General features: G+C 32.5%; 5 protein-coding genes, 1 long non-coding RNA gene and 2 other non-coding genes across 9 annotated transcripts; 5 read left to right on the top strand and 3 right to left on the bottom strand.

The window, feature by feature from the left end:
* Positions 1–15,339: 15,339 nt before the first annotated feature.
* LOC125863639 (uncharacterized) lies at positions 15,340–15,977 on the bottom strand. The gene is made up of 2 exons (XM_049543685.1): positions 15,844–15,977; positions 15,340–15,640 (listed from the first exon to the last, which is right to left on the bottom strand). The coding sequence occupies exons 1-2, from the start codon at positions 15,975–15,977 to the stop codon at positions 15,340–15,342; spliced, it is 435 nt and encodes a 144-aa protein (XP_049399642.1).
* An 11,100-nt stretch (positions 15,978–27,077) lies between these two features.
* On the top strand, positions 27,078–28,645 carry LOC125863638 (putative disease resistance protein RGA4). Its single transcript, XM_049543684.1, has 4 exons — positions 27,078–27,314; positions 27,388–27,504; positions 27,594–28,377; positions 28,509–28,645. Exons 1-4 carry the CDS (start codon positions 27,078–27,080, stop codon positions 28,643–28,645), a joined length of 1,275 nt encoding a protein of 424 aa, XP_049399641.1.
* Positions 28,646–28,796: 151 nt separating this feature from the next.
* On the top strand, positions 28,797–30,849 carry LOC125863637 (putative disease resistance protein RGA3). The gene is made up of 2 exons (XM_049543683.1): positions 28,797–30,656; positions 30,763–30,849. Exons 1-2 carry the CDS (start codon positions 28,797–28,799, stop codon positions 30,847–30,849), a joined length of 1,947 nt encoding a protein of 648 aa, XP_049399640.1.
* Positions 30,850–30,857: 8 nt separating this feature from the next.
* Positions 30,858–32,587, top strand: LOC125864483 (uncharacterized). The gene is made up of 4 exons (XR_007446232.1): positions 30,858–30,982; positions 31,100–31,319; positions 31,566–31,681; positions 31,865–32,587. It is a non-coding gene; the product is annotated as an uncharacterized LOC125864483 (long non-coding RNA).
* A 1,408-nt stretch (positions 32,588–33,995) lies between these two features.
* Positions 33,996–34,081, top strand: TRNAY-GUA (transfer RNA tyrosine (anticodon GUA)). Its single transcript is given in 2 exon segments — positions 33,996–34,032; positions 34,046–34,081. It is a non-coding gene; the product is annotated as a tRNA-Tyr (tRNA).
* Positions 34,082–39,078: 4,997 nt separating this feature from the next.
* On the top strand, positions 39,079–39,164 carry TRNAY-GUA (transfer RNA tyrosine (anticodon GUA)). The gene is given in 2 exon segments: positions 39,079–39,115; positions 39,129–39,164. It is a non-coding gene; the product is annotated as a tRNA-Tyr (tRNA).
* Positions 39,165–41,732: 2,568 nt separating this feature from the next.
* LOC125864475 (ubiquitin-conjugating enzyme E2-23 kDa-like) lies at positions 41,733–46,554 on the bottom strand. The gene is made up of 6 exons (XM_049544491.1): positions 46,373–46,554; positions 46,200–46,279; positions 44,538–44,652; positions 44,390–44,442; positions 44,160–44,288; positions 41,733–42,011 (listed from the first exon to the last, which is right to left on the bottom strand). Exons 1-6 carry the CDS (start codon positions 46,414–46,416, stop codon positions 41,881–41,883), a joined length of 552 nt encoding a protein of 183 aa, XP_049400448.1. The 5' UTR covers positions 46,417–46,554; the 3' UTR covers positions 41,733–41,880.
* An 18,636-nt stretch (positions 46,555–65,190) lies between these two features.
* On the bottom strand, positions 65,191–71,357 carry LOC125864450 (AT-rich interactive domain-containing protein 1-like). Of its 2 annotated transcripts, none has more exons than XM_049544460.1 (3): positions 71,223–71,357; positions 69,811–70,735; positions 65,191–66,362 (listed from the first exon to the last, which is right to left on the bottom strand). In XM_049544460.1, exons 2-3 carry the CDS (start codon positions 70,381–70,383, stop codon positions 65,535–65,537), a joined length of 1,401 nt encoding a protein of 466 aa, XP_049400417.1. In that variant the 5' UTR covers positions 70,384–70,735; positions 71,223–71,357; the 3' UTR covers positions 65,191–65,534. The 2 variants fall into 2 exon arrangements, with proteins under 2 accessions (XP_049400417.1, XP_049400416.1); XM_049544459.1 differs by having other exon boundaries at positions 71,211–71,352.
* Between the last annotated feature and the right edge of the window lie 732 nt (positions 71,358–72,089).

Below are 72,089 nucleotides of genomic sequence, written 5' to 3'. Positions count from 1 at the left end.
AGTATAGAGTGAGAGAGAAGGCTCTGGAGAGAAAGAAGAATCAAGTATTATTTATCAAAGCTAACTACACATATACAACATGATCATCTATTTATACACGTACAACTAACCGACTCAATACTTGAAAGGAATCTACTACTAACTAACTGTCTAATAGCTAATAGTAATTTACTGAACTAATTAATCCCTAAGTTAGTTACTAACAACTTCATATTCTCAACAAAATGTTCCAATAAGTTTTGAGATTGACTAGCTTTCCAACTCTCCCAAGAAAGTAAATACCTAAATCAATCAATGGCGATGAAAATGAAGACGACCCTCTTTTGTATTTTCGGTAAAAATACTTAAGCACTTACCTGTAATAGGCTTCAATATAATCTTGTTGTTGTTTATTTAAAAAAATAATAGATTGAACCTAATGGCATGTTGGCATATGTTAAATTTTATTTGAATATCTTTTATTAAAAGCAATCCCAATAGAGAGAGTAATATCACATTCTTCCTCCTCACGCTTTCTATTCTTATCCAAAATTCATAAGGACATCTAAGGAATGCTAGAATTAAAATATGGAAAAATTACAGAAATCCCACCTTTTAGTTTACTTATTACCATTATCCTCTATAAGTTTTACAAATTTCCAAAATTCTTCATTTTCGCGCATCAGATTAATGTATCAGCGCTTTTATTATTGTATCTCGCGCATCAGATTAATGTATCAACGCTTATATTATTATATCTCGAGCATCAGATTAATGTATCAGAGCTATATAAGTGCTGATACATGCGCGAGATACAATAATATAAGCGTTGATACATTAATTTGATGCGCGAGATACAATAATATAAGCGCTGATACATTAATCTGATGCGCGAGATACAATAATATAAGTGCTGATACACTAATTTGATGCGCGAAAATGAGGGATTTCTGTAATTATAAACTTTTAAGAGATAAATTGTAATTTTGCCTTTAAAGTATGTGATTTTTGTAGTTTGCCCTTAAAATATTATTGTAAATCTTACGAAAAAATACATTATAACAAGCATTTCAATGAAGTCTTCAAAGCTTGAGCATGTCAAGGACATTGCCCTTACAAAAATATTAAGGAAATTTCATAAATATCAAAAAGATTAAACTTAATAAGCCTCCTTAGCTAAAGCTTTCCTAATTACGCATCATAGCTATAGTTTCGTTTTGTATGAGTATTTCCGTTTGTATAATTCGTTTGTCAATATACAAATAGGGTAAGTATATACAAACTGTGTATTTATACATTTAGGAATTTTTTAGATCTTATACGAATCAAATGTATCAACAGGATAATTATAAACAAGCTAGGGTAAGCATATATAAATTTTAGAATTATACAATTAGTAATTTTTATTTTTTTTACAATCTGAAACCGAATTATACAAATTCAAAATTTATACCGTTAGGAGTCAAATTATATAAATTTTATACGTGGGTCACATAATTATGATTGTAAGTTAGTTGTGAATGGTAATTTAATTAAACTGTCTCTATGTCTACAAATTAACTACTATATATTTTCTTATCCATATAATTTTTCCAAAAATATTTCACTTGGTATAGATTTATCCTCTTAATTCAACAAGCACTTCTAGTATATAACTAAGAATTAGAAACTGACAAAGATTCTTTAAAACTCAAACCCAACACAATAAAATATATGATGACAGACTTCTCTAAGAGATATATATTCTTCCACTTCTCATGTTGTAGAAGAAGACTAGATTTACAGTGGATAAAACCTACAACGCTAATAAGAAAATCATTGACTAGGATTAATGTAATTAATTCAATGGTCAAACCATTTGTCACTCTAAATGATGAGAAACAGAAAAAGCCATTAATAGACATTCAATGGTTGAAACATTTTCCTACAACGTCTATAAATTATTAGGAATGAAGAGGTCAGAGAATAATTAAAGACATGATAAATGCCTTTGACTAAAGCCTCCAATGGTAATAAGAAAATATGTGACACGGATTAATGTAATTTATTCATTGATCAAACGATTTGTCACTCTAAATGATGGAAAATACACAAACATAGTAATAGACATTCAATGGTTGAAACATTTCCCTCCAACTTCTATAAATTACATTAGGAATGAAGTGGTCAAAGAATAATTAAAGACATGATAAATGCCTTTTAACTATAACAAGTATATTAAAAGTCATTAATGAGATATCAATGAATGAATCTAGACAGTAATATGATCAATACTTCTTTTTGAGATACTTAAATATTTTTTTAATAAATACAGACATTAAATCCTACACCTAATAGAAACTTTATATAAATAGATCCTATAAGACACCTAGAGTGAGCACCCCCAACATTTTATCAATTTTTGCTAGAAAAGATAACAAATGTTAACTAGAGAAAGAAGAAAAACTCTTCCTTCCCCAAAACAACACCACTGACAAAACACCATGACCATCATTGAAATCACCTTGAACAACCTTCTTCGCTGAAAGCCCCTTAGCTCTAACGAAAACACACGATGTTACCTCTCTAATATGAACAGTTACCACATGTGGCATAAAATCTCCTCCAGCTGTATGTGCAAACAATTCATCTTCATAGATTAAAAAGCAGACACTCGACAACAGAAAAAAGGCATTAGATAAACAAACTAAAGAAAGCAAAACCGAATATTGGGGAGATCTGAAATGACCTGACAAATAGATCCAATATTTAAGTTTTGATTTCTTTAATTTTTTTTCATAATATCTTTTTCCTGACATTGAGGTGTTTGCTTTTTGGTATGTGAAGGTGAACTGTTTGCAAATACAACTGAGGAGATTTTATGCCACATTTGATTAATGTTTATTGGTTAAGAGTTTAATTTTTGTTTCTTTTCAAATATGAATTATAGCTGAGATAACAATTATTTTGTTTATTGTGACATCTCAAACCTATAGGCAATGATTTAAAACCATCCTATGAGGCAATGATGCTTATTTTAGTTTTCTATAAGATGATGACGTAATGGTGTTTTATCAGCTTCATAATGGGAGCATTTTTGGGTTCCTTCTTGGAGAGCTTTTCTCTATGGAGTTGTTTTTTAAAATAAATGAATAATATAAAAATTCCACATTTGTTTGATGAAATTGGACCAAAAATTTATTATTTAGAAATTGAGAGTAGGTCGTGTATGTTTTAGAAGAACAATTGACGTTGTTATTATTAGTGTCTAAAGGATTTTTTTTCAAGATTTGTGTCTAAATGTTCAAATAAGTTTTGAGAGTGGCGATTTTTCTATCTCTCCCAAGAAACTAAATACCTAAATCAATGAATGGCGATGAAAATTGTAACACCTCGAATTCGGAGAAGGCTAGAAATGGATCATGTGGGAAACTCACAAGCCCAAAAAGTTGACCATGGAACCCTCCACGGAGCCCTTGACGGGCCATGAAGGGGACCACGGTCCATTGAGGGGTTCGTGGTAGGTTTCCAGAACTTTCCCCATGTAAGCTTCACTTTGATGGACGCCTAGACGGCCCGTGGTGAGGTTGGCGGGCCGTCAAAGTGGTTGTGAAGGGGGTCAAGTAAGTAGGGGTCCTCCCCTAGCTACTGGTCAAGGGCCACGGCCTTCACAACGGCCCATGAAGCCCCACATGGACCATGAAGGGTTTTCCTTAGACTTAGAGTTTAGGGTCAACTTCAAACAATCATACCTTTTATCTCAAAACGAAATAGGTGGCCCACGACTTATAAAATTAAAGGTCTCTAAGTCCTCTTTCCAAAGCCACCGAGTTTGTCCAATTCTCATCTCGGAGTAAGAAGTTATGCCCGAAATAGTGAAGCACTGTCAAGCAGAAATTCTTCACAACCCGGTTTGGCCTCCATCATGCCAATTCGGCAGTTTCCAATCAGGGACTTTTGGGTCTTTTCCTCCAATTATTTTAACTCAATACTAAGTCATTTTTCCTTCTACCCAAAGGCCTATAATGATTCTAAACAGAGGCGTATCCAGGATTTTAAGATGATGGGTGCACTATTACGAAAAGATGGACTAAGAAATAGATTTTGATCAGTTTAACATTTAGGTTCTTATTCCTGAAAATCATTCAAATTTTAAAATTATAGGTCAAAAATTATTTGTTATCTATCCAAACCACTTAGAGAGGTGTTACCCAATTTTAGAAAGAAAATAAAACAAGATAAATGAAAGATTCAAATTTCTAGCCTCAGAGGTGCACCCAATCATCATCGCACAACATTATATAATACTTCAAGTGTGGGTTCACACATCTATGTTTACATATATTTTTAAAAATATAACACTACTATATATGAATTCAGGAGGGGAGCATGGGTTCACGTGGACCCGGTGACCCCCTCCTGGATACGCCTCTGATTCTAAACCCCCAAACCACCCAAACTAAATTCATTCTCTTAAATTTCCAAAAGTTGATCAAGCTCTTCCTCTCCAAATATTTCTCTCTCATAGAAATTGTAGAAGAAAGCTAGGATTTCAAGATCAAGCCTCCAAATCCTCCATTGCTTTCAACCTCTTTCATCCATGGATTCCTTCCATTCATGGAGTTTTCAAATTCTCCTATTTTCAAAGTTAGAAATCCCTAATTGAGTTAGGGTTTTGTTCAATTGCCATGAGTTCTCTTCAATGTTGATTTAAATGATTGAATTATGATCTCTTATGCATGAATTGATGAAATACTATGGTTTTTATGATGATCCCCCATGAACCCATGTAAATCCCATATTTCCCAATTATGATAAAGTAATGTGGGTTTGTATTATGAAAGAAGAGTTTTATGAAATCAAGCATGTATTTATGATGAAACTCATGTTTAAACCATGATTTCTAGATGTTGATGATTGAAAGTGGGTTTTGAACCTTGAAAGGTGAATTATGAAATTATGCATGTTCTTATGAAGTTTATGGAAATGTTTTAAGGGTGCTTTGAGAGAGAAGTATCAATAATGATGTTGTTTTTGTTGTGTTGTTGAAAGGAATTTTCTCATATACATACCTATGCATGATTGTGAAAGGTATTCTCACATAATAAGGGTTCTTAGGTTGAAAGACTTTCTCACCTAAAATGAACCAATGCTAAAAAGCTAATCTAATGATGAGGTAAGAGGCGATTACCCATGTTCCTTTATGGCTATCATGAAAAGATCATGGACAGTGAAAGGTTTTCTCACGCATGGTTTGAGGAGCTATCCTATGATTAGACAAAGGGAGACTACCCATGTCTTTTAAGATAAGATAAGTCAAGACTTAATAGCTACTCTGTGGGAATTATGTTTAGCACCGAGAGGATATTGAGATGAAAGCTCTCCCGTTAGTAGAGGTCTGGTTTCTAGAAGCAATCTCCTTATCCCTTACCAATGTGCCCCCATAGGATGATTGTCTAGATAGACATTATCTAGTAGATCCACCAAAACTAGAAGTTTATGGTTCTACCTTGGCAAGTAGGACAACCCTTTTTGGTGTGAAAGACACCGGGGGATCATGTTATAGCTCACATGGTCTTTATGTCGATTAAGGCTCATTCCCACAATAATAAAGAGCTAAGGTTACTTCAAGAAGTATCTCACATGTGTTCAAAGATGATGTTCACTTGCATTGATCATGGTTTTATGATTTATGGTTTCTAACTCTCAAAATACATGTTTTAGATTAATCATTGCATACTTATGAAAATGTCCCTTTTTAGCATGATTTAAATGTTTTATGCACGGCTATCATACTTGATACATTGTTTTGTACTAACACATACTATTGCCTACATTTCCCCAAATGTAGGGTCCGACAGTCAAGGTTCTCAGTTTCGTAGTTAGAGGTTGATTTGAGAGATTTCCGAGCATTGGTGAGTCCTCATGCTTCGAGGACAGATTTTCATTTTTTTAGTTTTCTTTCTTATTTTCAGTTTTGGACATGATGAGTGGGCTAGGCAGACAAAGTGTTTAGACTTCCCCTTTACTTTTATAAAATTTTTGGACTTGAAATGTACGTCTTTATTTGATCTTTTGGTTCTATTTATTATGTTATGAATGCTAAGTGGCTTGTATGGGGCCTCTCAGGGTCCTATACGCCGTGCTACGCCTAGGAGGTACCTTGGGTCGTTACCAAAATGAAGACGATCCTCTTTTGTATTTTCGGTTAAAAAAAAACCTAAGAACTTACATGTAATAGGCTTCAATATTGTCTTATTGTTGTTTATAAAAAAATCTATAAAAGACTGAACCTAATGGCATGTTGCCATATGTCAAATTTTATTTGAAACTTTTATTAAAAGCAATCCCAAGAGAGAGAATAATATTAAATTCTTCCTCCTCAAGCTTTCTGATTTTATCCAAAATTCATATGGGCATTTAGGGAATGCTAGAATTAAAATATTATTAGAAATTTTACGAAAAATACTTTATAACAAACATTGCAAGGAAGTCTTCGAAGATTGAGCATGTCAACGACACTGTCCTTACAAAATATTGTGGAAATTTCATAATTATCAAAAAGATTAAACTTAATAAGCCTCCTTAGCTAAAGTTTTCTTAATTACGCTCCATAGCTATAGTTTCATTTGGTATGAGTATTTCCGTTTGTATAATTCGCTTGTCAAAATACAAAAATGGTAAGTATATACAAATTGTGTATGTATACATTTAGTAATTTTTCAGAACTTATATGAATCAAATGTATCAACGGATAATTATATACAATCTAGGGTAATCATATGTAAATTTTGAATTTGATCAATTAGGAAATTTTGGATTTTTACAATTATGAATCGCATTATGTATATGTAATACCGCGTAACTTAAAATACATTTGCGACTCGTAAACACCAATGCATAGGTGTGATATCGGGGGAAGTATTGAAAATGGTTAAGCATACCATGTGACCCTTATATTTAGTCATTTGAAGGGTTAAACAAAAGTTTTAGGCCAAAGAGATCATTAAAGAAAAGGTTCAAGTTTAAAGGTTCATTGTGGAGGAATCCTAGAAATGATCTCATTTCTCAGCTGACTTTGAAAGAGCATATCTCCTAATATATAAGGAGTTAGAGGATCTACAACCTATAAAAGTAAATATATTTGAGTCTAGTTTGCAGCAAAACAAACCGCTCGTTAAAACAATGTCGGAGTAAAAAGTTATGTTCATTCTACGACAGGTGCGTGCACTACCCAATCACTGCGGGACATGTGGCACTTTAGAGTAAGTCGGCCAAATTTGTTGTTTTTATATTAGAAGTTTGGGATATCCTTTCCCATATACTCAAGAACGTGTAAGGACTGATTTTAAGTTATTTCTTCAAGTTTTCCTCATCTCCAATCCTCCAAAGCTTAAGGTAAGTTGGTTTCTTCAAAAATCAAGTATCCTTCTCTCCATAGACCTATAGATATGCTTAGCTAAATGTTTTCTTGAAGGAAAAGGTATTGTTCTTAAAGAATAGAAAGGGAAGGGGCTATTTTTCTTGGATATATAGGTATGACTCCTCTTTTATCTCCATAAATAGTATTTCAAGGATGCTTTAACTATAATTTACGGGTAAGACTCATGGAACGGTGATAGGAAGCCATGAATCGATGTTTTACCCATGGTAGTTGATGTTTTGGTGAGGAGGGAGTTTTTAGGAGGCTGTGTTGGCTGTTGTTTTGACCAAATAAGGCGTGAATGGTATTGTATTGGGGCAGTAAGCTGGTTACGATAAACGGAAGGCTATGTATAGAGAACGTGACTGTTATAGTACTTGAAACATTGTCACTCACCAAGTGTTTGATGAAATGCCTAAATTGCTAAGAATATGTTGTAGCTAGGTATATGAGCTCCTATTATTTTAATTTATGGAATTAGTTCTCTACCAACTTAAACTATGAGCTTATAAAGGAATTCGACGTCGTTAACAAAGAACACATGGGATGGTGTTCAGAGGCCTTGAGTTTACTTGTTATGTTAATTGTGGGTGATTAAAGGGGATGGTTCTTTATGGTTAAGGAATTGAGGAGTAATACTGAACATGTAAATAAGTCATAAGCATACTTGGAAAGTAGAGAAAGAGAAGGGTATGGTGATACACCATTCATCTACATTAATTGTTGACATCGTCTCCCATGAACTATTATTTTGTTTTCGGCATTGTTGTGATCCTTGATTAGTTTCTTATAGTATCCTTTTATAGTGTTATGTTATAAATAAAATTGTCAGCAAAGAAGTTGGACGACGTAAAATAGTAAGTCCCGAAGTAAGGTATGTAAATCTAAAACCTCTATCGCCCTTAAGGCAAGACCTAAAGTCGCATGCTCTTTCAATAAATGTCACTAGAGATTCTATGATACTTGAAAGCAAGTTATCCTATTTTATAAACCCTCTCATGTTTGAGTCCTAAACCTATAAAGTTATATTACTCTTCAAGGAAGAAATATGTTTCAATATCTATATGTGTCTACAGTTGAAACTCTTAGAAGCTAGCGAGTGTACATGTTGCATAAATTTAAAGGAAGCAATTGGCCACAAATTGTTCATAAGTGTATAGGTAACAAGATATATGATTCTAAGGCTAAGAAAGTAATTACAAATTGTATCACGAGCTATATGATTTATGAATTAACTATTATAAGTATTTACATGCAGTTGAGATTGTAGACTACTCTGCAGCGTGGGGTGGATATTTTTAGGGCTACTACGTGCAACACTACTTTGTGCTGGAATTTTTCGTCGTGGATTCACCTGACTAATACAAGCCTGCGGGTAGACCATACAGGAGCCCTGGGGGTGTACCTTGATGGACCTCGTTATCCAGACTATGAGATTTCACGCGTGGTCATGACAGTGGGTTACATATGCCATACAGGGTTCAATAATCGCCGTCAGTAGGCTATCACGTGATTTCCTGACAGTTAGTGTTATAACAAGCAAAGAAGCTATATAATGAAGTAAAGATATCACTTAGGAAAATTATAGGGATTCTATATATATAAATGAATAAGCCATGAAATGTTAGGTAAGGATCCTTGAGGTTGGTCACAATTCTAGTTTTGGATTATGTCTCCTGCATATATATGCTCAGATTAGCCTATCTTGATATTTGACTCATTTTAGCACTCTTACATGTCTACTTTTTATTCAATCTACTCTACATACCGGTACATGTTTTATATGTACTGACGTTCATGTTATTGTGGCGCTTCATTTCTATCTCTATAGGCTCAGGTACTCAGGACAACAAGCATTTTAGTACACCAGAGACTTCCAGTATAGCAGTTGGTAAGCTCCACCCCTACTTGGAGCTATCAGATATTTAGAGCCTATATTTTGCTATGAATGTACATATATCAGAATGGGTATGTCGGGGCCCTGTCCCAACTGGTTATCAGATTCTTAGATGCATATTCTTTAGAGGTTTCTTAGACTTAGTTTTGTTTCCTTTGTAAAGTAGCCTAATGGGCCCTTTTGTTATTTATATTTTAGTATGTGTCTTCATGTAGTTCCGTTGCTTATGAGTCTACAACTTTGGCATGAGATTAGTACAGATAATTAGCAAGTGCTTGTGTATATCCTTGATGTCCACCCCTTTCTAGTTAGGGGCATGGCAATATATTTGGAATGTATACAATTAGGAGTCGACTTATGTAAATTTTGTATATGGGCCACATAATTATGATTATAAGTTAGTTGCGAATGGTAAATTAATTAAATTGTCTCTATGTTAACAAATTAACCAGTATATATTTTTTTATCTGCGTAATTTTTCCAAAAATATTTCACCCGACATAGATTTATACCACAAATTCAACAAGCACTTCTAGTATATAACTAAGAATCAGAACTAACAAAGATTCTTTTAAACTCAACCCAGCACAAAAAAATATATGATGACAAATTTCTCTAAGAGATATATATTCTTCTACATCTCAAGTTGTAGAAGAAGACTAGATTTATAGGGGAAAAATCTTACAATGATAATAAGAAAATCAACGACAAGGATTGATGTAATTAATTCAGTGGTCAAACCATTTGTCACTCTAAATGATGGGAAATAGACAAAGCCATTAATAGACATTCAATGGTTGAAACATTTTCCTACAACGTCTATAAATTATTAGGAATGAAGAGGTCAAAGAATAATTAAAGACATGATAAATGCCTTTGACTAAAGCCTCCAACGATAATAAGAAAATATGTGACAAGGATTAATGTAATTTATTCAATGGTCAAACCATTTGTCACTCTAAATGATGAAAAATAGACAAAGATAGTAATAAACATTCAATGGTTGAAACATTTCCCTCCAACTCCTATAAATTACATTAGGAATGAAGTGGTCAAAGAATAATTAAAGCCATGAAAATGCCTTTTAATTATAACAAATATATTAAAAATCATTAATGAGATATCAATGAGTGAATCTAGACAGTAATATGGTCAATACTTCTTTTTGAGATACTAAAATATTTTTTTAATAAATACAGACATTAAATCCTACACCTAATAGAAACTTTATATAAATAGATCCTATAAGACACCTAGAGTGAGCACCCCCAACATTTTATCATTTTTTTGCTAGAAAATATAACAAATGTTAACTAGAGAAAGAGGAAAAACTCTTCCTTTCCCAAAACAACACCACTGACAAAACACCATGACCATCATCGAAATCACCTTGAACAACCTTCTTCGCTGAAAGCCCCTTAGCTCTAACGAAAACACACGATGTTACCCTCTCTAATATGAACAGTTACCACATGTGCCATAAATCACCTCCAGTTGTATGTGCAAACAGTTCACCTTCATAGATCAAAAGGCAGACACTCAACAACAGGAAAAAGACATTAGGTAAAACAAACTAAAGAAAGCAAAACTGAATATTGGGGAGATCTGAAATGGCCTGACAAAAAGATCCAATATTTGGGTTTTGTTTACTTTATTTTGTTTTTCCTAATGCCTTTTTCCCTGACATTGAGGTGTTTGCTTTTTGGTATGTGAAGGTGAATTGTTTGCAAATACAGCTGAGGAGATTTTATGCCACATGTGATTAATGTTTATTGGTTAAGAGTTTTAATTTTTGTCTCTTTTCATATATGAATTATAGCTGAGATAGTAATTATTTTGTTTATTGTGACATCTCAAACCTATAGGCTAGGATTTAAAACCATCCTATGAGGCAATGGTGTTTATTTTAGTTTTCTATAAGCTGATGAGATAATGGTATTTATCAGCTTCATAATGGGAGTATTTTTGGGTTTCTTCTTGCAGAGCTTTTCTCTATGGAGTCGTTTTTTAAAATAAATGAATAATATAAAAATTCCTCATTTGTTGGATGAATGGGGACCAAAAATGTATTATTAAAAAATTGAGAGTAGGTCTTGTATGTTTTAGAAGAATAATTGGCATTGTTATTATTAGTGTCTAAAGGATAAATTTTTCAAGATTTGTGTCTAAATGTTCAAATAAGTTTGAGAGTGACTATTTTTCCAACTCTCCCAAGAAACTAAATGCCTAAATTAATCAATGGCGATGAAAATGAAGACGACCCTCTTTTGTATTTTCGGTAAAAAAACCTAAGAACTTTCATATAATGGGCTTCAATATTATCTTATTGTTGTTTATTTTTAAAAAAGTAATAAAAGATTGAACCTAATGGCATGTTGCCATATGTTAAATTTTATTTAGATCTTTTATTAAAAGCAATCCCAAGAGAGAGAACAATATTACATTCTTCCTCCTGAAGCTTTCTGACCTTATCCACAATTCATAAGAGCATTTAGGAAATGCTAGAATTAAAATATAATTGGAAATCTTATGAAAAATACTTATACAAACATTGAAAGGAAGTCTTCAAAGATTGAGCATGTCAAGGACACTATTCTTAAAAAATATTGTGGAAATTTCTTAAATATCAAAAAGGTTAAACATAATAAGCCGCCTTAGCTAAAGTTTTCTTAATTATGCTCCATAACTATAATTTCGTTTGGTATGAGTATTTCTGTTTGTATAATTAGCTTGTCAATATACAAATAGGGTAAGTACAAATTGTGTATGTATACATTTAGGAATTTTTTAGAACTTATACGAATCAAATATATCAACAGGAAAATTATATACAAGTTAGGGTAAGCATATATAAATTTTGAATTTATACAATTAAGAAAATTTTGAATTTTTAAAATTAGGAACCGAATTAAATAAATTTGGAATTTATACAATTAGGGGTCGAATTATATAAATTTTGTATGTGGGCCACATAATTATGATTGTAATTTAGTTATGAATGGTAATTTAATCAAACTGTCTCAATGTTAACAAATTAACTAGTATATATTTTCTTATCCGCATGGAAAAAATATTTCACCCGACATAGATTTATAACCCAAATTCAACAAACACTTCTAATATATAACTAGGAATTAGAAACTAATAAAGATTCTTTTAAACTCAACCCCAACACCATAAAATAAGTGATGACAGATTTCTCTAAGAGATATATATTCTTCTACTTCTCAAGTTGTAGAAGAAGACTAGATTTATAGGGAAAAAAACCTACAATGGTAATAAGAAAATTAGTGACAAGGATTAATGTAATTAATTCAATGGTTAAACCATTTGTCACTCTAAATGATGGGAAACAGATAAAGTCATTAATAGATATTCAATGGTTGAAACATTTTCCTCCAACGTCTATAAATTATTACGAATGAAGAGGTCAACAATAATTAAAGACATGATAAATGCCTTTGAATAAAAATAAAAACATTAAAAGTCATTAATAAGATATCAAGGAATGAATCTAGACAGTAATATGATCAATAGCTTCTTCCTTTTTGAGATAGTAGAATCATTTTTCCAATCATTATAGACATCAAACACCTATGCCAAATAGAAACTGTAAATAGAATCTTATAAGACATCTAGAGTGAGCAGATGTCACACCCCGAGCCTACACCCTAGGTGTAGCCAGCACTCAAGAACCATCACTGGTCCCCAAGCGGACCCTTGGCCTGGCTCAAAACTCAGTGGAAGACTTACTCACTAACATAGGAACTCAATTTACATTATTAACTCATAAAATCTCATTAATAAAGTAGTTTAACTCAAAACAATCTGAAATACCCAAATAAACATAGGTGCTCAACTCCAGTCTTTAAACATCAACAAGGGAATACGGGAAATAGACTCATCAACTACTATTGCCTATGAAACCTCTAAATAATACGATGGATGTCAGGACTAGAACCCTGAAAACCTAAACAGAATAAAACCATAATGTGAAGCCCTCCGAAAGCAAGGAGGCTCACCAAAGCTAGCTGAATTGCAATGGGATCAAAGAAGCGCCTATTGATGATCGTCCTGAACACCTGTATTGTATCTGCATCATGAAAAGATGCAGGTCGAATGACGTAAGTACATTAAATGTACGAGTATGTATGGGAAAACTGAAAGTAGTAGATAACTGAACGGATACTCTAGGAAGACATACTCACCTCATCTCAAATCAAATATGAAAGCAACAATAAAATATGCATTGTATAAAGCTTTTTAAAATAGTAAGTATCAACTCAACATGTATAAAAATACAATAATAAACTCTTTGGGAGATTCTCTAACCGGTGTCCATAACTATGAGCTTCGTGATAATACATCGTCTCGCCACACTGCCATAATTGTCCTATACCTTATCAGGGTATAGAACACCTCAACTAAGTGGATCCACTAAGCTATACTTAAAAGCAATAAGGAATCATCTAAAAATTATGACCCTTTACCCATGTTGACATATATGGTTTATGAGGATTTTGAGTTGTCTGAACTCATCCCCATATCGGTGATGAATAGCACTCCCAATAATATATATAACTCAAGCTCAAATGTTTTAAAACATAACTCTACCTCAATTTGAGGTAATTACTCAAAAGATCCTCTTAAAAGAGGTAAACTCTAAAACTTCTCTTAACTTGTAAACTCATTTAGTAAACAGTGTTTCTCTCTTTTAAATGTAAAAGTATTACATAATTGGTAATAATTAGTTCCCTTATACTCATTTTGAAACATGAATGATAACTCTCCTCATTCTCACACTTATTTACTCAAGTCTTAAAACAAGTTATAGATAATTGCAAAAGACTTCTCAAAATGAGTCGAAAGGACTCTCTTGAACTTTCCTCTTAACCTTACTTTGATTTGAAAGTGTGAATTTAAGAGCAATGATTAGGATATAGGATCTCTCAATGATTAATGAAGGCTTAGATAGTTAGTAATAAGAAGCGAGTGAAGATACGATTTTACAAACCACTGGCGTGACGTGGAGGTGGAATTTAATTTTTGGTCGAGAAAATTTTTTAGACAAAGAACTCCGTATCCTCTTCGCGACGTGGAGAGGGGGTGATCATATGGAGGTAGAAATTTGAAATGCCTCCGTGACGCGGCCCTATTTTCAATTATTTGGCTCTTTTTTTTCCTCTCCCAAACTCGATTCAATTCACACCCAATGCCATTCCATTGTCCAATTTCACAAAATTTCATAAACCCAGAACATTTCCAATGAAACCCACATAATATTGTATCAAGAGACTCAATTCATTCGCGAAACCCTCGCCTCAAGAACTCAAAGAACTTCATTGTTAGCTAAAACAAAAAAGCTTCCCAAAAACTCAATAAATTGACTTCACAAATGAATTATTGGGTAAAAGTATACATGATTGATGTGAGGGCGAACAATCTCAACACTATGAAAGCTTACATATCTCAAAAGAACTAAGTTCTTGGAGGAGATCCACAAATCTTGAATGAACCCTTTAAACCTTTTTCTTTTTCTCCTTTGAAACGCTTTTCTCAACCCTAAGCGTTTAAGAATGAATGAAACTGACCTCAATCAATTTAGAACCCTATTTTAGTGAGAAAAACGTTTAGGCCTAGTGGGGGTAAGGAAAAGACCAAAATACCCCTCCTTAAAATGGATGAAATGCCTTAATTAGAAATGTTGTACTTAAACGGGCATAACTCCTTCATCCGAACTCAGAATTTAGCAAACTCAGTGGCGTTGGAAAGAGGACTCAAAGAACTTCGATTTGATACCTTATGGGCCACCTAAATCTTTATGTGCTGAAAATTATGGTCATTTGAAGTTAACAAAATACTAAAAACTGAAGCTTAACTTGTATGAATTTCTAGTTGACTTTTCAAAGTATGAGCTATTACAATCTCTCCCCCTTGAGAACATTCGTCCTCAAATGAGATTACACAAAGCCAAAAGGGAAAAGGGAAGCATCTAACAACCCCAACTCAAGTACATAACATGCAATTCACATAACTCAGCATATAAACTTAAAAGAGTACTTTACAAAGGATTAGTATATTGATTTGGAGTTTCTCCGCAAGGGAAGAGATGCAGGTATCTCTTCTTCATATCCTCATCAGCCTCCCAAGTCGCTTCTTCTACAAATTGATTCCTCCATAAGACCTTGACTGATCCAGCCACCTTGGTTCTCAGCTTGCAAAACTGACGATCAAGAATCTGAGCAGGCACCTCCTCATAAGATAGATTGTCCTTAATACCTATATTCAAGGATCGTCCATACATTTCTTCAACATAGAAATGTGAAACACCAGATGGATTGCTGCTAACTCTAACAGTAGCTCTAATTCATAAGCCACCTTGCCAACTCTTTTAGATATCTGGTAAGGATCAATATACCAGGGACTAAATTTCCCCTTCTTACCAAATCTCATAACACCATTCATGGGTGAAACCTTCAAGTAAGCCCAATAATCCACCTCAAAATCTAAGTCTTTTCTCCTAACATCTATATAGTATTTTTGTCGACTTTGCGCTGTCTTTAACCTTTCCGAAATAATATTCCCCTTCTCCGTGGCTTGATGAACCAGATCTAGGCCTATCAGCTCAGCTTCAGCAACTTCAAACCAACTAATAGGAAATCTACATCTTCTCCCATAAAAATCCTCACAATGAGCCATCTGAATACTGGAGTAATAGCTATTGTTGTAAGCAAACTCTATGAGAGGTAAGTGATCATTCCAATTACCTTTGAAATCAATCACACATGCCCTCAACATATCCTTTAATACCCAATGGTGGTTATGGTTCTTTCTCTTNTGTTATTATTAGTGTCTAAAGGATAAATTTTTCAAGATTTGTGTCTAAATGTTCAAATAAGTTTGAGAGTGACTATTTTTCCAACTCTCCCAAGAAACTAAATGCCTAAATTAATCAATGGCGATGAAAATGAAGACGACCCTCTTTTGTATTTTCGGTAAAAAAACCTAAGAACTTTCATATAATGGGCTTCAATATTATCTTATTGTTGTTTATTTTTAAAAAAGTAATAAAAGATTGAACCTAATGGCATGTTGCCATATGTTAAATTTTATTTAGATCTTTTATTAAAAGCAATCCCAAGAGAGAGAACAATATTACATTCTTCCTCCTGAAGCTTTCTGACCTTATCCACAATTCATAAGAGCATTTAGGAAATGCTAGAATTAAAATATAATTGGAAATCTTATGAAAAATACTTATACAAACATTGAAAGGAAGTCTTCAAAGATTGAGCATGTCAAGGACACTATTCTTAAAAAATATTGTGGAAATTTCTTAAATATCAAAAAGGTTAAACATAATAAGCCGCCTTAGCTAAAGTTTTCTTAATTATGCTCCATAACTATAATTTCGTTTGGTATGAGTATTTCTGTTTGTATAATTAGCTTGTCAATATACAAATAGGGTAAGTACAAATTGTGTATGTATACATTTAGGAATTTTTTAGAACTTATACGAATCAAATATATCAACAGGAAAATTATATACAAGTTAGGGTAAGCATATATAAATTTTGAATTTATACAATTAAGAAAATTTTGGATTTTTAAAATTAGGAACCGAATTATATAAATTTGGAATTTATACAATTAGGGGTCGAATTATATAAATTTTGTATGTGGGCCACATAATTATGATTGTAATTTAGTTACAAATGGTAATTTAATCACACTGTCTCAATGTTAACAAATTAACTAATATATATTTTCTTATCCGCATGGAAAAAATATTTCACCCGACATAGATTTGTAACCCAAATTCAACAAACACTTCTAGTATATAACTAAGAATTAGAAACTAATAAAGATTCTTTTAAACTCAACCCCAACACCATAAAATAAGTGATGACAGATTTCTCTAAGAGATATATATTCTTCTACTTCTCAAGTTGTAGAAGAAGACTAGATTTATAGGAAAAAAACCTACAATGGTAATAAGAAAATTAGTGACAAGGATTAATGTAATTAATTCAATGGTTAAACCATTTGTCACTCTAAATGATGGGAAACAGATAAAGTCATTAATAGATATTCAATGGTTGAAACATTTTCCTCCAACGTCTATAAATTATTACGAATGAAGAGGTCAACAATAATTAAAGACATGATAAATGCCTTTGAATAAAAATAAAAACATTAAAAGTCATCAATAAGATATCAAGGAATGAATCTAGATAGTAATATGATCAATAGCTTCTTTCTTTTTGAGATAGTAGAATCATTTTTCCAATAAATATAGACATCAAACACCTACGCCAAATAGAAACTATAAATAGAATCTTATAAGACATCTAGAGTGAGCAGATGTCACGCCCCAAGCCTACACCCTAGATATAGCCAGCACTCGAGAACCATCACTGGTCCCCAAGCGAACCCTTGACCTGGCTCAAAACTCAGTGGAAGACTTACTCACTAACATAGGAACTCAATTTAAATTATTAACTCATAAAATCTCATTAATAAAGTAGTTTAACTCAAAACAATTTGAAATACTCAAATAAACATAGGTGTTCAACTCCAGTCCTTAAACATCAACAAGGGAATACGGGAAATAAACTCCTCAACTACTATTGCCTATGAAACCTCTAAATAATACGATGGATGTCGGGACTAGAACCCCGACAACCTAAACAGAACAAAACCATAATGTGAAGCCCTCCGAAAAGCAAGGAGGCTCACCAAAGCTAGCTGAGATGCAATGGGATCAAGGAAGCGCCTATTGATGATCCTGAACACCTGTATTGGATCTGCATCATGAAAAGATGCAGGTCAAATGACGTAAGTACATTGAATGTATGAGTATGTATGGGAAAACTGAAAGTAGTAGATAACTGAACGGATACTCTAGGTAGACATACTCACCTCATCTCAAATCAAATATGAAAGCAACAATAAAAGATGCATTGTATAAAGCTTTTTAAAATAGTAAGTATCAACTCAATATGTATAAAAATACAATGATAAACTCTTTGGGAGATTCTCTAACCGGTGACCATAACTATGAGCTTCGTGATAATACATCGTCTCGCCACGCTGCCACAATTGTCCTATACCTTGTCGAGGTATAGAACACCTCAACTAAGTGGATCCACTAAGTTATACTTAAAAGCAATAAGGAATCATCTAAAAATTATGACCCTTTACCCATGTTGGCATACATGGTTTATGAGGATTTTGAGTTGTCTGAACTCATCCCCATATCGGTGATGAATAGTACTCCCAATAATATATATAACTCAAGCTCAAATGTTTAAAAACATAACTCTACCTCAATTTGAGATAATTACTCAAAAGATCCTCTTAAAAGAGGTAAGCTCTAAAACTTCTCTTAACTTGTAAACTCATTTAGTAATTAGTGTTTCTCTCTTTTAAATGTAAAAGTATTACATAATCGGTAATAATTAGTTCCCTTATACTCATTTTGAAACATGAAAGATAACTCTCCTCATTCTCACACTTATTTACTCAAGTCTTAAAACAAGTCATAGATAATTGCAAAAGACTTCTCAAAATGAGTCGAAAGGACTTTCTTGAACTTTCCTCTTAACCTTACTTTGATTTGAAAGTGTGAATTTAAGAGCAATGATTAGGATATAGGATCTCTCAATGATTAATGAAGGCTTAGATAGTTAGTAATAAGAAGCGAGTGAAGATACGATTTTACAAACCACTGGCGTGACGTGGAGGTGGAATTTAATTTTTGGTCGAGAAAATTTTTTAGACAAAGAACTCCGTATCCTCTTCGCGACGTGGAGAGGGGGTGATCATATGGAGGTAGAAATTTGAAATGCCTCCGTGACGCGGCCCTATTTTCAATTATTTGGCTCTTTTTTTTCCTCTCCCAAACTCGATTCAATTCACACCCAATGCCATTCCATTGTCCAATTTCACAAAATTTCATAAACCCAGAACATTTCCAATGAAACCCACATAATATTGTATCAAGAGACTTAATTCATTCGCGAAACCCTCGCCTCAAAAACTCAAAGAACTTCATTGTTAGCTAAAACACAAAAGCTTCCCAAAAACTCAATAAATTGACTTCAAAAATGAATTCTTGGGTAAAAGTTTACATGATTGATGTGAGGGCAAACAATCTCAACACTATGAAAGCTTACATATCTCAAAAGAACTAAGTTCTTGGAGGAGATCCACAAATCTTGAATGAACCCTTTAAACCTTTTTCTTTTTCTCCTTCGAAACGCTTTTCTCAACCCTAAGCGTTTAAGAATGAATGAAACTAACCTCAATCAATTTAGAACCCTATTTTAGTGAGAAAAACGTTTAGGCCTAGTGGGGGTAAGGAAAAGACCAAAATACCCCTCCTTAAAATGGATGAAATGCCTTAATTAGAAATGTTGTACTTAAACGGGCATAACTCCTTCATCCGAACTCAGAATTTAGCAAACTCAGTGGCGTTGGAAAGAGGACTCAAAGAACTTCGATTTGATACCTTATGGGCCACCTAAATCTTTATGTGCTGAAAATTATGGTCATTTGAAGTTAACAAAATACTAAAAACTGAAGCTTAACTTGTATGAATTTCTAGTTGACTTTTCAAAGTATGAGCTATTACAATCTCTCCCCCTTGAGAACATTCGTCCTCAAATGAGATTACACAAAGCCAAAAGGGAAAAGGGAAGCATCTAACAACCCCAACTCAAGTACATAACATGCAATTCACATAACTCAGCATATAAACTTAAAAAAGTACTTTACAAAGGATTAGTATATTGATTTGGAGTTTCTCCGCAAGGGAAAAGATGCAGGTATCTCTTCTTCATATCCTCATCAGCCTCCCAAGTCGCTTCCTCTACAAATTGATTCCTTCATAAGACCTTGACTGATCCAACCACCTTGGTTCTCAGCTTGCAAAACTGACGATCAAGAATTTGAATAGGCACCTCCTCATAGGATAGATTGTCCTTAATACCTATATTCAAGGATCGTCCATACACTTCTTCAACATAGAAATGTGAAACACCAGATGGATTGCTGCTAACTCTGACAGTAGCTCTAATTCATAAGCCACCTTGCCAACTCTTTTGGATATCCGGTAAGGATCAATATACCAGGGACTAAGTTTCCCCTTCTTACCAAATCTCATAACACCCTTCATGGGTGAAACCTTCAAGTAAGCCCAATAATCCACCTCAAAATCTAAGTCTTTTATCCTAACATCTATATAGTATTTTTGACGACTTTGCGCTGTCTTTAACCTTTCCAAAATAATATTCCCCTTCTCCATGGCTTGATGAACCAGATCTAGTCCTATCAGCTCAACTTCACCAACCTCAAACCAACTAATAGGAAATCTACATCTTCTCCCATAAAGATCCTCACAAGGAGCCATCTGAATACTGGAGTAATAGCTATTGTTGTAAGCAAACTCTATGAGAGGAAAGTGATCATTCCAATTACCTTTGAAATCAATCACACATGCCTTCAACATATCCTTTAATACCCAATGGTGGTTATGGTTCTTTCTCTTTTTCTTCAATATGAAAATGGAATATGTTGAAGCGAACAATTACTGCTCCAATTCTAAGTTGCTTCTTCATCAAAAATAACATCTCGGCTAATAACATTTTTCTTGGTAATAGGATTGAGTAAGTGATAAGCTTTTGATTTGTCTCTAAGAATAAGGAAAATGCATCTCTGACCTTTATACAACTTCTTCCTCATAGCATCTGGAATGTGTGCATATGTTATATACCCGAAAATCCAAAAATACTCAATATTTGGTTTACGCCTACTCCAAGCTTCATGAGGTGTCATATTTTGAATAGAGATGGTTGGACATATATTCAGTATATGAATGCTCCAACGAACAACTTCTGCCCAAAAGTCCCTTGGTAAACCACTTCTCTTCAAAAGACGACGCACCATATCAAGAATTGTTCGATTTTTCCTTTCACACACACCATTCTATTTAGGTGTGTAGGCTGCTGTAAGTTGCCTCTTAATTCCATGCTTTTCAAACAATTCTACAAATTCTTGTGAGGTCTATTCGCCACCCCGATCAGTCCACAAGCACTTAATTAGACAACTCGCAACATTTTCAGAAAGGACTTTAAACTTCTTAAAAGGTTTCAAAAAGCTTCAGATTTTTCTTTTAGGAAATAAACCCATATATTTTTGCTCTAATAAATAATGAAGCTAATGAACTAGTGTTTACCTCCATTAGATGTAGGATATTGGACCACATATATCCGAGTACACCAACTCTAGCACCTTCTTTGCTATTCACGACTTGCTTGCTGGAAATGGTTCACGGTGTTGCTTGCTAACAACACAATCTTCAAAGACTTCATTTGGAGATTCAATCTTTGAAAGACCCAATACCAATTATTTTTGCTTTAAAAACTTTAAGCTCTCAAAATTTAAATGTCCATAACGAAAATGCCACTTCCAGGCATTTTCTTTCATTTTTGCAGAAAGACAAGATTTTATGGAGTTGTGAAGATATAAAGGAAACAATCGATTTAACGACATGCTAATCTGAGCGATTAACCCCAAAGGAGGATTTCGTATCTTACAAACTCCACATTTGATATTAAGTTCATATCCCTTTTCTTGAAGCTGCCCAACACTCAATAAATTTGTCTTCAATGCAGAGAAAATAAAAGACCTCACCTATGGTATGAATCGAGTTGTTTTTGGTTAAGACTTGTACCTTTCCTTTACCCATGGCAGAGACCACTTAATTATTTCCAAATCTCACGGTGTCTTGAAAACTTTCATCCAACTCTGAGAATGCCTCTTTCTGCCCACACATGTGATTACTGCAACCGGTATCGAGATACCATAAATGAGTACTGGAAACTTCTCGTTGGAAGTATATGTCATCAAAAGTGAAACTTCCTCTTCTTCTTCCTTCGTTTCCCCATCTTCCTTTGATTCTGCAAAGTTAGATCTATCCCCACGATTCCTATTTAAATTGAAATGACATTCAGATCGATAGTGTCCAAATCGATGGCATCGATATCATTCAACTTGAGACTTATCTCGTCTTTTTTCCTTTTCCATAGAATCACCAGAACTACTCCTCTCCTTTTTATGGTGCAATTTTTTTCCTTTTCATTTGGCTTTCACCTGATTTGTTCCTTTCGATGATAACACTGCCTTCAATTCTACTTCATCCTTGTCTTGTAGATTTATTTTCTGCTCATGAACCAACAAGGATCCCTGCAACTCGTCAATAGAAAGAGTGCTAATATATTTGGATTTTTAAATTGAGTAAACAATATAGTTGAACTTTGTCGTCATTGAGCAAAGTATTTTCTCAACAATGGTAACATCCTCAAAAAATTCGCCATGAATTCACATTTTATTTGTGATAGTCAACTTCCTAGAGAAATAATCTGATACCGATTCACCAACTTGCATACGCAAAGCCTTGAACTCACCACATAGTGCTTGAAGCTACACTCTCTTTGCCTTCGTTGTTCCTTGAGACTTCTTCTTCATGGAATCCAATATTTATTTAGAAGTATCTTTGCAAAGAATTATTTCCAGTATTGAACGATCAATAGTCTGAAAAAGGTAATTATTTGCTTTGAGATCCTTTAACCTTGGACTATCCAACTTTGCCTTTTGTGCTTCCGATAAGACAGTACATGTTGTTGGCCCTTGCACGCCAATACTAACAACATGTCAAAACTCTTTGGATCTAAGGAAGTTCTCCATCAACATGCTCCAATGGTCATAATGACCATCGAAGCGCGGAATAACATCCTGAACAAAGCTTTCAGAAGCCATCTTTTATTGCTGCAAATAGTACTCCAAAAAAGAAAAAAACTTTCTGGCTCGGATATCAAATGACATAAATCAACAACAGTAAATTGAAAATAAAAGACTCTGCAAATGCGGAAGTTTTCTTTGTATAGAAGCTTAACAAAATACTTTGTTACAAGAGTCTTAAATAGATGAAAAACTAGTAAACAAATGAGCACATTTAATCTCCTAGAAAATCTTACTCCACTATTCCTAATTCCTGAAGACTGGGAAACAACTTATTTGACTCCTAAACAAATGCAACAACTAAACGACTACTCCATAAACCTAACTAAATTTGTGTCCTACATGTATTATGGCACATATGACTCATGTGTCTACTCGTTCAACTTTATATAAGTTTAAGTATCTATTTGTGCAAGCCCAAAATTGAAGTGCATAAATATGAATGAGGTCAAGTTAAAGGGTATATCTATTATACTATATAGAAGAGCCATGAGAAGGACGACCACTAGCATTTTAGTAATTTTAACATTATTTAAGGGAAAAATAATAATTGTATAATTAATGACCAAAATGAAAATCTAGAAGAATCCATACATGTCTTTACTTTTGAAATTGGTCCATAAAGATATTTTTGTTATTGTGTTAAAATGAAGANGAAAGCCATTCGAACAACCAAAAAGCAGAACTCGGTTGAGTGAATGCACACCCGAGTGTACCTTAACAAAGCAAGCGCCAAAAGCCTGCCCAGTATCAAACCAATCGCAAATGTGTAAACCAAGCGAACCAATAGTTGTATGAGGGCCAAGAAATTCTGCAAAAATATCTCTCTTCCGCATTATATCGAACACCTTGCAGTCAAACTCCATGTCAAGCTTATGTCTGTAACCTTTAACTGGAAAAGTCAGTTCCTTAACTGAGAAGGACAAACGAGAAAATTCAAGCTCGGTAGTGTCAATAGAAGCACTGAACAGAACAGAGGGGGCCATGGTCTTTTGTATTGTATATCCAACATCATGAATAGGAAGTTGAGAATCCAAATGTGATTTCACGGTATCAGCAATCTCGGTGTCATTATCATCGCAAGCTGACTCTAGCACAGAGGTGATAGTTTTAGCATCTGAAATCTCTGGGGTATCAGTGAAAATGGAGTCCAATCGCATCTCCTCCTGCAGCAATGACCGCACATGACAAATAGAAGAGAGCATACACTTGTTTTTTGCTTGTAGCTCCTTCATCGATTCTTGCAGCACCTTCAAAGATTCAGATAGGGTGTTGAATTGATCATCAAGCATGGAAGAAGGGTAAAGAGGCATGGAGTACGAACAATGAAAGCACCAATGTAATGAACTCATATTGTATTCAAATAGATAATTGGAATTACACGTACAATTATAAGAGTTCATGCAAACTAGTAACCAATCCTTCCAAAGGAAGAAGTAGAAATAAAAAGGAAGAATGGGAAAGATTCCAGATTAACCTAAGAAACTAAGAAATAAGATACAAGTTCATAGCATAACCCTAATTGAGTATTTCCCTCTTATATATATAGGAATCTTCATAGGGTCCCAAATGTAATTTGGCATCTTCTCACATAGGTCCTCCAGCTAAGTTATATTCGTAACAAAAGGTCTGGTCATGCTACTCATGATTCTCTACGGAGTTAATCCCTACTATTCGTCGATTAAAAGTCTGGTCTTATCATCTATGAAGTCGACACACTTAGGCTACGGCCTAACGCCCTGGGAGATTCGTCCGCGCTTCGAGGTCCGGGCTCTGTACGCTTTAGATGGGCGGCTCTTGTTGGTTACTTGAAGGTCATTCGCGGTTAGAGTTTTTTTATTTCTGTGACTAAAAATAACTAACAACAATATAAAAGTGAGAGTCCTAAAGTACTACAAAATTGGATATCAAAATGTTCATAAAAGATTGAATGATTACTCTTTAAACTCAATTTAATTCTTATAATGATTCCTATGACGGTGAGTAATTTAAATTAATAAAAAAAAATATGAAATTGTCCTTTACTTTGGATACAAGAAAGTAGATTCATTGAATTAGAATCAACTTATTTTTTGAGTTTCAAAACTAGCATTGTCATAGTACATATATTATATATAATGCAAAATTTATATCAATTCTACCGTTTAAACTTTTAACTCTTTAATTAGTTTTCCAATTGCTCCATCAACCTTTTCATTTGCATATAATTGGGAGGGAATTGTGAAATCTTAAATTGCAAATTTATATAATTTTTTCCAAAAAAATATGTGAAATTATATTGAGCCCGTATCACGGGCCTTAAATTATGTAGTATTTATATATTATGCCTATTTAAAATCATAATGAAAGTTAGCTAAACTTTTTAGTTTGTTGGTTCTAAACTAAATCCCCCACCCCCAAACAAATAACTTTAATATATATTAGTATATAATAAGACTGAGAGAGATAAAGCATGCAAAAATATATTACTTACAATCCAACCTGGAAAAATAGAAACTCAATCAAGTAAAAACGAAATAGAAAACTTGGCTAAATATATGTGACTGCCAATTGTTTATCACTTCTGAGTTATAAAGTCAATACTCCTTCCGTTTAAAAAAGAATGATCTCCTTTCCTTTTTTAATTTGTTTAAAAAAGAATGATCTCCTTTCCTTTTTTAATTTGTTTAAAATAGAATGATTTTTTTTTTTGGTAACATTTTCATTTTAGATTTCCACATGACATGTTTAAGGCCACAAAATTAAAGGGTAATTTAGTACATTTGATATAATTTTAATTTAGGACCACAAGATTCAAAAATTTTCTTTATTTTCTAAGACTTCGTGCNCGAATTTTTCATTGCTCTCGAATACATTCCTTGGTTGTCCAATACATTGCAAATAATATATATAACTTCATGGAAGGGATATATCCAAGAGGGGATAGGTATGTATCCGAGATGGGGTGGATGTATCCGAGAGGAATAAGGATATATCCGAGAGGGAATTATGAAATCTTAAATTGCAAATTTATATAATTTTTTCCAAAAAAAATATGTGAAATTATATTGAGCCCATATCACGGGCCTTAAATTATGTAGTATTTATATATTATGCCTATTTAAAATCATAATGAAAGTTAGCTAAACTTTTTAGTTTGTTGGTTCTAAACTAAATTCCCCACCCTCAAACAAATAACTTTAATATATTAGTATATAATAAGTCTGAGAGAGATAAAGCATGCAAAAATATATTACTTACAATCCAACCTGGAAAAATAGAAACTCAATCAAGTAAAAACGAAATAGAAAACTTGGTTAAATATATGTGACTGCCAATTGTATTATCACTTCTGAGTTATAAAGTCAATACTCCTTCCGTTTAAAAAAGAATGATCTCCTTTCCTTTTTTAATTTGTTTAAAAAAGAATGATCTCCTTTCCTTTTTTAATTTGTTTAAAATAGAATGATTTTTTTTTTTGGTAACATTTTCATTTTAGATTTCCACATGACATGTTTAAGGCCACAAAATTAAAGGGTAATTTAGTACATTTGATATAATTTTAATTTAGGACCACAAGATTCAAAAGTCTTTTTTATTTTCTAAGACTTCGTGTCAAGTCAAACTAGATCACTCTTTCTGAAACGGAAGGAGTAATATTTTCTGAAAATTTTTCCAAACCAATTAATTGTTGCTTTGGAAAGTGACTGCCATTCATTAGAAAAAGAAAAAAAAAACACAACTAACACCCAAAAAGTATTCTACATACAAATTATTGTGTTTCCTTTAGTGGCCCATAAACAACTAGCAAAAGAAGACTTGTGCCAAAACCTTGAGAAGACTTTCCCATTCATTAGAAAAAGAACAAAAAACACAACTAACACCCAAAAAGCATTCTACATTATTCAAATTATTGTGTTTCCTGTAGTGGTCCATAAACAACTAGCAAAAGAAGACTTGTGCCAAAACCTTGAGAAGATTTTGGTAAAGGAGGAAAAAGACGAAGCAAACGCAACAATGGCTGACCCTGTAATTGGTGCTACAGTTCAAGTTTTGCTTGAAAAGCTGCTTTCTCTCACTATTGAGAAAGTCAGTAGCTCAAGGGATTGCAACAAACATCTCAGAATGATGACACAAAATGTATCCATCATTCAATCTTTCATTCATGAAGCTCAAAGACGACAAGTTGATGACGATCAGGCTGTGGAAAAATGGCTCATGATGCTTGAGAGAGTTACTGAAGATGCTGAAAATGTGCTTGATGAATTCACANATCATTCAAGCTTTCATTCATGATGCTCAAAGACGACAAGTTGATGACGATCAGGCTGTGGAAAAATGGCTCATGATGCTTGAGAGAGTTACTGAAGATGCTGAAAATGTGCTTGATGAATTCACATATGAATCTCTCAAAGTACAAGTCCGAAACAGTCCAATGAGAAAGGTCAGTGGTTTCTTTTCTCATCCTGCTTTTATAAGCAAAATATCTCAAAAATCAAAAACATAAATGAAGAGTTGAGGGCTATCAATCAGTTAGCGAAAGACCTCGGTCTCCAATCACTCATAGTTCCTTCTCAGCAAATAGTACCGATGATTCAAGAAACAGATTCCTTAGTAGTTGCTTCGGATGTTGTTGGTAGAGACAAGGATGTTGCTGAAATTAAGGAGAAGATGTTGAACATGAGAGAGGAAGTTGTACTGTGCGCCATTCCCATAGTGGGCATGGGGGGTTTAGGGAAAACTACTATTGCTAAGAGAATTTTCAATGATGAAGAGATCGAAAAACACTTTGAAAAGAGAGTTTGGTTGTGTCTACCTGAAATGTCAGACACTAAGAGCTTTCTTGAACAGATCCTCCAATCAATGACAGAGCGAAAACTTGAGGTCCAAACCAGGGATATAATAGTGAAGAAACTCCGAGATGAACTAGGAGGAAAAAGATATTTGCTTGTGTTAGATGATTTGTGGCGTGTTGACCTTCCAGTGTGGGATGAGTTCATGGACAGCTTGAGAGGAATAAACACTTCCAGAGGAAACTGCATTCTTGTGACGACTCGTATGAAACTGGTGGCATCCACAGTAGCAGCAGTAGGTCCCCATATATTGAAAAAATTAGCGAAAGGTCATTGTTGGTCGATTTTCAAACAAAGAGCATTTGTTGATGGGGAAGTTCCGAAGGAAATAGGGAGCGTGAAGAACAGGATTGTTGAAATGTGTCAAGGTCTACCATTGGCAGCAAGTGTGTTGGGAGGCCTCTTGCGCAACAAGGAGAAACATGAATGGTGGGCTATTCTTGATGGAAACCCCCTTGTTGCTGGTGAAGATGATAATGGAGAAAATAGCTTAAAGAAAATCCTAAAACTCAGCTATGTTTATCTACCATCACCATATCTAAAAAAATGTTTTGCTTACTTTGCAATGTTTCCAAAAGATTATTTTTTTGAAAAGGACCAACTTATCCAACTCTGGATGGCAGAAGGGTTGCTCCATCCATATCAAGAGACCACTGTGATGGAAGACGTTGGGCACAAGTTTTTCCAAATCTTGTTACGAAATTCCTTGCTGCAAAATGTTGCGCTAGATGAGCACAACAATATAACATACTGTAAGATGCACGATCTTGTGCATGATTTGGCAAGAGATATCTTAAAATCTAAACTATTTGACCCGAAGGGCAATGATGGAGAAAAACTTTCTCAAGTTCGATACTTTGGATGGGTCTCACCAAGTGATAAAATGGATATGATAAATGAGCCAGGACGTTTGTGCACATTGTTCTGGAAAAGTAATATATCTGATGATATGCTATTGAGCTTTCAGTTCTTGAGAGTCTTAAATTTTTCTGGATCAGGCATCGAGGAGTTGTCAGCCAAAATCAGCAAGCTAATATACTTGAGATATCTTGATCTCTCTGACACTAAGATCAGAGCCTTGCCCAACTCCATTTGCAAGCTCTACAATTTACAAACACTTAGAGTCAGCAACTGTTTTCCATCCTTTAAGTTTCCAGAAGAAATGGCAAATATGATAAGTTTGAGACACATATATCGCAACTGTCATCATTACCTAGTACCTATTCACATGCCACTTAATATGGGGCAATTGACTAGTCTTCAGACGCTACCGTTTTTCAATGTTGGTTTAAAGAAGGGTCGTCGAATAGAAGAATTAGGTCGTTTGAAAAACCTTAGAGGTGAATTGACGATCTATAGTCTCCAATTAGTCAGAAATAAAGAAGAGGCTCGAACAGCATATTTACTGGAGAAACCAAATATCTACAGGCTGGCATATATATGGTCCCATAATGAATCAGAAGGCTGTGAGATCAATCATGAGCATGTGTTGGATGGTCTTCAACCACATCCTAACATAAAAACCTTAGAAGTGGTGAACTATTTCGGGACTATATTTCCTTCATGGTTTAGTGAACGATTGCTACCAAATTTGGTCAAGTTGAAATTAAGTGGTTGCAAAAGGTGCAAAGAAATTCCATCGCTTGGCCAACTGAAGTTCCTTCGGCATCTTCAGCTGATAGGATTCCTTGAATTGGAATGCATCGGACCTACATTTTATGGTGTTGAGATAAATGATAATGGATCAAGCAGCAATAATGGCAATATCCATGTGTTCCCGTCATTGAAAGAACTAGTATTGGAGAATATGCGTAGCCTTATTGAGTGGAAGGGAGATGAAGTTGGAGTGAGAATGTTTCCTAGGCTTGAGAAGTTGAGGATTACACACTGTCCACTGTTAAAAAGTACTCCAACTCAATTTGAAATCCTGCGTGAATTAAAAATCGAAAGAGTCGACAGTGAATTGCCATTGTTGAACTTGTGCAGCAACTTAACATCTCTTGTGGATCTTTTTGTTGATCACGTGAAAGAGCTCACTTGTTTACCCAGTGAGATGCTACACAACAACGTTTCTCTTCAACTCCTATCTGTCTCAAAATGTGAAGAGTTTCGTGAATTGCCACAAAGCTTGTACAATCTTAAGATATTGAAAATACTCTCCTGCCCCAATTTAACTTCTGTTCCTGTTCCCAGTGGAGAGAATTATTTCAGTTCTCTAGAGGATTTGTGTGTCTTGGGCTGTAAGAACTTGGTTTCCTTGCCTTTACATGTGGGGGAAATGCCTTCACTTTCCCATTTGGATATATCACAATGTCCCAAATTGATTAATTTACCCTCAGGGGGCCTTCTCCATCTCACTGGGTTAACAAATCTAAGAATCGGTCCTTTCTCAGAGATGATGGATTTTGAGGCATTCCAATTGATTTTTAATGGCATTCAGCAATTGTTGTCCCTTCGTAGATTGCACTTGTGGGGACACTTGCACTGGGATTCTCTGCCTTATCAACTTATGCAACACTCTTCCCTAACAGACATCCATATATATGATTTCGGAATCGAGGCTCTTCCTCATAGATTTGGCAACCTTACTTCTCTTGAATCATTGGGACTTACGAGGTGCAAACGGCTACGACATTTGGACTTCTCAGATGCCATGCCCAAATTATGGTATCTGTCCATGTATGATTGTCCATTGTTAGAAGCTCTGTCGGATGGGCTCGGCAACCTTGCTTCTTTGGAATATGTAACTTTGCACAACTGCGAAAAACTAGAGCGTCTGCCATCCAGAGATTCCATGCGACGCCTCACCAATATAAGGTGCCTCGACATTTATGGCTGCCCACAGTTAGAAGAAAGTTGCACCAATAGGAGTGGCCCAAACTCCCAGTGGTTCAACATTTCCCATATTCCACAAATTCGACTACGCAGTCGGCTAATTCAATATTACCTTCCTTAAAAATGTTTAATCATGAAAATTTATGTTTCTGCTCATAGGTTACTAGATACAAGGCCACGTAAAATGTCGTTATGATATGTCAAGTCAAAATCCATGAGCAGCAATCACGTTAGGTATTTTTATTTAGTTGTTAGAGGACTGCTATGACAAGTGTGTCAAGTTCTTTGTTTGCCTTCCTTTTCTCTCATGAAACAATTTTACTGTTTAACACGGTTTGTTATGTTTCACAGAGGAACCACCACTTTTATTTTGTATGACGAACAGAATCTTCAGTTGTAGACTCATCGCGAAACAGTTTCATGAGTATTTGGGTACTGAACAATCTTTTCGGGGAACTGAAGTCTACATATGAAACATCAAATCACTCAAAGTATACAGGGTGCTCAATGAGAAGCTACACGAGTCTATCCTCTGTCTTTCCATGGCCGTGTTTGCCTTTTTATTCTCCATGTAAGTTTCTGCAATTTTATTTGATGAATAAAGTCTGATATCTACTCTCATCAAGACTTGGTATTTAACTTCTATGAAATTGTGGAACTGTTAGAATGTAAGTTGTTAGTTTGGTGTTTCACTCAATATAATTCTGTTAGATGATAGGTATGTTTATCGCATTCTCACAGTATTAATGTCTGACTCCTCCCCTGTCCCAACATGTACGAAATAAGAAGAATCTCAGTACATGCCATATCTATTCAGGTTCTATGAAGAAGATAGTGAATGATCAGGCACCATTGAAATCTGTTTATGAGGTATCAGATTGGCACATTTTGCTTCAGTGGTGAATGTGGCTGCAGGAAAATTGAAAGTTCAAGGTAAGTTCCTTGTCTCATGGTTTTAGTGACTTTGCTTTCTAAGCTTTTAAATGTTCCACTTGGTGATGTATTACATGTGTCAAGCCTACTAGGATATTATGTCTACGTTTATGCATATTTCCTCATACTTAGTACTTTCACTGTACTAATGCATACTTGTGCCTATATTGTTTCATAATATAGGATCCGACATTCCTCCTCCCACTCGTGGCTAGATTCAGATTGCGATTCGCTATTGGATTGGTGAGTCCTCATACTCCGAGGGAAAATCCATGAAGACCATTTATTGCTTTTATTGTTTACTCTTGAGAATTTGTACGTGGTGAACGGGTTACTTCCCTACCACTCTTATTTTATTATGTGTTTTAATGGTTTGTCAAGACATAGTCATGATTTCGCATATGAGATGTCTTACTTAAACTCTTTTATTGTATATTATTTTGTATTGTATGTACATCAAGTGGTTGTGTAGGTCCTCTCAGGGTCATATACGTCATGTGGCGTCTAGGTAATACTTTAGGTTGTGACACTGGGCAACTTGGGAACTGGAGTTGGTTTGAGCTTGGAGTGTTGTACTGATTACTTGGCAGTGGACGTCGTTCCACGGTGATTTTGATGATGGTTAACATTTGATCCTTCGGTAACTCTTTCTAGTAACAGATTAAAGGTCTGGTCATGCTGCTCATGATTCTCTACGGAGTTGATCCCTACTATTCGTTGATTAAAGGTCTGGTCTTATCATCTATGAAGTCGACACACTTTGGCTACGGCCTAACGCCCTGGGAGATTCATCCGCACTTCGAGGTCCGGGCTTTGTACGCTTTAGATGGGCGGCTCTTGTTGGTTACTTGAAGGTTATTCAAGGTTAGAGTTTTTTATTTCTGTGACTAAAAATAACTAACAACAATATAAAAGTGAGAGTCCTAAAGTACTACAAAATTGGATATCAAAATGTTCATAAAATATTGAATGATTACTCTTTAAACTCAATTTAATTCTTATAATGATTCCTATGACGTTGAGTAATTTAAATTAATAAAAAAATATTAAATGTCCTTTACTTTGGATACAAGAAAGTAGATTAATTGAATTAGAATCAACCTATTTTTTGAGTTTCAAAACTAGCATTGTCATAGTACATATATTATAGATAATGCAAACTTTATATCAATTCTACCGTTTAAACTTCAAACTCTTTAATTAATTTTCCAATTGTAAAATCAACCTTTTCATTTACATATAATCGAAGACCAAGTTCTAATTAAAGTCAACATTATACTAAACACATATTTTCGTTCTATTCTGATTATTCCAAACATTACACCATGGAATTGCTAGCTCATAAAATTAATGGGAAGATTAAAAAAAAAAATCATGCAGCAAACATACAATAATGTAAAAAATAATTGCACAGTATATAGTTATTCCATTTTTTAAAAAAAAAAATTGTTTTATTCTACTTCAAGAACCTTTTTCTTTTAGTGTGTGTGTGGGGGGGATGCATGCAGATTTTATGTTTTATACCTCATAAAACAAAATTACCATAATTACGATCGTGTGACTAATTATTTGATTGTTGACTTTATAGGTTTGAACAATATTCAATTATATTGAGTTTAAACTATTCCATGTCATCATTTTAGATTTTATCGTTCCTTAAGAAATTAAGTAAGTTTATTATTGTACTCTTATTTAGTGTTCTTTTGAAGTCAAGTTTTTTTCATAAATGAAACATAAATTAATTATTTCGATTAATTAAATTAACCAATGAACATGAATTAATTATTTAGTTTTATTATGTTAGTCAAATTCATACTTTCAAGACTCATAATTCTTAGGGGTAAAATAAGAAGAATAGTTTTATTTATATATTGATTTTGTGAAATAACAAGTATTAAGGACCATCTATTTTAAGTAAGAACGACTTATAAATAGCAATGAAGAAAATAGTATTTTAGTAAAGGAGAGAGGGGTTGACTACATGTATATCTAATGCAATAGCTTTGAAGCAAGCTTATCTTGATCATCTTTCGAAGTTCTAAATAATATATTGATCAAAGATTGTAAAAACGGACTATTCTAATACAACCATACCATTATCGTCACTATCCAATTACATTTATCATTTGCAGAAATTTGTAATTTAGTTTTGTTACTTCAAAACATGTTTTACTTAATAACATATATGGTTATTTAAAATTTTATACCAAATGAAATTGAATTTACATATAGGAAAAAAAAAAAACTTGTACTAATATCAATGGTAGCTATTATGATCTAATAAGTATATGGTTTTGTAGCATGGTAGTCAAAGCCGACCTTAGCTCAGTTGGTAGAGCGGAAGACTGTAGTGGTACTGCTGAAATCTTTAGGTCGCTGGTTCGAATCCGGCAGGTCGGATATTTTTTTTCCATTTTTAAAAAAATTCTCTTATATGAATATATTATCATCAAAGAAATATCTCATTGCTATTTTCATCAACAAAAAAAAATATATATATCAATTTGTAATTGATTTTTTTGTTTTGACTTGTACGATAACTAAATAAGCAAGCCCGTGCTTTGCACGGGCCCAACACAATTAATTATGTACCCAAGTTATTTTAGAATCTTCATTTACTCGTTACTTAGATCATAGTTACAAACTTGTTTACAAAAATTGAAAAGTTAAAAACTAAATGCCTATCCGCCTTGATATGAAACCATTTCTATTTGGAATCTTGGATAAATGTGGACCAAGATGTGCTGCCATGCCAATTGAAGTAGTCCGTAGAATGTTATTGTCGAGAGTATTCCTACTACACTTTAGTCATAATTCTACGGATTCTTCTTGTTTACCATGGTGCAATTCTTGAACTTGGTGCAACCATCTTTGCTCTAGATTACAAAGACACCTGAAGTGGAAGACAATGGGACAACACTTAGGCCAGGTCTATGTATATATTCTATGCCTTCTGAAATTATAACTAACAAGGTGACAAACTATCAATTGTGATTTTCCTAGAAATAATAGTAGTAAGAATGTTACGTTTTCTCCTAAGCAGTGACAAATAACACAACACATGGTTCAAATGAGTCTTTATCTTCATTTTCTAAGAGATACCTGAGATCTATTTGTTTGATAAGGGCATATCAAGTGCTCAAGAGTCTCATATCATTCAAAATTAAACGACTTTATTCCCCTTTAATTTCTATTATATCGAATGTAATTCAAATTTTTACTCTTAGAAGAATTCACAACTATCGAACATAATTCAAATTATTGCTCCTAGAATAATTCAACTGACCGCAAGAAGAGTTTAGACGTTAGCATCATCTACTTGCATCTCAACATAACTACACATAATTGTAATTTCGGGTAACCAGTGCCAAGATCATTCACATCCCCGACATGAGCATCAATTTTCAAACATGATATATGTTATCTTACAAATAAATTTGTTGATATTTAAGCATGCCATAACATTCTAACCCAAAATTTTCAAATAGCTTGATGGAACCTACCTTGGAGAACTGTTGCACATCATTTGTTGGCATTGAGGTAGACCAAATGCTTTAAAGACTTTAGAAAAATCAACTCCTGCAGCACACAAATAAAAATTTATATGATAACAAAAGATAGAAGGGCATATACAAACAGGAGCCATATATACACTCAATGCAATATTTGTTGAAAGTATAACACTCAAGCATACGTCACCCATTAATCGCTCAATACCAAAACTTTGATATTTAATCAAGTCACTTTCATCCGATTTCAGTTTACCTTTAGATTGTACCCTAATAAATCACTGGATTGATTGAGATTAAAGTCCACAGATCCTGCATATTTACATATTCTCCGGGTCACCTTCATCATCATGTTTACATTGGGCAAGATGTTTTGGCTAGTATTGGTAAAAAAAAAATACATAAAGGAACTAAGGGTCAAGATAAGTACAAAAATTAAAAGAAAGGCCAAAGTAAGGTGCAAACAGGAGTACAGCACGGAACTGAAAAGCTGCTATTTGTTACATCTTTGAGATAAATAAATCATGAAGTGTAATCTCTCTGCTAGGACTCACAGTTTCAATAATAAGAATTTTGCAAGTGCCTGTAGTCGAACAGTATATTTAAGAACCTGAAATTGAAATATTGACAATGTCTACCGAGTAAAATTCATATTTATTTGAGTACAAAATGCATTTTTAAGTGTTTACTAATCAAACTGGCAGTCGTGTATTGTTGCCTATTCTTCTTAACTATCTAGTATCAGAAGTATACTGAAAATAAACTCAGAAAACAATCACATGCTACTATTCTACTATACTGACCTCAAAGTGTGGTAAATACTCAGGTCTGTGGTATGCATCAACTGAAGAGCAATATATGTACCTGAGATTTACAATTACCATTTTCCGTTATAACCAAGTGTATAGAATACAACCGTCCAGAATTTACCTCTTTCAAACTCGTAGCATTGTTCGATTTTCTCCACCTCGAGCAAATTCGACTTTCAAAGTCCTGAAAAATTCAAATCGTGCAACTACTATATTCCAACTGATAAAGCAAGAATATTAGATAACACAGGCATTGAGATTCCACAAGGCGAAGTACATTTTACGCTTTACATTACAGAGATGAAAATAATGCCATAGTATCAAAGTAAAGGAAGCTATTTACCAAAATTAAATTAAAGAAGTTAACAAATCATTTAAAGAAAAAAGGAACACACCAATTTTAAGAATTAATGTCTATGCAAAATCATTCTGATTAGTAAATCTCGAAATTCTCTTTTTTGGGATAAGGAGATCCATATGGAACTTTTATGTTGAAGAAGAACAAATATTGTTGCTTCCTGAAAACAGTACAAAGAGATAAATAAGCAGCAACCACTTACCAAAAATTTCCTTCGTTGTACCGGGATTCATACTTACTTATATTGAATGAAGAATGTTACAGTGATGAAGAAGAGGGATGTTTCTAGACCTAGCTAGAATTGTAATGGAAAACTAATGAGAAAAGTCAAAATATCTGGTCACAATGTTAGCTATAAAATTACCATTATGTCCTTGGTTGTCCATACTTGGCTTGGCTTTTCAAAATATCTAGCCACAATGTTAGCTGTGAAATTACAATTATGCCCTTGGTCGTCCATACTTGGCTTTTCTATATAGGAGAAAAAATAGATACTATTCCTATTTTTATTTTTTTAAATTTAAAACAAAAATTGACTTTGGGTCTTCTCTTTCTACTATTCTTATTTTATTTTTAAAATTTAAAACAAAAATTGTTAATAGCCTGACAACTACCTAAAAAGAGGTGAAATGAGAGCTTCTAGAACAATGTTGAATGTGTGGGAATAAAAGTCAAAACAAGAAATTGATTATATCCACTAAATTATATTTTTGCCACTATCTCATACATTAATTACCATTTTGCCATTGGTAGTCCTGGTCGTCCTTGCTCTTCACCTTTCTATATATTCTAATGTATATGGTTGGCAAGACAGGCAAATGTCATACTCATACATAATGCTTAATACATTGTTCGCCTCTGGAGTCTTATGTGATAAAAATGTACCACTTAAACTTAAAGCTAAGTTTTACAAAGTGATGATAAAGTTGATTGTGTTGTACGGGGCAGATTGTTAATTGGTTAGTTAAGAAATTTCATATTTAAAATGTGAGAGTTGCGGAAAGGACGATATTGTGGTAGATATGTGGATATACTAGGAGATATAAGATAATAAGAAATGAAGATATTTGAGACAAAGTGAGAATGACTCATATAATCTGTAGCAAGAGAAAATGAGTTTGAAATAGTTTGAATACGTAAAAAAAGAATGAACAGATGTCCCAATAAAGAGATGTAACTTGAGAGGCTAGGATTTGATAGTCTTATAAATTATTCATTGGTTTCAAGATGAGAACCATTATCAGCCATCTTCGTACTCGTCACACATAATTTCTCCAAATTAGTTAATATAACATTTAAGAGTATTAATGCATGACTTACATCATAAATATATCTTAGCTTCCAACTTTTTAATAATTTTCCTTTTAAGACTTCGTTAAAACACTTGAGAGTCCTAGAGTGTATAAGATAGTGTTAAATATAGTGTATTAGTAATGATGGCATAACTAGTTATGTTTGTATTAGTTATGTTGATATCAGTATCTTTAATCAGGCTAATGCATAAATTAAAATCTTTTTCATTACTAATATCAAATAAGACACTAGATAGTTATACACAAAGCTAATACATGCATTATATAGATTATTTTCAATGCTCAAACAATCCATCAATGATTGATATAACATGCATGGACCACATAACATGGTTTAGAGAGAGAAAATATAAAATGGTCCCCTAAATCAAATCAAATAAGTACTACATCAATAATTTGGATTGTGTTAAAGTAATTGATTCATGTATCTTTTATTTTGGAGTATATAGAACAAAGCGTTTAATATGTTTTGATTAATAATAAGTTGTACATGTTGTAAAACTAAAGTAAAACAAGACAAGAAATATAAAAGATGATAGCAATAGAAATAGTAAAACAAGAGATGAGAGCTTTTCTTATTATTCCAAGTCAAGTATCTACAATATGAATCCTTATGCCTCTATTTATAGTGTAACATAGAGGCATACAAAAGGTTAGTCATAAACATGACATTAACATGAATATAATGGGGGCGGTTATGAAAGTGAAAGGTTACAAGAATAAAGGTTATAAAGGTGGAGGTTATGGAGGTTATGGTTATCTTCATAATGGAGGAAAGTAATGGAGTAACTTCTTGATGTAGTGGACATCCACAATATATTATTTTATAACAGTACATCATTTATAAGGGAGTACTGAATTTAATAGTTACTTTATTGCTTCGTCCATTTTATTTAATGTTTCATAGTTTAAAATTTGATACGAAAATTTAAAAATATAAGAAGGATTGTTCAATATATGATCTTAATTAAAAGGTTTATATATAACACACCAGCAATTAAAAAGTTTCTTGTGTTATATATATATATATATATAACATAAGAGACTTTTTAATACCATCAAATATTTTTTGGATCTTGTAAGTTGTAATTTTAAATTTTCACTTCATTTTTAAATGAGAACATGTAACTAGATAATTACATGATCATCTCACCCCCGAACCTCCACTTCCCATCTAAATAACATATAGATACAATTAAAATAATATTTTTTGTTTACTTATTAAATACTAAAAAATAATTAAGAAATTCACATATTTTTCAACATAACATTTCTAGGAAATTATTTTCCTTCGTACCAAACATACCTTAAATTGGAACGGGTTGAACAAAAAAAAAAAGAAAAATTAGCTAGTATGAGAGAAGGATAGATTGCGATATATATTAAATATAGACATTTTCTAACAGGTCCGACCTTAGCTCAGTTGGTAGAGCGGAAGACTGTAGTGGTATTACTGAAATCTTTAGGTCGCTGGTTCGAATCCGGCAGGTCGGAATTTTTTTCTTTTTTTTTTTTGTTTAAAAAAAATGTTATAGATTTTTTATGTGATTAACGTAGTTATGTAATGGTCCGGCGGAAACTTTTTCAATGTCTTTTTTTTAACGTGATAGATTTTTTTAGGTAATTAACTTATTAAATGAAATAGACACTTATGAACATGGGCGGAAACATTTTTAATGCTTTTTTTTTAATGTGATACACCTTTTATGTGATTAACTTATTTATAAAAAAAAAATAGACACTTAGGAACATGGGAGAAAACTATTGCAAAATATGAGCCGGAAGTATATTTTTTCTATAATACATTAAGACATTTTTATGTAATTTATTTATTTATATGATTTAACTTATCTATGTAATAGACACGTGCGGAAGCATTTTGGTAGAATGCTACAACTAGCTAGTGAGTGACTTTATGTGTGCCCAACTAATTTTTGTTCTAAAAACATCAAATTGTAATATATTATTTTAATTAAAAAAACATCAAATAATTTCTTTATTTAAAAATCATGCAGCAGTTTAGAAGATCGGCAGATGTTAGATAACCTGCTCTTACTCNATGCTAAATTACATCAATTAATCATAAATTGTATAATGAATCAATAATATTAAAGATAAATTAACTATTAAAATAATATTAATTGTGTATTTTGAAATTCATGCTTACAATTTTTATTTAAAAAAAAAAAGAAAGTGAATAATATTATATTTTTTTTATCTAAAAAACAATATTAAATACCTCAAAAGTCTCCTTCTATTCTAGTCATGTCATTAAATCATCATTTTAAAAAATAATAGACCTATTTAATTCACCAAACTTATGTCTCTACAAAACAAATATATAAATTACATGAGAATTTATGAAGATTATAAAAAAAAAACTAATTCCTTTATATATTTTTACCAAATAAAACTCAATGAAAAAACTTCTATGTGCAATTATTACCTGGTAATTTTTAAAATTTCTCAGTAAATTATTTGAAATTTTTAAGCAATTTTTTTCATTAAAGTATTCAAATAAATTTGTAAGGTTGACAAAAAAGTTGGTATGAAAGAGAAAATTATTATTTAACTTTTTTTTAAAATTTAATTTTTATTTTTATTTTTATTTTTTAGTCTATATTATATTATATTTTAACTTCTCATACAATTAAACACCAATATATATTCTTATCTCATCCCAAATTTATGAAATACAAGTAATTATTAATTGAATTGACTATTTTAATTCAATAATATACATATTATATGAGATTAATATAGTGATAAATAAAGATCAAAATTTTATTTTCTAATATAAATATTATTCACTTTCTATTTTTTTTTTTTTTTTTTAAAAAAAAGATATTGTAAGTCTAATGGATTTCAAAGGACCAAATTAATTATTTTTTAATAGTAAACTGACCTTTAATATTATTGATCCATTATATAATATATGATTAATTGATGTAAGTTGACATTCATAAGTGATTTATATATCAATATCTTTTTGAATATATGTGTTTATAATTATTCAAAATTGATGATATTATGGTAAGTTTTAAAAAACTATTCTTCATTGCATAAAAAATAAAAAAATAATTATGATAAAAAATTCTTGAGTATGAAAAATTATTCTTAATAAACTAATATATCTTTTTTTAAAAATAATATGATCATTATTTTAGTTAAATGAGTTTAATGAGTTAAATTAGTCTATTATTAAAAAAAAAAACTTTAATGACATGTCATGCCAACTAGGAGAGAGTGAGGCTTTTGGAGTGTTAAGTATATTTGGAGGAAAATAGTGATAGTTGAGTGATAGTTTAGTCCTAAATGAAACATAAATGATATTTCAAGGCAATTCCCTAAACTTGGGTGACCATTTAGGGAATTGACTCAAAAAAAATGTTACAGATTTTTTATGTGATTAACGTAGTTATGTAATAGACCGGCGGAAACTTTTTCAATGTCTTTTTTGTAACGTGATAGATTTTTTTAGGTAATTAACTTATTAATGAAATAGACACTTATGAACATGGGTGGAAACATTTTTAATACTTTTTTTTAACGTGATACACCTTTTATGTGATTAACTTATTTATAAAAAAAAAATACACTTATGAGCATGGGAGAAAACTATTGCAAAATATGTGCCGGAAGTATATTTTTTTCTGTAATACATTAAGACATTTTTATGTAATTTATTTATTTATATGATTTAACTTATCTATGTAATAGACACGTGCGGAAGCATTTTGGTAGAATGCTACAACTAGCTAGTGAGTGACTTTGTGTGACCAAGTAATTTGTGTTCTAAAAACATCAAATTGTAATATATTATTTTAATTAAAAAAACATCAAATAATTTCTTAATTTAAAAATCATGCAGTAGTTTAGAAGATCGGCAGATGTTAGATAGCCTGCTCTTACTCTCTTATTTTCAGTGTTATCAAAGGCGAATAAAGCTAGAAGGTCTATTGAGGCTTTTAAGTACAAAACGCTAATAAATATCGAGCTTTAATGAAGAAACTCAATAGGAAAATATAAACACACGAAACACACACATAAAAGAACATGAAGGAAATCAAACATGAAATTTATTTACATCAACAGAAGAGGGCAACTTCTTTAGGATCCCTCCTCACAATCAATAGTTTTCTTTAACTATGCAGTTCAACAACAGGACAAATAACATGATTTACAGATAGTAATGGAGATGAGGAAGGTATTATGGATCAACAGGGCCTGCCATTGCCTCATCATCTGAGTCATATTCAGCTTCACTTAACTCGTCATCACTCGACTTCTCCTCCGGGACAGCTCCAACATCTTCTGGCTTGGCATACTTTTGACAATATTCTGGATAAACAAGCAGGTTCGTGTTAGAAATGCGAAAGGATTTAACTTGTATCTACTAACTGTGTAATGAAAATTCTGCACTCTTGCTATAGAATGTCGCCTTATTTTTCAGGTTACCAATTTCACTTTTAGCTGTAATTACCTTTTTGATGACCTGATAATATGAAAAACTTAATATCGCCGGTGCATAGAAGTTGAACTCAATATGAAAATGAGTTCCAGGATGCATCATAGTTTCATTTCAGAATGCAGGTAGCAACTATCTATGTAGCTTAGTTACTGAAGGAGAAATGACCAGGAGACGGAGGCAGCATAAATCTAAACTACTTTGCTCTGTTGATTTTTCATACGATCAATTAGAAAAGGTCGAACAAAATACTGGAACAATGCTCAACAACCTAATACACTGATCTCGGAGGTTCTGCAATAGATTAAAGCAGTAAAAACGTATCTTAACATCCAGAAGACAACTTCTTTAGGAAAAGAGTACCATCTTTAGTGACAAAAAGGTAAGAGTGCTTAGTTAAAGCTTAAGAAGTTCCATTCGTATGGCCTAAACTTTCGAAAGTAGAGGAATGTGTGACACGGTATTAGAAGCTATGTTGCTCGGACTATTCAATGTTGATGGGTGCATATTGGATCCTCCAAAAGTAGTGCATTCTTGGAGGATCCGACACGGATGCGGCAACAATTTTGAAGAGTCCGAGCAGCATAACTTAGCAGTAATATGTCTGAGCAACATCCGTGTCGAATCCTCCAAAAATGCACTACTTTTGGTGGATCCTACACACTAGGCGGCATTTTGAAGAGTCCGAACAACAGATTTTTTCTGCCCTTGCCAAATTTCTAAGAAAAATACCCACATGATAAACGTATAGAAAGAGAAATGCAGATTCTTAGCATTAATTGAGGCAGATGTTTAGCTCAAAAAGACATAATGTCTATGCTCCAAGTCAAGCAAACGAAAATACTCTGCCAAGGCGCAAAGAGCTTCTTCATCCAACTTCTTTCCCGGGAATGTTTTGCTAACTAAGATAGGTGAAGAGCAACATTTTCGAAGAGTATAGGAGAACACAATTGGGGTTAGCAGACATAAACATGACCTGATTTTTTACATGACTCTATTGACTAACATTATTTCATCTTTATTTACTACTGGTGAATTTCCCCAGGAAAAAAGAGTTGCTTTATGTAAGATGAGTATGTTGATGCTGTGGTCGAAGTTTCTAACATGTTGGTCCCATATAAAATGGAGTAAGAAAGCTAACATACTATCTGCATTTCACCTTAAAACTAGACCAGATAATGGAAGCATTGGAAGGTAGGTTGACTTAAGCGGACAGCATCTGGAAGTTCCCTTTTTTGTAGCTGTCTCCAGTTATAAACCAAACACATCAGATTAGGAGTGATACAAAGTACATTGAGGATGCTAAGACTACACTAGCTAGTTTGGAATGCTAGGAGTACGTTAACTATGAATTTTCTTCACTATCAAAATAATGCATACCTAAGTCGCCATAAAGTTGGTTTACCAGAAAGTTTCTACATTATTTAGACCATGCTTCTAGATCGAATGGACATCTTTATTGAAGCAGACTCATAAATTATACACTGCAGATGACCAACAGAATGAGAATGCTGATCTACAACTGTGTCCCAATTAAAAGGTTCGCCCTGCTTTAGGCAGCAAGTGCAAAGTGGGGGCAATAATTGATAGTTTAGGCTCATATGTTGTTGTCTATTCACCCGAACTTAGTCTAACCATGAATTGTTCAAGAGAAGCTAACTTAAGAAATTTTTAGCTACAATAGAATGCTAACATAATTACCGTGCAAATATCAAGAAAACAAAGGATAACCAATTCCCTAGCAACCAAACCAAAGCTACAAAAACAACATACCTAGTATAGTCCCACGAGTGGGATCTGGGGAGGGTAGAGTATATGCAGACCTTGCCCCTACCTTGGCAGGTAGAGAGGTTGTCTCCAGTGGACCCTAAACCAAACTAAAGCTATGAGTTTCAATTCTATTGAGTCTACCCTAATCAAAGATTCAAGGACTTCTAATAGTTCTAGTTCGTTCTTCTCGTCCACTTGAAGCAAGCACAATTTTTGTAACACATCTAAGCAGCTGATATGGATCATTATACCTTTAACTCTTTGTTCATATGCAGTTCGGTCTCGCATCATCAGGGCAGCTGCCTCCCCATTCAATGGGTCCGATGGGTTAGGATACAAGAGAAGTTGTGGGAGAAACACTTCAAACACGTTTGTCAAATCTGTGGAAATTGTTTCAAAACCAGCTATCATTACTAAAAAAGAAGTCGGCAGAAAAGCCATAGAAATTTCAAGAATCTAATCATTGCTCATATTCAATTACCAAACATGGGACTCCAAGTCTGGTTGATAACATCTAAACAAACTGATCCTGAGCTGAAAAATAATAATCCAGTGAAATTTCAGACTTCAGCTAAAACAAAACGAGAGGGATGAGATTATCTAAAGAAATTAAGCAGTTGAAAACTCACATCTCATCAACATTTGGATGGTACATTTTATTAATAAAACCAATTGACGGAGATTTATACGGGTAGGCATCTGGAAGTTCCACCTTTATTTTCCACACTCCACCGTGATAAGGACCTGCAAAAACAAGGCTAACTAAAAGCAGAAACTGAAAAAAGCAACACTGCATCCCCAAAAGGCGGATGCAATGTATAATCAACGAGTTCAACTGAACCTAGCATCTTTTACACGGATTACTAATGTATATGTGAAAACCACTTAATTTTCAAAAAATATTATAATCTAAAACCATAATGGCAAAAAGAACATGAAGGTTGAACTCATCAAGTCTAATCTTTTATCCACCTCTGCCCCTCCCTTCTTCATACATCCAATTGAAATCCCACTAAAAGGCAGATGTAACTTGAAGATTATTAGTGAATTACCAAACAGCAGATACACGAAAAAGGTACATATATAACTAAATATAATTCCATTATCCATTCAACATAAGGACCCAAGAAGCAAACTAGATTCATAATCACAAAGTGGGACTATAAAGTTAACAATGCCAAATAAAAGGGTAACCCGGTGCACAAAGCATCCTACGTCAGCAAGGTTCAAGGAAGGCCGCACCCCAAGAAGCATAAGTAGATTCGTAGCCACAAAGTGAAACTATAAAATTAACTATGTCAAATAAGGAGTACTTCTTAATTCAACCTCGCCCAACAACAACAACAAACCCAGTGAAATTCCACAAAGTGGGGTCTGGGGAGGGTACAGTGTACACAGGCCTTATCACTACCTCTTCGAGGTACAAAGGTTGTTTCTGAAAGACCCCTCAAGCAAGTCAATGCAATAATTAAAATAAAAGCATGATAGCTAATAGCACAGTAGTGCGACCATAACAACAACAAGAAGGTGCGATCACCTAAACACAATAATCTACAGATACCAAAAGACAAAGACTACATGAATATGCTAATACTACGACTGACACGGAGCTCTACACTTCCACCCAGCCAAAGACATGAATAGGCTAATAATAAAGCAACTCTCAACTACCTGCTAACCCTCTACCTTTATCCGCAACCTTCATACCCTTCTATCTAAGGTCATATACTTTTTTTGGGTGTGGGGAAGGGGAAATGGGGAGGGAATTACAATGTGGAAAATCAAACTCTCACCAGCAAGGTGAAAGTTCAGGTAACCAACCACGCTACTAACACTCTCCTAAGGTCATATACTCAGTAAGCTGAAAATGCATCATATGTTGCTTAATTACCTCTCCTCAATACTTCTTCGACCTACTTCTGCCTCTCCTCTACTGGGACATCCACACACCTCCTCCTAACGTGCCCAAACCATCTCAGTCTCTCTTCCCCGTCTTATCCACCACAAAGGTCAATCCCACTTTATCCTGAATATCCTCATTCCTAATCAATTCATTCTCACCCAAGTTACCTTCAATTTTTTATCTAATTTCCCATTGAAGAATTTCAATCAAAAACCAAAATAGACACCAAAAGAAAATGCCCCTTTGAAGATAGGTAGAAAAAACTCACAAAAAATATCAATAACTCAACAAAGACCCTCTTAAATATATGTCTTAAAAAGGTAAACATTTTAGTATATAGCCTAAAAAAGAATAGAGATTGAGATAATAATGTTAAGAGGAGATTTACTTTCAGCAGGTCCGTGGAAATGCACATAAAACTCTTGCATCCCATCATTGATCATTTCAACTTTGTAATCACTCATCATCCTAATTCAAGAAAACATAAATTGAAAAAATTAAAAAAAAATAATAAACCCCAAAATTAATTTAGACCAAAAGATTATTGTTAAGGGATTTTACAGCTTCATCAAGTCCATCTCTCTTCTTTTGCTTGGGGAAGACATGATTTTTTTTCTGAATTTTTGGCTCTTCTTTTTGGTGATTTTTGAAGATAGAAAAAGAATCAGTTGCTTGTACAACTCAGACAAGCAAAATAAATAGTCCAGACATGATGGAGGAGAAGGGATAATATTTGTGATTTGGCATATTAAAATAATAGTTGATGTAGTTTGACTTAACGATAGAACGGAAGAAAATGGAGATTTTTAAAATTTATAATCTAAAATAAGTCATAGATATTTATGTAGCTATAAATCATTTCATAAAAAGTAAAATGAATATTTTAAATTAAACTATTACTAAATATAGAAATATATAATATTTTTTGAAATTAATTAAAAAGAAAAGTGAGTCATATAAATTAAAGCATATGAAATACGTTATATATTGCATTAAGGTTAATCCATTATAAGCTCCTAAAATTTGGTGAGATATTATTTCATTTAGACACTCGAGCGTAGAGGCCGTTTGAATTAACTATTTTATGTAGTCTTTTGACTTTTTAAGCTTTTTGTAATGTTTGGAGAAGTTTAGAAAAGATAAAAAGTATTTTTAATAAAATAATTTAATTAGATATTTTTTATTTTAGTTTTGGAAAAAAATTTACACATATTTTCAGTAGTTAAGTTAAGTTAGCCACATAAATATGACATCTTTTTTAATTATATGCATCAACCTTTAAATAGAAAATGTTTGAGATTTGACGGCTTATTCAAGCTAATGCTAATTAAAAAGAAAGTAATTTTACAGAGATCTCATAGTGTTAAGAGTTAATTACATCATATTTCTACTCTTTTCCAAATTACAAAAATCCCTTAAAATTTAAGAATTTTGAATACATCACTCAACGTCCCGATACATCGCATTTTGGTTTCGAATACATCGCTCAACATCCGAATACACTATATCTCGATTTCGAATACATCACTCAATGTCACGATACATCGCATACGTCCCGATACATTGCATAAAGTGATGTATCCGTCCAATAAATTGCGTAAAGTGGTGTATCCGAGAATAGGAGAGAGAGTAAAGATTTTTGTAATTTTTTCAAATTGCAGAGAATTTTAGAGAGTATGGTAAAATAAATTATGTATTTAGATAATTTTTCCTAAAAATAAATGACATATTTTATGTGATTAGTTTCACTACATAATAGATAAATAAGAATACACGTAAAATAAAAATTCAAAATTTAAACCAAAAAAAAAATCTAATTAAAACACTTTATTAGGAAATAAAATGTTCAACTTGAGTGTTTGAGAGTTTAAATAAAATATCTTAACGGGTTGTTTATATATTACTCCAATTAATTATTTGCATTATAATATTTAGGTGGCTTCCATTTTCAATATTCTCATCTTTCTTCTTTCGACAAAATCCCCTTCCAATTTCTTTCCACTTTTTAATTCAAGCAATATTGTAATCACTAACTATTGTCTACAAATGACAATATGAAATGGGGTTACATCAATACAAGTCCCGCCAAACAAAAGGTTAGGCAAAATCATTTCTTTGTGACCAACTTCTTTTATCATCAAATTAGATGTTCATTTATCAATTTCTTTTTTCTTAACTTTGAAAGCTATGTGGAGCACTAATCAATTCATCCTATTGTCACCATCAACGGATCTGGTACAGTGGATGAGATTGTTCATCCCTTAATTAGAGATTTTAAATTTGAATTTTGAATATGAAAAACTTCTTGATAAGAAGCACTACCCCGCCCCCCACCCAAATGGGGCTCTATCTAAGGCGAATCTGAAATAATCGGGCTCCATGGCTAGCAATGAACATCGAATGAAAAACAAAAATTCATCCTCTTATCATATTAATTGAAAAACAATGTGAAACTTCAATTTTTTGAGCCATGTTTTGAAAAGGCGCAACATGAGGCAAGATGTTTTATTTAATAAGATATGAGGCATAAGTTTTAAGATGGGAGCTCATAAGTATTATAGATATTTAATTGTTGATATTTTATAAATTATTAAATAAATATATACAGAATAAAAGATATACATATTGAACTTCTAGAAAATTGAGTAATTTAGAAGGTAAAGTAAAGATGTATCACATCTATAACATGACTATGATGACACATAGAGTATTGAAATGTTGAAAAAAGTAAAGATTCATTACACCTATTAACATGACTTTGATGAAGCATAATGTACTTGAAAAAAAAATGAAATAATTAAAGATGCATTATACCTATAACATGACGATGATTGAACACAATGTAATGCCTCGTAATGTCATATAACTAATCGGGACTTGCGCGCGTGCTTGAGTGTATTCGAGTGTTTAAAATATGTTAACGTGCATATAATAAGATATGGGACTTAGCGAAAGCGATATGATAGCTTAAAATATCTAAAACAGCTAAAATAAAATATCTCAAAAGCAGAATAAGAGTTATTCATTACACAACCATCACATTGATTGAAATAAAATATTTTTGTATTTCGGTGTTATAGTTGGGGATTGCACAAGACCTAAAAAAAGTAAATAAATGGAATTGTATATGGATGAAATATAATGAAAAAAAAGGTTATTTTGTGGTTCCCTCCTAAATGAGGCAGGTAAAGGAGTAACACTAGTCAGATATTCAGATTTGGCTTGACACTATGATTGTATGATGTACAGTCCTTGACCTAAAAAAATACAAAATTCAAACGGCACATCAGGAAAAGCAAAAAAATATTACTCTCTCCGTCTCATTTTATGTGGCATCATTTCCTTTTTGGTTAGTCCCAAAAAGAATGTCACATTTCCTTATATGGTAAGTATTTAAAGGTACAATTTCTCTTTTACCCTTGTTGGTCCCACTTAATCTTAAAATAATACTCCAATACATTTATGAGGAGAGAGAAAAGTGAGTCTACTTTTAAAGGGCAATTTAGTAAACATTTCAAAGTCTTCATTTATTTCTTAAACTCCGCACCCAATTAAATATTGCCACATAAAATGAAACGGAGGGAGTATTTCTTCAATATTTTTGAAGAGCTTATAAATAGAATGGCGACTCATGGGATTTGATTCTCGTCTACATCCATAGTACGAATTCAAACTTTTGTCATATTAACTTTGTAAGAACTTTGCACATGAAAACACGAAGTTGAATAAGCTGGTTGCTCATAATAAAGAATTGAGGTCTCCCACTTAATTGCATTCCATCAAATCATAATTCTATTATAAAACAAGCTGGAAAATCTTTATACACATAAATGTACCAAATACATAATTTATTTACCGTGAGATTTAACACTCGATTATGGCCTCGTTATTCAAATGCATCACATGATGTAGTTGGTCCATTAGTTATAGTTGTGATACATAATGAACCTTGTACATTAGTTAGTTGTGATTCATTTCATTAGTTAGTTACTTGGTGATGAGCTGACACAGTTTGTTAGAAGTAGGGGTGTACATCACCGGGTCGGTTCGGGTTTTTTAAAAATCAAATCAAACTATTTGTATCGGGTTAAAATATATATAAACCAAACCAAATCAATAATAGTCGGATTTTTTCAATCTCGAATTTTTTCGGGTTATTCGATTTTCTCGGGTTATTCGGATTTTCTCGGGTTTTTTTATAAAGACTAAAGAGCATGTGTTCTTTCAGTGATTTTAAAAAACGTTGAACACTAACATGATTTTTCATCCTAGAAAAGCATTCGGTAGTTTCTTTTGGCATTGCAAGCCCATGAGTTCAATAGGCAATTCTCCATTCTTTTTGGAACACAAGTTCTCAAAAAATTACTACTATTACTATTTTGGACAAATCATAAAATAATATCAATAATCAAGAGTGATTCATTATACATTAGAGAAATTCATGAAAGTTACATAGTGGGTTAAACAATTTTTGCATAGTCAAAATATTGTCGTCAAAAGTTAATACGAGCTATTTACATTCAANAAACATTTTCCGAAAAATGTTTTCCTTCATACCAAACACACCCTCAGTAGTTTCTTTTGGCATTGCAAGCCCATTAGTTCAATAGGCAATTCTCCATTCTTTTTGGAACACAAGTTCTCAAAAAATTACTACTATTACTATTTTGGACAAATCATAAAATAATATCAATAATCAAGAGTGATTCATTATACATTAGAGAAATTCATGAAAGTAACATAGTGGCTTAAACAATTTTTGCATAGTCAAAATATTGTCGTCAAAAGTTAATACGAGCTATTTACATTCAAATTTAAATTCTACACCATCATTACTTACAACCTAGGAGATCTTCTATACATATTTTTCAAAAACCATAGCTTGCATCTGCAAAGTAGACAATACAAATCAATTAAGTTGATTAACAATGGATTAACTAAGTTGATGTTTAGTCCTTAGTTCTTATTACTATTTAGAGCATACAATAATTAGGTAATTAACAATCACAAAAGAATGAACTAATACCTTTGTTGCATATAGTGAAATTAAAGTACATCAACTGACTAATCAATCCTCAAAGGTGAGTCGGGGTATTCTGAAAGAACTGAAACAAATTGAATACTAAATAAAATTCAAAAGCAGAATCATTTTTCATAACAATTAGAATATATAAAGTTACCTTCTTCAATTTCATCAATTTTCTGGACTTCCTCTAATATATCTTCAAGCTTGCATTTTTTAGAAGGTGATCGTAGCCATTGTTGAGTGCAAATAAGCGCTTCTACCATTTTTGGAGATAAAGAACTTTGGTAACTATCAACAATTCGACCACCTGTACTAAAAGCTGACTCAGATGCAACAGTAGAAATAGGAATAGAAAGGATATCCCTAGCAATTTTCGCAACAATTGGGTATCTACTGGACGAAACTTTCCACCAACTCAAAATATTAAAATAATTGATCTTCACTACATCATCTTTCAAGTATATTTCTAGATCATATTTTTTTACAACAAATCCCTCTTTATTCATGTGTTTCTCCCACTGAGATTGCAACAAATCACTAGATTCACCCATCACACAATTATCATTTTCAATATTTTCGTTAGGATCTTCAGAGCAAGAACAATTGTAATGATTATATAAGAGATTCAAAACATCTCTCACATCTTGAGACTTTAATCTTCCCATCAAAGAGCCATATACAATAGAAAGAATATACTCTACATATTGCATCTTGTATCTAGGATCCAACACAACAACAACCATCAGTAACAATTCATACTCTCAAACTTACCCCAATATTTATCCATCTTGGATTTCATTCTTGTTGCCATATCAACCAAAATGAGATCATCATGTTTAGTATACTTGATAATATCATTTCGGAGATTGAAAAAATCATGAAAGAAAGAGTGAGAAGTAGAATATAAGCAGCCAGAGTGAGAAGTAGAATATAAGCTGCCCGAAAATTTTAAAGTTGCCTGATAGAAAATATTAAGAAACTTCACAAAAGCTTTCACATTCTTCCAATCATCTGTTCATGGATTTTTTGTTGTTGTACTTATTTCTCGACATTGCTTTTGATAATTCTGGTCATCCACATACAGTCTTGTAAAAGCTTTTTCAAATTTCAAAGCTTTATCCAATATTGTGTATGTCGAGTTTCATCTAGTCTCAACATCCAGACTTACAAGACCACGGGTGTCAATCTTAACTTTCTCAACAACGGACTTAAAAGTAGCAAATCTTGAAGAAGAAGACCTGGCATATTTTATAGCACTTCTTATATGAGAAATAGGCTCAATTTGTTCATCCAACCCCTCTTTTACAATCAAGTTTAAAATATGAGCATTACATCTAACATGTAAAAACTGATTTACAAACATTACCCCTTTCCAATCTTCAATACGCCCCTTTAAACTCTTAATGGCAGCATCATTTGCGGTTGCATTATCCAAGGTCACTATAAACAAGTTCTCAATGCCCCAACCTAATAAGCAATCCTCAATCCCCTTGGCAATAGTCTCACCTTTGTGATCTGGTGTTTGAAAAAAACTAAGAATTCTCTTTTGTAGATTCCATTGATCATCAATCCAATGTGCAGTGACGACCATATAAGTATAATTTTGGATTGACGTCCATCTATCACTAGTAAGACAAACACGTTGCTTTTTTATAAGATCCTTAAGCTTTTCTTTCTCTTCTTGATAAATCCTTAGACAATGTCAAGCAATAGTTACACGAGAAGGTACATCAAAATTTGGAAAGGCTTTAGCCATTAATATTTTGAATCCTTCTCCCTCAACAACTCTAAACGGTTGTTCATCAAGAATTATAAATTCGGTAATTGCTCTCTTAATTTCATCCATATTAAACACCCATTTTTCAGTGGAACCACCTTCTGGCCAACCTCTTTTGATAGGTTTTAATGTTGTTTTCCACTTATCGGACTTAAATGGAGACTTGAGACATTTCACAGTTAAATAATTTCATAACGTAGTTGTTCCATTGACACTGTCAGCAACAAATGTTTTAGTACAATAATTGCATTTTGCCCTACATTTACCTCCTTTAGCAATAAACTTGGAGAAATGATCCCAAATTTGAGATGTTTCTCTACCTGTAGTTCCAGAGTTAGGAGCGACCGGAGGAGCTGCTCTTTTTTGCTTCTTAGGAGGTATGTGTCGACGTGGAGTTACTTTGCCTTGTTGTTGAGATATTGTCGACATAGTTGAAGAAATATTATTAATCACCTCTACATCCGTTACAGAAGGTGTAGTTTCCATCCAAAAAGAAAGTTGCTACATACATAACAATAGTTATTAGTATTCTGATACAAGATTGTGTTTCAACAAGACTTCCATTCAAGTATTGTGCACAACACTTAGAAGTATATTTCACTTTGAAACCAAAACAGATACAAATATAGTACAAAATATTTGGTTAGAAAAGTTTTATGTATATTACTNNAGTACAAAATATTTGGTTAGAAAAGTTTTATGTATATTACTAGCTACTGCTATCAAAATTTAATAGTCTCTTAAATTTTTATCTTTATCACTTGTTTTTCCTTATCTCTGCGGACCATCACAATGTTTACAGTACAAAAACCTCCATACAAATGGAACCAAAAGCAATGAGTCGAACACTTGCCCCTTTTTCATTGCATTGAAACAACATAAGTAAAGAGAGAAATAAGTGAAATTTATATACAAAAAAATTTATCATCATCTTCATCATCTTGTTGCTAAGCTTAACACACCATAGATATGGACACCAATATGTATAATTTTTAGGTTTATATCTATGATTCAACTACCCAAAATTGTGATGTTGTTGACAATGGCAATACAAGAAAAATATCTAAAAACGAGTTAGTAGCAATTACTTACCCAGATTAAGATGAGTTGATGATGATTTGAACTAAAATCCAAAAGACGAGCTCAATATATGCCCTAATAGCTAAGGAGTAAAACCTAACAGTGACTAAGCTTTTGAAGATGAAGAGCTGCTTTTGAGTTGCTGACCTAATGACCTTTGTTAAATGAGATAGAGAATATTATATAGGGCTAGTTGAATTGTATAGTTTATTTGGACTTTTGTTTATTCCTAAAAATAATAAGTGGGCTCAAGTCAACAATGTAGCCCAAAGTCCACTAATATTAAACATAAAATTGTGAGAAAGATTAAGAAAAATATATAAATTATATACTAATAAACATTTTTATGTATAAAATAAAATTTTAAAATTACATATATAATGTCGGGTTGATTTGGTCTCGAGTTGGTTTTTTTTAGTTAAAACCAAACCAACCCAAATATAGTCGGGTTTTTTTTTTCAATACCAAATCAAGCCAAACCAAACCACTAGTTGGGTATTTTTTTGGTTTGACTCGGTTCGCGGTTTGGTTCGATTTGCGGTTCAATTTTGTACACCCCTAGTTAGAAGATATTTTATAGATTAGGGCTATAAGACTCAACACTATATTCTCTTTTAAAATTGAATGCACAAAATATTGTGAACAATAACGATTATTTTCTCTATTTTCTCCTAGCTTGAGTTCATCAATGGAGTTATGAGTTTTTGAGCTCATATTTTGTTATGGTATCAGAGCAGTCGATGTTGATTGTATAGAGAAAAATTGCAGATGAGTTTAGATCTAATTTTATGATTAATTGTTTCTATTACATGAACTTACAACAATGACAACTCTCAAAATTGATCAGAATGATCCTCTGTATATTGGTCCATCAGATGCTTTAGGAGTCGTGCTTATTCTCATAAGATTGACTAGTTTAGAGAACTATGAAATTTGAAACATGTCGATGAGGATTACACTTTTGGGAAAAAGGAAGTTTGATTCGGTAACAGATGCGTGCACAAGAGAATTATACATGAGAGATCTGTATAAATAATGAGAGACTTGCAATCAAGTTGTTTTAGGTTTTCTAATTTGAGGGGTCTCATCCTTTTAAAGCAATAATAGGTTATAAGTATTATTTTTTTTAAATAGTAATATTTGTAGAAAATATAAAATTTTCATATAAGATGAAAAAATTGTTAGAAGTTTGACAAATCTAGAATACTATGTCTCAAATTAGATTAATGAATTGAATTATAAAACTTCGTAAAATAAATTAAAGTTTCCATTTAAATTTGTGTTTAAGCTACAAATATATTTGAGCCGCCCTTGTATTTTTGTCTCAAGAAATATGTCAAGATTATCCATTGTATAACTTGTTACACTACTAAAAAACTACTGAAAAACGACGGACGGTGTCGCTCCAAAAAGCGATGCTATTTGCCACATTGTCCGTCGTTTTTTAATAAAAATAATTATTTTTAAATTATTTTACAAAAAGCGACGGACGGCATCTCTTAGTCCGTCGCTTTTTTTTGCGGAATTTTACGCCAAATATATATATATATATATATATATATATATGTATATAATTAATAATTATTTATTTGATAAATATAGCAACGCCATCCATCGCTTTTATTAAATATAATTATATATAAATTAAAATATTAACGACGCTGTCCATCGCTTTATATTTATTTTATTTTATTAATTCTTTTTTTATTATAGTGACGAACGACATCTTTATGTCCGTCGCTTCTTAGTCAAAATATACGGTCAACTATTTTTAAAAAAGTGACGGACAGTGTCTCTTAGTCTGTCGCTTCTCATTTAATTATGTTACAACAGTGATGGATTTTCCACCAAATTTTTCACTCTTTCTCTCTCTTCTCTCCCTTCTCTCCCTTCTCTCTAAGAAAGGCAGCCATTAGCCTCGTCCCATCGCCACCACCACTGTCCGTTGCCGCCGCCATCAGCCTCTCCCCGTCGCCGGCCAACCCTAGCTGCCACCACGCCCAAAAGAATTCCCCATCTGCCCCTCCTTCTTGTTATAAGGTTATGGTTTAATTTTAATTTTAATTTTTGAATTCTAGTAATTATATTTGATTTCTTAGTTTGTACATTGTTTTAGTTTGTTGAATTGTGTTATTCAATTGTTAATTTGTATATTTGATTATTGTTAGTTAGGGAGAGAATTGAGGATTTTAGATTTTAGGGTTAGAAGTTAGAAGTTAGATTAGTTTAACATTGATGATTTGCCATTGTATTTGTGCTTATATATTATAATGTTGTTGAAAATTGGGTTAATTGAATTATATTCTTGAACTTAGAAATTATTGAACTTATTAAAAATTCTAGAAATTAGATATGAACTGGAATTTTTGTAGGATTTTAGAGCTTTAATTAGGTTGTGAACTTTAGAAATCTTGAATTATTGTAGGATTTTAGAACTTTAGAGAACTTGAATTTTTGTAGTATTTTAGAACTTTAGGTTGTGAAACGTTAGAAATCTTGAAGTATTGTTAATTGAAGTTAGAAGTTAGTAATTGATGAAGTTTGAATGTCATAAATATATAGGATAAATGTTTGATTGTCATGATATATATGAGGTTTTTTTTTTAATTAGAACTTGAATATAAATGCTCATAATATGATTACCTGGTTTAAATAAGTCATTTCTTTTGACTTGAAAATGTAAGCTTAATGCATCATTAAAATCGGCATCTTTAAGCGATATACTATATTTGAGATAGTATGTGACTAGAAGTTTGGTATAGACTAGATTACCTTCTACTATACCAAGGTTTCGTTCGCTTGCGTTTATGAATCTTTCGTCTGAAAGATTTACAACAATAGGGCAGTTAATCCCTTCTTTGAAAGTTGATTTGACTAGTATTTGAATTCCTCCTAAATGAACATAATTCATTTTCTTTCTTTTTCTTTCAGGAATTTTCCTAAGGATTTGTTCAATCATTGGTTTAGTTAACATGTTTAATTTATGTGTACCTGTTGTTTGGGTAATTTCTATTTCCTAATATTCATGATAGGAAATTTTATTTCTTGCAAACATTCTTTGCATTCTGTTGAGTGTATTATCTTCAGTTTTGAGATTTAATTGTAATCCTTGGATTTTATATATATATATAAAGCTAATTTTTGGATTAGAAGTGTATATATGACTAATTTTATAGATTAGAGATATGAACTTGAATTCATTAGAATTAACTTGCACTTGAACTTGGAACTTAGTTTGAATATATAACTAAGTTTAGAAATTAGATATGAACTTGAATTTGGAACTTGAACTTATTAAACCTTGAATATATATAACTAATTCTTAGATTTGAAGTTTATATATAACTAATTTTAGAACTTTGATATGAACTTGAACATGAACTTAGAACTTGAATATAACCAATTCTTGGAATAGAAATTTATACATAACTAAGTTTAGAAATTAGATATGAATTATCTTGAATTTAGAACTTGAACTAATTGAACTTAATTAGAATTTGAATATAACTAATTATTGGAACAAATTAATTACTTATTGAAATGTAGTATTTATGAACTAATTAATTAGATATATAAGTAATAATAAATATAATTATTATAAATATATATTAACAATGAATTAATGTAGTAAAATTATTATTAAATTTAATTTATAATATAATTGAATATCTCTATTTTTGTAGATGGATCATCATTTGTGGATGTATAATATGCATTTGAAACTGGTGTTGGTTTGAAACGTGAGTTTATTGACGATGGTAGAGATTTTATTGAACATACAATGACACTTGACATTTTCAAGAATAATGGATTGGTTAGGTGTCCTTGTAGTGCATGTAAGTGCTTAAAATTTTTTAAACTAGATACAATTATGGTTCATTTGTACCGTAATGAATTTAAGCCTAGATATTTTGTATGAATTGATCATGGAGAAAGAGATGATATGTTTTATAATTCGATGTCTGTGGATGAATAAAATATGCTTGCACCACATGGCCAAATTAGGGTTGAACATGATAGGATTTATGAAATGATCAATGATGTTTTCGGGGTTCAACGTGGGATGAAACCAGAACAATATTTTGATGAAGCTCCTAATGAAGAAGCAAGACGCTTCTATGATCAATTAGAAGAGTTTAGTCGTTCACCATGTGAAGGGTGTCCGCATTCTGCCTTGTCAGTTGCGGTTAGATTAATGAATATTAAATCATATTGGAATGTTCCCAATGTGGCTATAGACTCCATAGTTGATCTTTTGGGTGAATTAGTTAATCCGGAGTTTAACATACCTAAGAACTTCTATCAGGCAAAGAATTCATTGTTGTGTTAATGGCTGCATGTTGTTTTACAAAACTGATAGTGAATTAGAAATTGTAAGTTTTGTGGACATGCTCATTATAAGAGGACTCCGACTGGAAAGATGGTCCCAGTTAAGGCAATGCATTATCTACCTCTCATTCCTAGGTTAAAGAGGTTGTATGCATCGATGAGGTCTGCCCCACATATGAGATAACATCGTGAATATAGAAGGTCGCCGGGTGCCTTGTCTCATCCATCTGATGGTGAAGCATGAAAACATTTTGATAATGTATATCCTGATTTTTCTAGTGAACCAAGAAATGTTAGATTGGGGTTTTGTGCAGATGGCATCATACCATTCTCTAATGCTGCTTCGCCTTGTGTGCCGAATGAACTTTTGTAAGTTATTTAATATGAATAATATATATTAGTAGTGAATATATTTATGATATGTATATATATTGATGTCAATTTTTATATTAATATGCAGAATGAGTTTCATCATTACATCGTTGACAATCTAGATAGTTCGGTTGAAATGACACCTGAACTGTCCACCCAGATTTGGAAAGAAAAAGTGGTAGGGGGAGACACAAGGGTAGAGTCTATGGTCTAGGCTCTCGAAACGATGTAAGACGACTCCGGTCAGGATTAAAAGGTATTGGATCGTCACGTCAAGCCGAGACACTTGACAGTGTTCAGATTGCTGCTATGTCGGCTTAAATAACACAACTTACACCGGCACTGGCAGAGTCGGAGCGGAGAAGAGTAGCTGAACAACAAAGCATGAGTGAGACCGTTTAGCAAATCAAAGAACAAGTGATGAACCTCGCTCGTCGAATACACCGACGATGATAGTGATGAGGATGATTATGTAGATCCCACTCCCTAGTTTAGATCTTTGGACATTTATGAACTTTTTGAAATTTTGAAAGACTTTAAATTGTGATTTAGATATTTTTGATTGTTCTTTTAAGTTTGTTGTTTTATGTTTTGTGTAGATTGTTTATAATTGTGCGTGTTTGATTGGGCTGAATAGTGTAGAATTGAATTGAATTGCATTTGCAGGTGGGCAGCAGAAACTGCCAGTTTCTGCTATCAAAAAAATTGTAGAAAAAGCGACAGACAGCGTGATTTTGTCCATTGCTTTTCTGGATTTTTCAAAAAAATAATTTCCAAAAAAGTGACGGACAAGGTCCTTTTGTTCGTCGCTTTTCTGAGATTTTCAAAAATAAAATTTCCAGAAAAGCGACGGACTGAGTCGATTTTGACCAAAAAATGACGCAATCCGTCGTTTTTTAGTAGTGTTATACGCCTTGGACATAATAGTTCTATGACTACCATATATTGTAAGTGAATAGTTGAATTCATTATTCAAGTAACGCATGTATGTTTTCAATTATAAGCTCATAAAAATACTTATCCATCCACAATACGAATCAAGCCATACACTAATTTGTAATATTTTACAACTAGTTATCAAATTTGAAAACTACAAGTATCTCGAATATATAGGGTCAAAATTAGGCACGTCATTTATTCTAGATACAATATATCTGAATTTATTTGTATTTGACTCTTTCACTCAACTCGATCTATCAAATGTGTGAATCTCCTATTTAAACTATATCATTAAATGTTTATCAAAATATATTGCGATAAACAAGCTTAGCCCATGGGGCCGGCCCAATCCAACTCGTTATTGAGGTAGGGTTGGGATAAGATTTTTCAAGCCCATGTAAAACTAGGACTTATAAGCCCTGCCCATATAAGTCCTTGGCCCTTGAGGCTTAATCGGGGTCGGATCGGGGTCGGCCCACGGGCCAAAACTTTTTATTTAATGGTAACTTACAATAATCTCATTGTTATATAATCTAATTGCTTAAATACATGTTATGTTGTAATATTATGAATCTTACCAGATTTTGGTACGTCCAGATACATGTATCTCAAAATATATGGACTCAAAATTAGGTTAATTTGTTTTAGATACATTCTATCCAAGTAGATCGCATGTATCTAGGATACATAGACAAATCTCGCGTCCTCACCTCTCTCCCATCTTGCTTGCCACTCTCTTATCTCGCTCGCGTATCTGATATGCGAGATACATGCTAATTTAACTAGATTATTTTGCTAGTGTTATTGAAACAACACCATTGTTTGCCATATTTGATATGAAAATTTTCTCATTTTCTTGATGTTATAGAATTTTAAGTTTGAAAAGAAAAAAATAAAAAAAAGAAGGGCTAGCCCGCCCCAACCCTTGGCCCTTCTAGGGTTGGATTGGATTGAGCATTTTCAATCCCACCAAACGAAGGGCCGACCCCGTCCTAGCCCTTCAAATTCATTGATCCGCAAAGCTTGGGTCGGGTGGAACTGAACCAACCCTTTTTGACAGCTCTATCCCCACCCTTTAACCATCTCCCTCTACCACCCCAAACTCCACTTGCCAAGATCAAAGGGCACAAGAAAAGTAAGAAGTGACTAATTTGGTGTAGTGTGCCACTTTCGGTTTGACTGATGTCACATGAGGATTCTTTTTTGTTGTTTTTAACTTGATATATTGTTTTAAAAAAATTATGATATAAAATTAAAGATATGTTAAATGTATCATAATATCTTTTAATCTAATGGTTTTAAACATATCATATGGAAAAAAAATTAAAATTATAAAATTGCTAAAAAATATATTTTTTTTAATGGACTAATAATGAAAGTAGATTAAACAAATTGAAACAAAGAGAGTATCAAAATAGATCTTCTTCGTAAATATCTGCTATTTGAATACGGAACATCATAACAACGAATAGGCATGAAATGACTATAGCTCCTATATAAACTACTACAAAAATCATAGCAAAAAAGTCAAAATCTAACAAAAAAAAAAAGTAAATTTAAAATATTATAAAAAATTCTGATGAGCAACAAAATAGAATGTATTGAATTTTCAGCAGATACGACCATCAAATCAGAAATCAAAATAGGACTCGACAAAACAGAAAGTATCATATATATCCATTGACCCACCCCAATAAGGATCTTGTCGTAATTAAACGCACCTTGGTTCATATTCATTGAATATATATATTGCATTATTACTTTTCAATATCTTTCAAGTTTGGCACTTGATAGGCCTAGCTTATTACCAATTACACATTTATTTCGATTAATACAACACTAAAAGCATTAAATAAGTGGGTTCAAAAATTTTAAGATCGAATTATTATTAATCTTTAGCATCAAATTTAAGATTAACATAAATGAAACTACTTGGGTCTAGGGGTGTACAAAACCGAATCGAAAATCGAACCAAACTGCAAATTGAGTCAATCCGAAAAAAAATCCGACTAGTGGTTTGGTTTTGAAAAAAAAAAACCTGACTATATTTGAGTTGGTTTGGTTTTAACTAAAAAAAACCAACCCGAGACCAAACCAACCCGACATTATATATACAATTTTAAAATTTTATTTTATACATAAAAATATTTACTTTGATAGAATTTTTAAATATTTCTTATACTTTTTCATAGTTTTTATCTTTTAATATATTATTTCAAGTTTGAAACTTAGAATTATGAATGAGCCAATAAAGATTATAGTTCACATATGTTGGTAATTATAATAAAGCTTAAATCAAAATCAAATTAATATTAATGCAAAAAGAAAATCAATTCAACACTAAGAATGACTATAATATTGGATATTTGTTCTTTAGTTTCACATTGGTTTAGACAATTAAAATACATAATCTAATTTTAATTTCCTTTAATATTTAGTCATGTAACTAATACTTATTAAACTTAATTTTAGCATGATTTAGTACCTTTTAATTATGATCATTTTCATTATGACTTGTTAATTTACAATATTTGTTTTATGCGATTTCATTATTATTATTTTTGTTGGATATTTTAGTGTCATTGATCATATCATATTGTGTTATATTTTTAAGAAACATCTTAGATAGTTGTATTTTGGCAGGACTAAAGAAATATTTGAAGTACTAGTAAATTATATGTTTGTATAAATACTTTACCGGAAAAACCCGAAAAAACCCGAGTTTTATTGGTTTGGTTTGGTTTATAAATTTAAAAATCCGACACAAATAATTTGGTTTGATATTTGAAAAATCCGAACCAACCCCGCCATGTACACCTCTACTTGGGTCATTCTAAAAACTACTCAAAAAGAAAAAAATTAACACTACTAGATAGAATAAGTTCTCTTAGAAACACTTCCTCCATCTCTTAGGACCCTAGTTAAGTTGTGTCGTTGGAATTTCGATCATAATTTAGGGGATATCTATGCATAATTCCTTCGTTTTTATTTGTTCATATTTGATCAACACACCTTTTAAAAAGCAAAAAAAGCAAAATGATTATTTTATTATATCACTCTTAATAATTATAGTCATATGAATATTAAAATGAATATTGTTTAATAATAAGGATAAAATAAGCATAAAATAATAAATAATTTCTTAATTTTTAAAATTAAATAAGTAAAAGTAAACATCTATTTTTAATATAGTAAACAAGTAAAAATGGATAGAAAATAATAATTAAAAATAATATACTAAAAAATTATTTATTATTACTTCCTTTGTCCATAATTACTTGTTCACTTTTGGAATGACACATCTATTAAGAAAACAATAATTGACATGGTGTGTTTACCATTTTACCCCTATTAATTATGAAGTAAATGAATTAAAAATTTAAGATTTTTAAAAAGTTCTACATTTTTCAAAGTAATAAATTGAGGGTATAATAGAGAAATTTGTTTTATCCTTTTTTGATTTGTCAAAATGGATAAGCAATTAGGTATATCTAAAAACGAAAAAGTGTACAAGTAATATGAAGTATTTCTTTAAGAGTAAGTCAAGTCAAATGAGAAAGTATGTATATGATTTCTTTTTGTTAATTGTGCCAACAAATAATAATCATACTGGCTAGAGAATTATCAATTGGTCATAGAGTTGCACCCTCAACATTTATGTCATTAATTATGTTTGAACCAATCTACACCTTTTGGCACATGGCTTGCAAGTGGATTTCAATTTTGTATATCTATATATAATAAGCCACAATGTAATTATCATTGTAACTATCTTGTTAGATTTTAACCAAAAGCTAACAAGATTTTTAGTTACATATTTATTATTTAGTTAAATAATAAATATGTCATTGTATGAGCTATTTATTACTCATTCCTTTTGAATTTGTTAATCTGATTTTGATCTGACACATAGTTTACGAAAGTAAATTAGATTTTGAAAAAAAACACTAAGTGATACTTGAAGTTGTCCCAAATTTTCAAAAAGACACCCTAACTTTGCGTGCATCCTATTACCCCACAAAACATTCAAAATCACAATAAATACACATTTTTTATACAATATTTCTACTTTGGACAAAAATATCCTTCGAATGTGCAGTTTCTTAAAAACAAAAAGTCGGACCCATTATTGATGTATTGAAAGATGTTTTGGTAATTTCCTATGATGAATTCGTTTTGTTTGTTTCTTTTAAATTTATTTTACTATACTAAATAATTGTATAAAATATTATGAATCACGATAATTAATTACTTAAATATTTAAAAGATAGATATAATAAGCCACAATGCAACTATCATTGTAACTATCTTGTTAGATTTCAACCAAAATCTAACAAGATTTTTAGTTACATATTTATTATTTAATTAAATAATAAATATGTCATTGTATGAGCTAGTTATTACTCATTCCTTTTGAATTTGTTAATCTGATTTTGATCTGACACATAGTTTACGAAAGTAAATTAGATTTTGAGAAAAAACATTAAGTGATACTTGAAGTTATCCCAAATTTTCAAAAAGACACATTAACTTTGCGTGCGTCCTATTACCCCACAAAACATTCAAAATCACAATAAATACACATTTTTTATACAATATTTCCACTTTGGACAAAAATATCCTTCGAATGTGCAGTTTCTTAAAAATAAAAAGTCGGACCCATTATTGATGTATTGAAAGATGCTTTGGTAATTTCCTATGATGAATTCGTTTTGTTTGTTTCTTTTAAATTTATTTTACTATACTAAATAATTGTATAAAATATTATGAATCACGATAATTAATTACTTAAATATTTAAAAGATATAAAAATATATAAAGGATCTGATTGACTCTTCAAATATTACCGGTGACACATAAATTGGGACAAATGAAATAATATATATTATTTGAAAATTTCTTAGAAAGTACTATAAATTATAGTAATTAACAGCTAGAAATATTTCAAAGACAAAAAAAATTGATTGAATCTCAAATTTTTTTTAGTACTACATAAATTGAGAAAGAAGAAATGACCTCTATTATTTGAAAATGGCGTAAAAGTATTACAAATCATACAATAAGAATTAACAATTTAAAATTTTAAAAAACTTCAATGTTTTATACTTATTCTATTTCCACTTTGGACAAAAATATCCTCCCAATATGCATATTTTTTTAAACAAAAAGTGGGACCCATTATTGATGTATTCAAGGATGCTTTGGTAATTTTCCTATGATGAATTCGTTTTGTTTGTTGTTTAATTTTTTTTAGATAATTATATAAAATATTATAAATTACAATAATTATTTACTTAAATATTCAAAAGATATAAAAATATGTAAAAGATCTGATTAACTCTTCAAATTTTATCGGTGACACATAAATTGGACAAATGAAATAATATATATTATTTGAAAATTACTTAGAAAGTACAATAATTTACAGTAATTAACAATAGAATATTTTAAAGACAAAAAAAATTAATTGAATCTCGAAATTTTATTAGTACCACATAAATTGAGAAAGAAGAAATAACCTTTATTATTCCAAAATTGCGTAAAAGATATTACAAATCATACAACAATAATTAGCAATTTAGAATGTTAAAAGACATAAAATTTTTTTTACCATAGTTAACAATAATNCAAGAATGTAGACGAGAGCAATTCATTGATTTATCAACAACAATATACCCAGTGTATCCCATAAGTGGGGTTTAGAGAGGGTGGTGTGCATGTAACCTTACTCATGCAATGTGAAGATAGAAACATTGTTTCCGATAGATCCTTCACTCAAATAAAACATACCAAATCAAGCATAAAAAGGAAATACAACAATGAAGCAAGTCATACTGACAATAATGTAGATGAAAGCAATTCATTGATTTATCAGTTATACCAAATACAAAGACTATGGAAAAGCACAATGGTTGTAGAGATCCATTTGAGCAAATGATAATATTAGTAGCATTCTTAATCACAGTGTTTTGAACAATGACAAACTACGGAAAGTAAACTGTGTATACTGAAAAAGGTAAGAAGAAAGGACCTTCTTGTAACCAAAAAATCCACCAACTCAAAATATAAAATTTTCAGATGGTATCATGCATCTTCCCTTTAAAAATATTTGCCAATATAAATCTTGATGAGCAAAAGCACAATAAAAAACCTGCAATGTACATTTCTGAACGACGTCGTGGTATATAAACACTCCCTTACTATCTTGGATCTGGATGTGCTTTCCTCGGGGAACAAAAGATGGAGAATTCAGCATCTCTTCCGAAACAATTAGTTCTAGGTCCGTACTGTTGTTCATCATCATCACTGTCGATATTACTTGCAGCAGTCCGATTCTGGTGACCTCTACACCGCAAAAGGAAGACATTGAAGTGGTAGCTGACCAAAGATTCCCTGCTTTTGTTAGGAAAGAACTTGAATATTTCATTCCAAAAGCTCTTGTCTGTCGACAAAGGATTCATTTTTACTATATCCTGGAATTTTTGTTCTTCTTGTTTTGTCCAAGAAAGTGCAACTTCTTCCCCCATCAAGTCAAATTTCCACCGATAAAAGGCTGATCCCAACTCAAGTGTAACCTTCCTTCGTTTCTCAGCGAGATGAAACTTGATGCATTCATAAGAAGAAGGGTATTGGCAGCCACATGTATCTTGCCTTCCTTTTCCAATAGGATCTCTTTCAATTAACATTCTTTTTTGTTCTTGTTTGTCTAGAGGCCATATTTGGGTACCCAACCATTTCGAGTCACTTTTACATTTCTCATGTCTCCATTCAGGAATATCTGCTTGAAACTGTGGCCCAACTGGTATTTGCTTTCGATGCTGGTTCCACAAAAGGCCAAGTCCTGACTCTTCCGATGAATCAGCAGGTCCATCAATTGGATCCTCATCACTTGGAGAGCTTGAGGACGACACTGCTGAAAAATGTGTCTTCTTCAATGGAGTTTTAGCGAGTAGGACCCGCCTGCTGCATCTCACTCTCTCAAGAGAAGCATTATCGTCATACATAGATGGATGCATCTTCTGTTTTATCTACAAGGCAAAGAAAAATTCTGATTTAACCGAAGCTTCGATAAGAGTAAATTGCGGATTCTTTGTAAAGCTTGAATATCAGCGCAAATGATTCTATCTATTATATATATGAATGCAAGCTTGACAGAAAAGTTAAGGGTTCAAATGAGACGACTTTCTGAACTTCAACTCTGTCACTATGTGAAGTTTCACTTGAAAAGGTAATACAAATACTCTTGCCAAGGGGAAATGCCTTCTATGTATAGGGTCACAAAAGAAACATGAAACTCGAGATATATTGTATTCTTTCACAAGCTGGACCTGCGAAGTGCATTTGTAACAACTCCAGAGCACGCTACACAAAATCAGTATTTTTGGTAAAATTGTTTCAATAAATTACGATGAATACACTTTAAAGTTGCCCAGCAAAAGTTTAAGAGAATCAATGAGATTATAAAAGAGGCTATGCCTGCTCCAAAATGATGAAATGAGCAAACACATAATCAAGATAAACAACTTAACCAGGAAATACAAGGCCTGCAAGTGCTGAACCGGGCCTACTGTATATGGTTATCAAAAAGCACAATCTTTGTCTGGTCATTCCAAATAGTACTGAGTGAACTATTTGGAAATTCCGCCATCCAGATTAATTCTCCAATTTTACATGTGATTTATCAACATAATAGAATGGAAAGTTGAAAAATTAGAATAGATACAAATTTTTGGCGTTTAAGCATCTACAGTTTGCTCGTAAATCATACCATACCAAATTATGGAACTTGCTATTGTTTCACAATTATCATCATAAATTAGAAGGAAAAATAAAAACCAAATAAATGGCTGCATTTATGACTATATCATGGTTCATGGCCACTGGCCACATATCTCGATATGCACTAAGAAATTAAATGGTAAGAAGGTGGAACCAAATTTTTCTCTATAACTGAGGTTCAACTGATATCTTTCAGAGAGAATGGGCAATTTATTTACAACTATAAGTAATCAAACCACATTAAGCACATTAAAAGAAGAGAATCAAGAACCAGTAAATTTATCAGGACCCATCAAATACATACTAAAATGAAGATCCATAAAACATGAATTAACGTATTCAACCATATCACAACATCAACTTCGTTAGGTGGATAACTTCATTCTTATCTCCACTAACATTTCATGGTTTCAACAAGGAGACAATTGCACAATATCTAATTTAGGTGAACACTTTTGCTTACCTTATTCTTTTCTAGTTTACACTATCATATAAAATACGACTCATTCCAAAAAGAATTCAACTTTTATCTTACCTAGTACTGTTTTAGATCACTTATTTTGCCTTAAAGGCCCTTTACAGTTTCCAACTAATACTAATAACAAGCTCCACTCCACATCTCAAAATAAAATAGGCTACATGGTGCAATTTAAGCTTTAAACTAATTAATGAAGCGTCGTGCAGAAGCTACACTGAATCTTTCTTTTTTCTTTTCTCAAACTCTAAATCAGTTACCTGACTCTTAAGAGAGAATTGTATCACATAAAATGGACTGATTGAATATACAAGTTTTGTGAATTCAAAGTTATTAAATAATTGAGATAGTGAGTACATGTCAACCTATTCCCTAGCTCCTTGAATCACATACTCCAAATATGTCACAAGAAAATAGAATAAAACAACTTTTTTAATCTATCAACCATTAGTTTCCAGCAAATAGTAACAAGCTCCACTTTACATCTCAAAATCGGCTCCAACTTCTTCTTTTTTCATTTCAAACTTGTTGCTTATGTTACTCAAATCAACATAGATTCCGGGAATGTGGAGAAAACCATCAAATTTGATAAGATGTTGGGTACCTACTATCTCTCACTAGCACAAATACAGAGTAACTTTGGCCGTCAACGCTTAGGCAAACAAGGAGAATCACCTAATTATTTTTTTGCATACGCTGGGATCTGAAACTAATACTTCATACTCCCACTTCATTGACCACTAGGTCACATCCTTGGGTGCTTGATTGAGCTGCTTTGTTCCAGATTGGTTATTTGGTTTGGCCGGCTTACATTTATCATTCTACTGAATTCACCACAAACAACTTGCAGTAACTAACACAATATAAATCAGCAAGGAAACTGAAAGAAGCTTGAAAATGCTTAGATTGGCTTGGCCAGCTTGAAAGGGATAAAGAAATACCAACTAGAAAAGAGATAAACCTTAAATTAGCTGAATTGCCTTAATTAAAAGAGCAAAGAGAAAACACTAGCAGTTCATCTCTTATGTAGATCAATTCTTGGATAATAACTCTCTTCATAAGCCCATCCACATTTATATCAATATTTTAAAAGGTAAAATTGGGACTCACCTTGGCAAAGAAATCTATAAACACCAAGAAACGACCATGGGAGTTAAAGTTTCATGAGACCAATACCTCATTATGTGGGACGTCTTCTGATGTATGATCTATACCTTCTACTATCCACCATGCACACCCCAAGAAAGTCATGTACGTGGTTTATGCCTTACATAGTTCGCTTATTACACCCCCGAAAACTTTTATTTTATTTATTCTTTTAAACATTTGACTATAGATTATATATATACGGTGTTCTATAACTAAGAATTTAGATATTTTGAATATTATTTTGCCTAGATAGCAAATCAATTTTTTTTAATAACCATGGTGTTCGATCCAGCTTGCACGCACCTCGACAAATTCCATAGTGGACTACTACCTCCCACCAACAACGGAACCGGGTAACTCTATCACTGATGGAAGAAACCACCTTGTGTTTTTGTCTTTGCTGGGAATCGAACCCGAGACCTCATGGTTCTCATCGTACTTCATTGACCACCACGCACCCTTGGGTGCAAATACCAAATCGATTTTTGAAAACATAAATCTTTTAAATTTAATATGATCTTTTACTGTATTTTCTACAGTTCTTTATATTTTAGTCTGTTTTTCAAATTTTAAAAGAATATGAAGACAACAAATTTGTGATGCCACACCCTGCCCCATGATAAGTAAAACATCCCATCCTGTGGCATCGTCTTTATATCACTTGCCTATACTGCTTTCCATTGATCGGATACGGAGTTTGATTAACATTTTATCAGCGCCTAGATGATCCAGACATTGGCGACCTGTTGTAATGTTAACCTATCTTATTTTTGTCATTCACCCTTTCAGGATTATTAACGTTTGATCATTTTTTGCGTATAAGAAGAGCAGGATCCAAGCACTGCTCTTCTCTGTTAATTTCAATTTGGCACTTCCAACATGTTTTTTTCATGGAAAAATTAAACTCTAAAAACCATCAAAAATTAGAAAGTAGTTTAATACAGCCTTCTGATATTTGAAAGCAAATGCTACGACAATGAGAAAGAATTAACAAGTACAAATGGAGATATGTTATAATGATGCATCAACGGTTACATATTCAAAACCCAAAAGTAAGGGGGGAAGTAAAGTACCTGCCATATCGAGCTTTGAGCACTTGTATCTGCACATTTTTTCAAAAGCATTTCATCTCGCAGCAGCAGAACCTGCTTCCAGTGTACATCATTCCGATAAAACTTCCACTTAGACCTTTCTGGCAAAGACTCAATGGCAGGATCACAAGGATCTCTCGCAACATTAGTAACCCACCTCAGCAAGTCCGTGTAAGACTCTCGTTTCCTCTTCCTATTGTTCTCATCTTCCCTAACAATACTCGACTTCATTAGCCCAATATCCACAGTGCCACAGTCATCACTTTTCGCCCCACTGACAAACTCAAAACGCTTGTCATCGTGACCAACATTGCTCGTGTCATCAACATCCTTAACAATACATTCATTGAGGTCCACACTTATCTTTCCATCAAACTTCACTGACTGTCTATTACTGAAAACAAAATCATCAGCCTCGATACCATTAAACAACCGTTCATCAGCTGCAGTATCAAACTCACTTTTCTTCAAATCAACATTCGCATATTCCTTATCTTCGTTCTTTTCATCTGAAATTTTCATTAAAATCTCCCTCAAATCCATCTCAACCTCCATATGAACCCCACCCAAAAGCCAATCACACTTTCTCCCTTCACTCTAAGCACAGTTCACTCAATATGATCAATCAAAGAGGATTGCCAATACTCATTATATCCGTTGAATCATACAGTTCTTGCATTCTTTCCATCATCGAAACCCGACAAATCTCTCTTAACAATGTATCATAATACTCAATGTAGACAATTTTTCTATTAACAATTTCAAGTTACAATTATCTTTTACAATCTTCAAAAGATCTTCAAACCCACCCCCACCCAGAGGATTAAAGCAAGCCTTCTCTTTCGATACTTTTTTTCGGGTGTTCTCAAGATTTTCAGACCCCACCCATCAATTTTCTCCAACAATTCTGCCATTGACATGGAAATTCAAAACCTATACACAAACACAGAAAAAAAAAACATACAAGCACACACAAAAAAGATTGTAACTTTTCACATAGTATATGAAAAGGGTTTCTCTAAAAAATCAAATTTCAAATCATTTATTTAGATGTTGTAACAATCCAAAAAGATGTTATTACTAGTGGGTTTTCAAAATTTTAATCTTGTTATTGAGTTTGAAATTAATATTCCGTACATATTCAATAAATAAAATAGCTTTTACCTAGGGTTTGATTAAAATTATTGAATTCGATCAAATCATAGTCAACACTTTCCTTCCGCCCAAAGATTATTGGGGGACAACATAATATTTGGTACTAAAAGAAAAAATTTGGACCCCAAATAATTAAAGACCTAATAGGTGAAAGGGTGTTACAATTTTTTGAACAGAAAGAGTTTTATTAATAGATAATGAAATTGGGAAAAGAGAAAAAGATTTACCAGTAAAAATACCTTATTGGAAGGACAAGGTATAAGTTGTCAATTCTTGACCTTCTTTTAGGTTTTCTAAACCCTTTTTATTATTCAATAGAAAAAAATTTGTTGTTTTGATTTATGAGAGAAAAAAAGAGTTGTGGGAGATCTAAGATTTGCAATAAAAAGGAAGTAGTGGAATGAGTTGTATGGAGACCAAAAAAATAAAAGTATTTGTTTAATTTATAGTTGGAATTATGGGCTAACTATAGTTTAAAAATGGAAAGTTGGGTTAAGGAATTTGGACTATGGTTGGGTGAAAGGGTAATTTGGTCAATTTTAAGATTAATATATTTGAATCTCTTGAATTAATAAATATCAAATATAAGTAAAACGATCACAAAATATTAGAGAATTTTTTTTGTTTAAATTCTTTTTATAAAAACTTTTTTGTTAGATGAAACATGGTTTAAAAATTAATAGTGGATATGATTTTAAGGTGGTGGTTATTGTGTTGATGATTTTAACGTGGTCATTGGTGGTTGGTGTGGTGGTTATGCGATAATGTCTGTCATGTAGCCTGTAGGGATGACAATGGGGCGGTGCGGGGTGGGGCAGGGCGGGTTTAGCTTAATTCGCAAAAAAATTAATCCGCCTTGCCTCGCATAACAATTTTTTTCATTTTCAATCTGCCCCACATGAACCCACCCCGCATAGTTTTTTAAATATTTTCTTTTTCTAGTTAAGTTTGATACTAAAAATAAAATTCATAAAAATAAATTCATTTTTCGATAAGTTTTATTAATTTAATAGAAAATGACTTAAAAATTTATTTTTTAGAGGTCAATTGAAAACATGTAACAAAATGATTTTTTTTAATTGAATCATTTTCATTTACTATCTTGA

The sequence above is a fragment of the Solanum stenotomum genome, chromosome 5 (genome assembly GCF_019186545.1).
Source record: "Solanum stenotomum isolate F172 chromosome 5, ASM1918654v1, whole genome shotgun sequence".
Classification (NCBI taxonomy): domain Eukaryota; kingdom Viridiplantae; phylum Streptophyta; class Magnoliopsida; order Solanales; family Solanaceae; genus Solanum; species Solanum stenotomum.
Note: the sequence above shows the minus strand (reverse complement) of the source record. Positions and strands in the feature narration are given on the sequence as shown.

Bases quoted from the DNA above. Each gene is read 5' to 3' on its own strand.
- LOC125864450 (XM_049544460.1), bottom strand. From the start codon at position 70,383: ATGGAGGTTGAGATGGATTTGAGGGAGATTTTAATGAAAATTTCAGAT. The intron at 66,363-69,810 runs GTACTTTACTTC...TTTGCCTTGTAG, and splicing joins CTCAAAGCTCGATATGGCAG to ATAAAACAGAAGATGCATCC.
- LOC125864475 (XM_049544491.1), bottom strand. From the start codon at position 46,416: ATGTCTTCCCCAAGCAAAAGAAGAGAGATGGACTTGATGAAGCT. The intron at 44,443-44,537 runs GTGAGTTTTCAA...ATTATTTTTCAG, and splicing joins CATCCAAATGTTGATGAGAT to CTCAGGATCAGTTTGTTTAG. The intron at 42,012-44,159 runs GTATAATGATCC...TTGTTTATCCAG, and splicing joins ATATGAACAAAGAGTTAAAG to AATATTGTCAAAAGTATGCC.
- LOC125863638 (XM_049543684.1), top strand. From the start codon at position 27,078: ATGGCTGACCCTGTAATTGGTGCTACAGTTCAAGTTTTGCTTGAAAAG. The intron at 27,315-27,387 runs GTGCTTGATGAA...GATGACGATCAG, and splicing joins TTACTGAAGATGCTGAAAAT to GCTGTGGAAAAATGGCTCAT. The intron at 28,378-28,508 runs GTGAAGATGATA...TTTTTTGAAAAG, and splicing joins TGGAAACCCCCTTGTTGCTG to GACCAACTTATCCAACTCTG.
- LOC125863639 (XM_049543685.1), bottom strand. From the start codon at position 15,977: ATGGCTCATTGTGAGGATTTTTATGGGAGAAGATGTAGATTTCCTATT. The intron at 15,641-15,843 runs GTTAAAGACAGC...CTTATGAATTAG, and splicing joins GGGAATATTATTTCGGAAAG to AGCTACTGTTAGAGTTAGCA.
- LOC125863637 (XM_049543683.1), top strand. From the start codon at position 28,797: ATGGATATGATAAATGAGCCAGGACGTTTGTGCACATTGTTCTGGAAA. The intron at 30,657-30,762 runs GTAACTTTGCAC...GCCCACAGTTAG, and splicing joins ACCTTGCTTCTTTGGAATAT to AAGAAAGTTGCACCAATAGG.